Source organism: Pelobates fuscus, chromosome 7, assembly GCF_036172605.1.
Source record: "Pelobates fuscus isolate aPelFus1 chromosome 7, aPelFus1.pri, whole genome shotgun sequence".
NCBI lineage: Eukaryota > Metazoa > Chordata > Amphibia > Anura > Pelobatidae > Pelobates > Pelobates fuscus.
Window position 1 is genome coordinate 31,033,615 of NC_086323.1, and position 72,089 is coordinate 31,105,703.

General features: G+C 44.9%; 1 protein-coding gene across 1 annotated transcript; it reads left to right on the forward strand.

Annotated features, from left to right (window-relative positions):
* Window positions 1-517: 517 nt before the first annotated feature.
* LEPROT (leptin receptor overlapping transcript) lies at window positions 518-41,805 on the forward strand. Its single transcript, XM_063427892.1, has 4 exons — window positions 518-611; window positions 20,424-20,499; window positions 26,001-26,187; window positions 38,979-41,805. Exons 1-4 carry the CDS (start codon window positions 596-598, stop codon window positions 39,093-39,095), a joined length of 396 nt encoding a protein of 131 aa, XP_063283962.1. The 5' UTR covers window positions 518-595; the 3' UTR covers window positions 39,096-41,805.
* Window positions 41,806-72,089: the final 30,284 nt, after the last annotated feature.

Sequence of the window (72,089 nt, forward strand, 5' to 3'; positions counted from 1 at the left end):
ACTCAGTAAGTATCACAGTGTGAGCCCCTCTCCACGCACTCACTGAGTGTCCCAGTGTCAGCCCCTCTCCCCGCACTCACTGAGTGTCCCAGTGTCAGCCCCTCTCCCCGCACTCACTGAGTGTCCCAGTGTCAGCCCCTCCCCCCGCACTCAGTATCACAGTGTGAGCTCCCCTCCCCACACTCAGTGAGTATCACAGTGTGAGCCCCTTTCCCCGCACTCACTGAGTATCACAGTGTCAGCCCCTATCCCCGCACTCAGTATCACAGTGTGAGCTCCCCTCCCCACACTCAGCGAGTATCACAGTGTGAGCCCCTTTCCCTGCACTCACTGAGTATCACAGTGACAGCCCCTATCCCCGCACTCACTAAGTATCACAGAGTCAGCCCCCCTTATTTAGTTTCACTCTGTGACCCAATCCCTCTAGCTCGCTGTGTAAGTGACAGCCCTGGAGAGCAATCCGGAGGGGCCCCGCCTGAGTAGGGGCAGGACCAGGGGCCACTCACCAACCCCCTGACAGACACTTCCTGCTTCCTCCCTGTGTGAGTCAGGAAGCAGACTCAGTAAACACTCAAACTCAACTCCTGCTCCAGACATGGCTGGCATTAAAGGTACTGTCTCATTCCTTTCACTCACACTCCGTGAGTTTGCCCTCATCTAGTACAGTGCTGCACTCCTGCTATTGTAATGAGATCCAACCTGATCAACTCCCTATACAGGGGGTCTATTAACCCTTTGTGCTCCAGGCTGGGCTGCAGCAACAAGTATGCTTTGCATTACTTATTGGCATTGCAAGAGTTAACCCCTAGCTGGCTCTGAAGAATTATCACCTAGCTAACATGGAATAGTTAACCCCTAGCTGGCTCTGAAGGATTATCCCCTAGCTAACATGGGAGGGTTAACCCCTAGCTGGCTCTGAAGGATTATCCCCTAGCTAACATGGGAGAGTTAACCCCTAGCTGGCTCTGAAGGATTATCCCCTAGCTAACATGGAAGAGTTAACCCCTAGCTGGCTCTGAAGGATTATCCCCGAGTTAACCCCTAGCTGGCTCTGACGGATTATTCCCTAGCTAACATGGAAGAGTTAACCCCTAGCTGGCTCTGAAGGATTATCCCCTAGCTAACATGGAAGAGTTAACCCCTAGCTGGCTCTGAAGGATTATCCCCGAGTTAACCCCTAGCTGGCTCTGAAGGATTATCCCCGAGTTAACCCCTAGCTGGCTCTGAAGGATTATCCCCTAGCTAACATGGAAGAGTTAACCCCTAGCTGGCTCTGAAGGATTATCCCCTAGCTAACATGGAAGAGTTAACCCCTAGCTGGCTCTGAAGGATTATCCCCTAGCTAACATGGAAGAGTTAACCCCTAGCTGGCTCTGAAGGATTATCCCTTAGCTAACATGGAAGAGTTAACCCCTAGCTGGCTCTGACGGATTATCCCCTAGCTAACATGGAAGAGTTAACCCCTAGCTGGCTCTGAAGGATTATCCCCTAGCTAACATGGAAGAGTTAACCCCTAGCTGGCTCTGAAGGATTATCCCTTAGCTAACATGGAAGAGCTAACCCCTAGCTGGCTCTGAAGGATTATCCCCTAGCTAACATGGAAGAGTTAACCCCTAGCTGGCTCTGAAGGATTATCCCCTAGCTAACATGGACGAGTTAACCCCTAGCTGGCTCTGAAGGATTATCCCCGAGTTAACCCCTAGCTGGCTCTGACGGATTATCCCCTAGCTAACATGGAAGAGTTAACCCCTAGCTGGCTCTGAAGGATTATCCCCTAGCTAACATGGAAGAGTTAACCCCTAGCTGGCTCTGAAGGATTATCCCCTAGCTAACATGGAAGAGTTAACCCCTAGCTGGCTCTGAAGGATTATCCCCGAGTTAACCCCTAGCTGGCTCTGACGGATTATCCCCTAGCTAACATGGAAAAGTTAACCCCTAGCTGGCTCTGAAGGATTATCCCCTAGCTAACATGGAAGAGTTAACCCCTAGCTGGCTCTGAAGGATTATCCCCTAGCTAACATGGAAGAGTTAACCCCTAGCTGGCTCTGAAGGATTATCCCCTAGCTAACATGGACGAGTTAACCCCTAGCTGGCTCTAAAGAGTAATCATTGGCTAACCTTAATACATCAACCCCTATCATGCATAGACAAGTTAACCCCTAGTTAGCCTTGACTAGGTAACCCCTAACTAGCTTAGACAAGTTAACCCCAAGCTAGCCTTTGAGCGTTAACCCCTAGTTGGCCTGTAAGACTTAACTCCTAGCTGGCCTTAAATAGTTAACCCTGTAAATTGAGTCAATTTGATATTCTGGGTCTTATGCTTTTATTAACCCTGCCAGTATGTCTGATCTCCAAAACAAAACGCCCGAAATATTTTTGTTTTAAAAGTAGAAGGTTATGGGAAAGGCTACAGAAATATTCTGAATACACAGACATTTATTTGTTATTTAAAAATAAATAAATAAAGCAAGAGTCATGTAATGTATTCCTCCCCTATCTAGATTATTATTTTAAAAATAGTTTTTAGTGACAGTTGTCCTTTAAGAACAAAGGCAGCTGTCCAAGTTCAGAATCGAAACAAAACCTACAATTTGTGCTATGTGTTTGTTCAACAGTAATTTTATTTTATTTTTCTTTAAAGGAATAATAATTTTTGAAAAAGTTATATTTATTTTATAAATGTTAGAATGTTTCTTTTTAGTGTAGATTACTACAAGTACCATAACCACCGCTACCCGCCTACCTTTCTCTCACCAATGAGCGAAGCTCTGCACTGCTATCCTAAAATGGTTTGACTACTTACAATAGGGAAGTGCCAGCGCACTCCTGGCACCATAACCACTACAACTCACTGCCACTTTTTTCTTTATATATATATATATATATATATATATATATATTTATCTGTTCTACCGTGTGCCGGATCTCAGTATCCTGGGGGCAGCCATTTTGTTCTCCCCCTTTTGTCTGCTGTTTGCCCTCCTGGTTGATTATACTGATGAATTGTGGGTAAATTAATTTGTCGACTTGCGTAATCTCTGCTCATTGTCAACGTGATTGCTTTACATATGTAAAACATTTCCTTATGCTTATTATGAAAATGAGAGCCCTCAGGAAAAATAATAATAATAATATATTCAGTCACAAGGAGATTCATAGAAGCAGATTAGATAAAGTTTATTTTTGATAACGGAGCCATTTTATGGAGGTAGTGTCCCATGTTAATGTCTGTGTGATATGCACCAGACGTGTTTCGAACAAATGTAAACATTGCAGTTTCAGTACGACCTCACTCTTCCTGTTTTTTTGTTCAGTACATACGATTTATAATCATATTATAATTATCCCCCTGTGCTAGGTATATGGCAACCTTTTTTTGTAACATGTTCTTTTAACACTCTTAACCAGTGAATGCTGTTTAAACCTGGTACCATACCAGCTCAGACTGGAAGGGCTGCGATTTGTCCCACGCAGCGCAGTGGGTGTCAAACTGTTTGTAACTGCTGTAGTGGTTATGGTGTCTTAGAGTGTCATTTTAACTGAAAATTAAATTGTAACATCTAGGCTCAAAATATAGGAGAATTGCATTTTTTTTCCTTCAAATTGGCTATTGTTGCCTAAATTTTGGAATTTTGATTTCAATTTAATATAGTTTAGTGTTCAAGAGATACCATATTTTTCGGTATATAGGATGCAGTTTTTTTTTACCAGTTGGAGAGGGAGCCCAAGTCTGTACTTCCCCTGAGTTCTCTGTCGCACGAACCTGGCCTGTCAGATTGTTGCAGCGGGTTACCATGGCAATGCTTCGAAGTGGCGCAATGCCAGGGCTTGCACCCGGCAGAGTTGCAAGCTAGAAACCTATAGTAGCACCTGACCACCAGGGGATTTATAGCAGTAGCTTTTACCACCAGACAATTGTGTCCCCCTCACTGGAAAGAGGTAAGAGGCACACACATTAAATAAATCTGAAGTAAAAGTATAAAGCTGCACCTCTCAACCCCCTCAAATCTACACACGCACCTCAAATCTGCATCCACTATGCACACACTGCATTCTCTACACACACAATTCCTCCCTTACAGACACTGCATGAACTAAACACACAGCCACTGTATCCCCTACTCACATTAAATTCCTTACACACACTTTATCCTCTATATACACATAGACACTGTATCGCCTACACACATTAAGTTCCTTTCACATACACATATACTATCCCCTACACTCATATGCTATATCCCTCTATGCCCATACAGGCTATATACCCATACACGCTATATATGCTATATCCCTCCTATAATCATACACGCTATATATGCTGTATCCCTCCTATACACATACACGCTATATATGTTATACCTATCTATATTCATAGACGCTATATATGCTATACCCCTCTATATTCATATATGCTATATCCCTCTATACCCATACACGCTATATATGCTATGACCCTCTATACGCATACACGCTATATATGCTGTATCCCTCCTATACCCATAACGCTATATATGCTATACCCCTCTATACCCATACACGCTATATATGCTATATCCCTCTATACCCATACACGCTATATATGCTATATCCCTCTGTACCCATACACGCTATACCCCTCTATATTCATACACGCTATATATGCTATACCCCTCTATATTTATACACGCTATATATGCTATATCCCTATATATTTATACACGCTATATATGCTATATCCCTATATATTTATGCACGCTATATATGCTATATCCCTCTATATTCATACACGCTATATATGCTATACCCCTCTATACCCATACACGCTATATATGCTATACCCCTCTATACCCATACACGCTATATATGCTATATCCCTCCTATACTCATACACGCTATATATGCTATATCCCTCTGTACCCATACACGCTATATATATGCTATACCCCTCTGTACCCATACACGCTATATATGCTATACCCCTCTATATCCATACACGCTATATATGCTATATCCTTCTATACCCATACACGCTATATATGCTATACCCCTCTATACCCATACACGCTATATATGCTATATCCCTCTATACCCATACACGCTATATATGCTATATCCCTCTATACCCATACACGCTATATATGCTATGACCCTCTATACCCATACACGCTATATATGCTATACCCCTCTATACCCATACACGCTATATATGCTATATCCCTCTATACCCATACACGCTATATATGCTATATCCCTCTATACCCATACACGCTATATATGCTATACCCCTCTATATTCATACACGCTATATATGCTATACCCCTATATATTTATACACGCTATATATGCTATATCCCTATATATTTATGCACGCTATATATGCTATATCCCTCTATATTCATACACGCTATATATGCTATACCCCTCTATACCCATACACGCTATATATGCTATACCCCTCTATACCCATACACGCTATATATGCTATATCCCTCCTATACTCATACACGCTATATATGCTATATCCCTCTGTACCCATACACGCTATATATGCTATACCCCTCTGTACCCATACACGCTATATATGCTATACCCCTCTATATCCATACACGCTATATATGCTATATCCTTCTATATCCATACACGCTATATATGCTATATCCTTCTATACCCATACACGCTATATATGCTATACCCCTCTATACCCATACACGCTATATATGCTATATCCCTCTATACCCATACACGCTATATATGCTATATCCCTCTATACCCATACACGCTATATATGCTATGACCCTCTATACCCATACACGCTATATATGCTATATCCCTCTATACCCATACACGCTATATATGCTATATTCCTCTATACCCATACACGCTATATATGCTATATCCCTCTATACCCATACACGCTATATATGCTATATCCCTCTATACCCATACACGCTATATATGCTATATCCCTCTATACCCATACACGCTATATATGCTATATCCCTCTATACCCATACACGCTATATATGCTATACCCCTCTATATTCATACACGCTATATATGCTATACCCCTATATATTTATACACGCTATATATGCTATATCCCTATATATTTATGCACGCTATATATGCTATATCCCTCTATATTCATACACGCTATATATGCTATACCCCTCTATACCCATACACGCTATATATGCTATACCCCTCTATACCCATACACGCTATATATGCTATATCCCTCTGTACCCATACACGCTATATATGCTATACCCCTCTGTACCCATACACGCTATATATGCTATATCCTTCTATATCCATACACGCTATATATGCTATATCCTTCTATACCCATACACGCTATATATGCTATACCCCTCTATACCCATACACGCTATATATGCTATATCCCTCTATACCCATACACGCTATATATGCTATATCCCTCTATACCCATACACGCTATATATGCTATGACCCTCTATACCCATACACGCTATATATGCTATATCCCTCTATACCCATACACGCTATATATGCTATATTCCTCTATACCCATACACGCTATATATGCTATATCCCTCTATACCCATACACGCTATATATGCTATATCCCTCTATACCCATACACGCTATATATGCTATGACCCTCTATACCCATACACGCTATATATGCTATATCCCTCTATACCCATACACGCTATATATGCTATATCCCTCTAAACCCATACACGCTATATATGCTATATCCCTCTAAACCCATACACGCTATATATGCTATACCCCTCTATATTCATACACGCTATATATGCTATACCCCTCTATATTCATACACGCTAAATATGCTATACCCCTATATATTTATGCACGCTATATATGCTATATCCCTCTATATTCATACACGCTATATATGCTATATCCCTCCTATACTCATACACGCTATATATGCTATATCCCTCTATATTCATACACGCTATATATGCTATACCCCTCTATATTCATACACGCTATATATGCTATACCCCTCTATACCCATACACGCTATATATGCTATACCCCTCTATACCCATACACGCTATATATGCTATATCCCTCCTATACTCATACACGCTATATATGCTATATCCCTCTGTACCCATACACGCTATATATGCTATATCCCTCTGTACCCATACACGCTATATATGCTATACCCCTCTGTACCCATACACGCTATATATGCTATACCCCTCTATATCCATACACGCTATATATGCTATATCCTTCTATACCCATACACGCTATATATGCTATATCCCTCCTATACCCATACACGCTATATATGCTATATCCCTCCTATACCCATACACGCTATATATGCTATATCCCTCCTATACCCATACACGCTATATATTCTATATCCCTCCTATACCCATACATGCTATATATGTTATACTCCTCTATACCCATACACGCTATATATGCTATATCCCTCCTATACTCATACACGCTATATATGCTATATCCCTCTGTACCCATACACGCTATATATGCTATACCCCTCTGTACCCATACACGCTATATATGCTATACCCCTCTATATCCATACACGCTATATATGCTATATCCTTCTATATCCATACACGCTATATATGCTATATCCTTCTATACCCATACACGCTATATATGCTATACCCCTCTATACCATACACGCTATATATGCTATATCCCTCTATACCCATACACGCTATATATGCTATATCCCTCTATACCCATACACGCTATATATGCTATGACCCTCTATACCCATACACGCTATATATGCTATATCCCTCTATACCCATACACGCTATATATGCTATATTCCTCTATACCCATACACGCTATATATGCTATATCCCTCTATACCCATACACGCTATATATGCTATATCCCTCTATACCCATACACGCTATATATGCTATATCCCTCTATACCCATACACGCTATATATGCTATGACCCTCTATACCCATACACGCTATATATGCTATATCCCTCTATACCCATACACGCTATATATGCTATATCCCTCTATACCCATACACGCTATATATGCTATATCCCTCTAAACCCATACACGCTATATATGCTATACCCCTCTATATTCATACACGCTATATATGCTATACCCCTCTATATTCATACACGCTAAATATGCTATACCCCTATATATTTATACACGCTATATATGCTATATCCCTATATATTTATGCACGCTATATATGCTATATCCCTCTATACCCATACACGCTATATATGCTATATCCCTCTATACCCATACACGCTATATATGCTATGACCCTCTATACCCATACACGCTATATATGCTATATCCCTCTATACCCATACACGCTATATATGCTATATCCCTCTATACCCATACACGCTATATATGCTATATCCCTCTAAACCCATACACGCTATATATGCTATACCCCTCTATATTCATACACGCTATATATGCTATACCCCTCTATATTCATACACGCTAAATATGCTATACCCCTATATATTTATACACGCTATATATGCTATATCCCTATATATTTATGCACGCTATATATGCTATATCCCTCTATATTCATACACGCTATATATGCTATATCCCTCTATATTCATACACGCTATATATGCTATACCCCTCTATATTCATACACGCTATATATGCTATACCCCTCTATACCCATACACGCTATATATGCTATACCCCTCTATACCCATACACGCTATATATGCTATATCCCTCCTATACTCATACACGCTATATATGCTATATCCCTCTGTACCCATACACGCTATATATGCTATATCCCTCTGTACCCATACACGCTATATATGCTATACCCCTCTGTACCCATACACGCTATATATGCTATACCCCTCTGTACCCATACACGCTATATATGCTATACCCCTCTATATCCATACACGCTATATATGCTATATCCTTCTATACCCATACACGCTATATATGCTATATCCCTCCTATACCCATACACGCTATATATGCTATATCCCTCCTATACCCATACACGCTATATATGCTATATCCCTCCTATACCCATACACGCTATATATTCTATATCCCTCCTATACCCATACACGCTATATATGTTATACTCCTCTATACCCATAAACGCTATATATGCTATACTCCTCTATACCCATACACGCTATATATGCTATATCCCTCTGTACCCATACACGCTATATATGCTATACCCCTCTTTGCCGATACACGCTATATATGCTATACCCCTCTATACCCATACACGCTATATATGCTATACCCCTCTATACCCATACACGCTATATATGCTATATCCCTCCTATACCATACACGCTATATATGTTATATCCCTCCTATACCCATACACGCTATATATGCTATATCCCTCCTATACCCATACACGCTATATATGCTATATCCCTCCTATACCATACACGCTATATATGCTATATCCCTCCTATACCATACACGCTATATATGCTATATCCCTCCTGTAACGGTATGCGGTATAACCGTCCACGACATCCGTTGGTATCTTCAGGAAATCCACAGTCAGAGTAGGAAGCAAGGCAATATTCCCAATCCTCCCAATAACCGGACGAAACACAGTTTGGGAGTCAACTAACTCGGTTTATTCACAAGCAGCGTATTTATACAGTTCCCCATGCAAGGGGTTTCCACACAGATCATCCAGGGGATTTCTCCCAACATGCATTGTGACTTTCCCAACAGGCATTGCGACACGAGAGGGATACTCCCACTAAAATGGACGATTAAGTGGATTATCCCCTCGTGTAGCAAAACCGACAATTGACTCTAAAATCCATAATTCACATAATATTCGGTACTTTGGAATAATCGAACGTTCGGTAGATAGCTGGGGTCGGAGCGCACACTTTGTGAGAATACCGCTCCGATCCCAGCTGAATTGACCGAACGCCGCACATAATACATTTAAACATGAAAGTTGGTTTAAAAGTACCGAATAAGTACGGGACATATAATGTACCGAACGCGGAACTCCCGAACGCTCTGGAAACCCAGCGGGGCTCGGATCATCGAGTAGCCGTTTTCAAGTCCAGGCTCTCGACGACCGAACACCGCTGCAGAGACAAAGGATCCAAGATGGCCGACCGCCGCATGGTCGGTATTGGATCGACGGCCACCTAGGAGAGCCCTTAATTACCGATTGCAACAATGTTGCAATCGGTTACTTGGTACCACACGACTTGGGAGTGTGTGGTCGACCTGGGGAGCCCGTATTCGTACGGCGAATGGCCAGGATAGCCGTGTTTTCGTCGTATGAATGCTGGTACGCTGGCAGCGTACGGCTGCCAGCGTGCGAACGGCCATAGCACAATACATACACATTTAACGGAACACATCATACAGTCAGCCTACGGACAACCTATACTGCATATAGTCCAGAAGTGGCTAGATTTGCCACAATGCTCCCCCAGAACCAAGCCGGCATACACAGTCTGATCCCAACGGATCGGCTTGGGGATGTCCGGGAGAGTACTCACAGATCACTTTTCGAGTTCAGTCTGTCTGGATAACCCGTCAGCGTTACCGTTTTGTTTTCCGGGCCGATAGTGAATGGTAAAGTCAAAGGGCTGCAGCGCCAAACTCCAGCGCAGCAGCCGGGCATTGTCCCCAGATACACGGTTCAGCCACACTAACGGGTTGTGATCTGTGAGTAAGGAAAAAGGTTGTCCGTACAAATATGGCTGTAACTTTTTGAGGGCCCACACCACGGCCAGGCATTCTTTCTCGATGGCAGCGTAGCTCACTTCACGCGGTAGTAACTTGCGGCTTAGGTAAGCTACGGGGTGTTCTCCGCCATCGGCTCCCACTTGGCTCAGTACTGCTCCCAATCCAAACATTGAAGCGTCTGTGTGAACAAGAAATCTTTTAGTTGGATCAGGAGCAGTCAACACAGGGGCATTAGTTAGAGCCGTTTTGAGTTGCTGGAATGCCTGCTCACACTCTGGGGCCCAGACAACCTGTCGGGGAAGGTTCTTTTTAGTCAAGTCCGTCAGGGGTTTGGCCAGGGTGCTATAGTCTGGAACAAACTTCCGGTAGTAGCCGGCCGTCCCTAAAAACGCCAGCACCTGAGTCTTAGTCCTGGGGGTAGGCCACTTTGCTACGGCCTCAATCTTGGCTGGCTCGGGTCTCTGCTGCCCACACCCTACTCGGTGTCCCAGATACTGCACCTCAGCCATACCTATGTGGCACTTGCTAGGCTTTAACGTTAACCCAGCCTCCCCAATACGATCTAGGATCGCCCCTATGTGGTGTAGGTGGTCCTCCCAGGTCTGGCTAAAGATGGCTATGTCATCTAGATAGGCACAGGCATACTCTTGGAACCCGTCCAGTAGCCGATCTACCATCCGCTGAAAGGTAGCCGGAGCGTTTTTCATTCCGAAGGGCATGACCTTGAAATGGTACAGGCCAAACGGAGTGACAAACGCCGACTTGGGGACGGCGTCATCGGCTAGTGGAATTTGCCAGTATCCCTTACACAAATCAATGGTAGTGAGATACTGGCCCCGTGCCATCTTATCTAACAGCTCGTCTATCCGGGGCATCGGGTAGGCATCAGACACCGTTTTGTCATTTAGCCTCCGGTAGTCGACACAGAACCGAGTGGTGCCATCCTTTTTCGGTACTAGGACTACCGGCGATGCCCAGGGGCTATCGGAGGGTTCGATAACCCCTAGCTGTAACATCTCATCTAGCTCGGCTTTCATATGGGTACGGACGGATTCCGGAACCCTATATGGAGCCTGTCTCATAGGTAGCTGTCCCAGGGTGTCTACTCGGTGAGTGGCTAGCGGAGTGTAACCAGGTAAATTGGAGAAGGTAGCCCCTTTGGCTTCGATCAGCGCTTGTACCTGGGCACGCTCATGGGCGCTTAGCCGCTCCCCCAGCTGAACTCCCTGGGAGGGCTCTATCGGTGCCTCGGGTTCTAGTAGGTCAGGTAAGGGTAGGTTCTCCTGATCCTCTAAGGAGGAGGCGCAGATGGCCGTCACATCCTCGATCCTCTCATGGTAGGGTTTGAGCAGGTTCACGTGGAGCATGCGTCTCTTCCCTACCCCTGAGCAGGGGCCGATCACATAGGTAGTGTCGCATCGCTGCTCCACTACCTGGTATGGGCCTTGCCAGATGGCCTGCAGCTTGTCTGTGCGGACAGGTTTTAAAATTAAAACCTTCTGTCCCACCTGAAAGCTGCGGTCTCGGGCTCCTCTATCGTACCAGCGTCGCTGTCGTTGCTGGGCCGCCTGGAGGTTGGTGTGTACAGCCTGAGTGAGCGCCTCCAGACGGTCCCTGAATTCCAGGACGTATGATATGATAGGGGTCTCGTTGGTAGTACTCTCTCCCTCCCAATGTTCCCTAATTAAGTTCAAGGGTCCCCGCACCCTCCTCCCAAATAGTAATTCAAACGGGGAGAATCCGGTCGACTCCTGGGGAACCTCTCTATAAGCAAAGAGTAGGTGAGGTAGAAACCTCTCCCAGTCTTTGTGGGTCTCCCCGAACGTCCGAAGCATCTGCTTCAGTGTCCCGTTGAACCTCTCACATAACCCATTGGACTGGGGGTGGTAGGCGGAATTAACTATTGGCTTAATGCCACATACCTTCCACATATGTTGAGTAACTTCGGCCGTAAACTGGGTACCTCGGTCCGAGATTATCTCTTGGGGGAACCCTACCCGGGAAAACACTTTCATTAATGCCTCCGCTACGGTCTCGGCATGTATATTAGTGAGGGCCACAGCTTCGGGGTACCTGGTGGCGTAATCCACTACAGTCAGAATGTACCTTTTGCCAGAGGGACTGGGTTTTGGCAGGGGCCCTACGATATCTACCGCTACGCGGCTGAAGGGCTCTGCGATAATGGGTAGGGGACATAGCTTGGCCTTGTGGCGATCCCCTCGTTTACCTACTCTCTGACATACGTCGCAAGAGGTGCAATACTGGCGCACATCCTGCGAGATGCCGGGCCAGAAGAAGGCATGCGTTAAGCGGTACCGGGTACGGGTCATCCCTAGGTGTCCTGACAAGGGAATGTCATGGGCAATTCTAAGCAGCTCCTGTCTATACTTTTGCGGTACCACTAGCTGCTTGTTAGTCAGGGTGACAGACCCCCCCACATCTTTAGTCGTGACACGGTATAACAACTCCTTCTCCCAGATGTACCGCTCCCCCTCTAGCCCGGTTTGGTCTGTTTGTGCCCGGTCCCTATATACTTGGAGGGTGGGATCGGTCTGGACTTCGGTCGCAAAGGTAGTCGGGGTATCCCAGGACATGGGGGTCGGTTGGGGAGCATGGTCTCTTACCTGAGCCTCAGAGTGTATCGGTGTAGCCGTGGTGCGAGCCTGTTGCCGGGTGGTTACGGGGTGTGCCTCCTGATAGGGAGTCTGGGGAATAAAAGCGGAAGTCATTTGGCCTAAGTCATTCCCCAGCACAACATCTGCAGGTAAATTTTGCATAAGCCCTACTTCCACAGTCCCCTCTCCCACACCCCAATCCAAGTGTACTTTGGCAGTCGGTAGCCGGTATACTGCTCCCCCGGCCACCCGTACTGCCACTGACCCGCCAGTGTGGGTTGCGCCCGGGACCAAATGTGGTGCAACCAAAGTCAAAGTGGCTCCCGAATCCCTGAGCCCTTGTACCTCCTTGCCCTCTAGGGTTACTAGCTGCCGATGATGTTGTCGGTTGTCGGTGGCTCGGACCGACATTACTTCGTGGAGCACCCCTAGCGGCTCCTCAACTTGAGCGCTCAGCAATTCTTGGGTGACGGGGGCTACCTGGTAATGGTGTGCAGCAGCCCTTGGTGCCAAATTTTGTCGCACCTGATTCCAAGCCTGCCGGCTCCGGTTTTGGGTGCACTCCCGAGAAATGTGTCCCCACTGCTTGCAGGTGTGACACTGAATGTTAGCCCGGCCGTTGTATCGGGAGGGGGGTGGTGGAGTATTCAGTGCTGGCCTGTGCAGGGGTACGGTGGGGCCGGTAGGAGTAAAATTATGGGGTGGCCCGGTAATCCGAGGGAGGGCCTTATTCTGTGATCCGTGATGCCTCCGGGCATCAAAATGCTGATCCGCCAATCTAGCGGCTTCGGGTAGGGTGAGGGGTTTACGGTCTCTCACCCATTCTTGTGCGTCTGGGGACAAGCCATTAAAAAACTGCTCCAGTAGCATAAGCTGTCGTAACTCCTCCATATTAGTGGCGTTGCTGGCCTGTATCCATCCTTGCGATGCTTGATCCAGCTTGTGTGCCCACTCTGCGTGAGAATCTTTCTCCGGTTTGCGCAAGCCCCTGAACTTGCGCCGGTATGCTTCTGGGGTAATAGCATACCTCTCCAAGATCGCCCTCTTTACTTTAGGGTAATCTTTGCTGTCCTCTCGAGGTACAGCACGGTAGGCTTCAGCTGCCCTACCCGATAATTTACCGGCCAGCAGCGGTACCCATACTGCGGGTTCCAGATCGTGCAAATCGCACAGCCGCTCAAAATCCTGTAAGTACCCATCGATTTCGTCCTTTTCTTCACAAAACGCTTTAAAGGCGTGATGTGGGACTTTGGGCTTTATTTGTCCATAGGTGGAGGCAGTAACAGACTCTGCCCTAGGTGGGGTTGCTGGTGGGTTGGTTGCCAGCAGATAGTCCTGTACATCTGATATCATCACGGTCAGCATTTCCAACGATACTGGTTGCGGCAGAAACTCCAACCTGGTTCGTAGCTCTTTTTGGAATGGGGTCTCTTCCTTGGCTGGTGGAGGTGTAGCGCTGCGGGCTCTGTCTCCCTCCATTAGTTCAGCGATCAGCACAGCCTTAGATTTGTTGCTGGCTATCTTGCCCCTGGCTTCCAGTAGCTTTTTAAAGTCTGTCGTTTCAGTATGGTGTAGTCAATCTCCATACGAATTGCCCTTGCTTTCCTTGTTCGGTAGTTCCAGTTTACACGAACGCTGCTTTTTCGGCTGTAAGGTTCGGATCCCGTCGCTTGCCACCAATTGTAACGGTATGCGGTATAACCGTCCACGACATCCGTTGGTATCTTCAGGAAATCCACAGTCAGAGTAGGAAGCAAGGCAATATTCCCAATCCTCCCAATAACCGGACGAAACACAGTTTGGGAGTCAACTAACTCGGTTTATTCACAAGCAGCGTATTTATACAGTTCCCCATGCAAGGGGTTTCCACACAGATCATCCAGGGGATTTCTCCCAACATGCATTGTGACTTTCCCAACAGGCATTGCGACACGAGAGGGATACTCCCACTAAAATGGACGATTAAGTGGATTATCCCCTCGTGTAGCAAAACCGACAATTGACTCTAAAATCCATAATTCACATAATATTCGGTACTTTGGAATAATCGAACGTTCGGTAGATAGCTGGGGTCGGAGCGCACACTTTGTGAGAATACCGCTCCGATCCCAGCTGAATTGACCGAACGCCGCACATAATACATTTAAACATGAAAGTTGGTTTAAAAGTACCGAATAAGTACGGGACATATAATGTACCGAACGCGGAACTCCCGAACGCTCTGGAAACCCAGCGGGGCTCGGATCATCGAGTAGCCGTTTTCAAGTCCAGGCTCTCGACGACCGAACACCGCTGCAGAGACAAAGGATCCAAGATGGCCGACCGCCGCATGGTCGGTATTGGATCGACGGCCACCTAGGAGAGCCCTTAATTACCGATTGCAACAATGTTGCAATCGGTTACTTGGTACCACACGACTTGGGAGTGTGTGGTCGACCTGGGGAGCCCGTATTCGTACGGCGAATGGCCAGGATAGCCGTGTTTTCGTCGTATGAATGCTGGTACGCTGGCAGCGTACGGCTGCCAGCGTGCGAACGGCCATAGCACAATACATACACATTTAACGGAACACATCATACAGTCAGCCTACGGACAACCTATACTGCATATAGTCCAGAAGTGGCTAGATTTGCCACACCTCCTATACCCATACACGCTATATATGCTATATCCCTCTACCATACACGCTATAAATGCTATATCCCTCTATACCCATACACGCTATATATGCTATATCCCTCTATACCCATACACGCTATATATGCTATATCATTCTATACCCATACACGCTATATATGCTATACCTCTCTATATTCATAGACGCTATATCCTTCTATACCCATACACGCTATATATGCTATACCCCTCTATATCCATACACGCTATATATGCTATATCCTTCTATACCCATACACGCTATATATGCTATATCCCTCCTATACCCATACACGCTATATATGCTATATCCCTCCTATACCCATACACGCTATATATGCTATATCCCTCCTATACCCATACACGCTATATATTCTATATCCCTCCTATACCCATACACGCTATATATGTTATACTCCTCTATACCCATAAACGCTATATATGCTATATCCCTCTGTACCCATACACGCTATATATGCTATACCCCTCTTTACCGATACACGCTATATATGCTATACCCCTCTATACCCATACACGCTATATATGCTATATCCCTCCTATACCCATACACGCTATATATTCTATATCCCTCCTATACCCATACACGCTATATATGTTATACTCCTCTATACCCATACACGCTATATATGCTATATCCCTCTGTACCCATACACGCTATATATGCTATACCCCTCTTTACCGATACACGCTATATATGCTATACCCCTCTATACCCATACACGCTATATATGCTATATCCCTCCTATACCCATACACGCTATATATGCTATATCCCTCCTATACCATACACGCTATATATGCTATATCCCTCCTATACCCATACACGCTATATATGCTATATCCCTCCTATACCCATACACGCTATATATGCTATATCCCTCCTATACCATACACGCTATATATGCTATATCCCTCCTATACCATACACGCTATATATGCTATATCCCTCCTATACCCATACACGCTATATATGCTATATCCCTCTACCATACACGCTATAAATGCTATATCCCTCTATACCCATACACGCTATATATGCAATATCCCTCTATACCCATATATGCTATACCTCTCTATATTCATAGACGCTATATCCTTCTATACCCATACACACTATATATGCTATACCCCTCTATATCCATACACGCTATATATGCTATATCCTTCTATTCCCATACATGCTATATATGCTATATCCCTTCTATACCCATACACGCTATATATGTTATATCCCTCTATACCCATACACGCTATATATGCTATATCCCTCTATACCCATACACGCTATATATGCTATATCCCTCTATACCCATACACGCTATATATGCTATATACCTCTATACCCATACACGCTATATATGCTATATCCCTCCTATACCCATACACGCTATATATGCTATATCCCTCCTATACCCATACACGCTATATATGCTGTATCCCTCTATACCCATACACGCTATATATGCTGTATCCCTCTATACCCATACACGCTATATATGCTGTATCCCTCTATACCCATACACGCTATATATGCTGTATCCCTCTATACCCATACACGCTATATATGCTATATCCCTCTATACCCATACACGCTATATATGCTATATCCCTCTATACCCATACACGCTATATATGCTATATCCCTCTATACCCATACACGCTATATATGCTATATCCCTCTATACCCATACACGCTATATATGCTATATCCCTCTATACCCATACACGCTATATATGCTATATCCCTCTATACCCATACACGCTATATATGCTATATCCCTCTATATCCATACATGCTATACATGCTATATCCCTCTATCCTCTATACCCATACACGCTATATATGCTATATCCCTCTATACCCATACACGCTATATATATGCTATGACCCTCTATACCCATACACGCTATATATGCTATATCCTTCTATTCCCATACATGCTATATATGCTATATCCCTCTATACCCATACACGCTATATATGCTATACCCCTCTATACCCATACACGCTATATATGCTATATCCCTCCTATACCCATACACGCTATATATGCTATATCCCTCTATACCCATACACGCTATATATGCTATATCCCTCTATACCCATACACGCTATATATGCTATATCCCTCTATACCCATACACGCTATATATGCTATACCCCTCTATACCCATACACGCTATATATGCTATATCCCTCTATATCCATACACGCTATATATGCTATATCCCTCTATACCCATACACGCTATATATGCTATATCCCTCTACCATACACGCTATAAATGCTATATCCCTCTATACCCATACACGCTATATATGCAATATCCCTCTATACCCATACACGCTATATATGCTATATCCCTCTATACCCATACACGCTATATATGCTATATCCCTCTATACCCATACACGCTATATATGCTATATCCCTCTATACCCATACACGCTATATATGCTATATCCCTCTATACCCATACACGCTATATATGCTATATCCCTCTATACCCATACACGCTATATATGCTATATCCCTCTATACCCATACACGCTATATATGCTATATCCCTCTATATCCATACATGCTATACATGCTATATCCCTCTATCCTCTATACCCATACACGCTATATATGCTATATCCCTCTATACCCATACACGCTATATATATGCTATGACCCTCTATACCCATACACGCTATATATGCTATATCCTTCTATTCCCATACATGCTATATATGCTATATCCCTCTATACCCATACACGCTATATATGCTATACCCCTCTATACCCATACACGCTATATATGCTATATCCCTCCTATACCCATACACGCTATATATGCTATATCCCTCTATATCCATACACGCTATATATGCTATATCCCTCTATACCCATACACGCTATATATGCTATATCCCTCTATACCCATACACGCTATATATGCTATACCCCTCTATACCCATACACGCTATATATGCTATATCCCTCTATATCCATACACGCTATATATGCTATATCCCTCTATACCCATACACGCTATATATGCTATATCCCTCTATTCCCATACACGCTATATATGCTATATCCCTCTATATCCATACACGCTATATATGCTATATCCCTCCTATACCATACACGCTATATATGCTATATCCCTCTATTCCCATACACGCTATATATGCTATGACCCTCTATACCCATACACGCTATATATGCTATATCCCTCTATTCCCATACACGCTATATATGCTATATCCCTCTATACCCATACACGCTATATATGCTATATCCCTCTATTCCCATACACGCTACATGCTCTGTACACATAAACTAAAGTGTACGGTGATTATGGTACATGTTGTCTTATATTGTTTTTTCCTAAATGTCTAGTCAAAATATATGGGTGCAAGTTATATTGCAGCGCATTTTATATTCCGACGAATACAGTAACTCCCAAAATATATTGTAAGGCAGTCAAAGTTAACGTGAATATTTAGGGCAAAATAGCCGAAAACTGAACTCTGAATTGTAGTAAATGAAAATCTGGAAATGGCAAAATTAGACCGAAAATAGCTGGTCTGGTAAATTCTTCATCTCGGCTAGAAGTCCTAGATAGCTATGCTAGTCTAAATTGTGTTCTGCTGAATTTCAGGAGACGGCCCTTGAATTGAATTTCACATTTCATTCATATTTTTATTATTTATATAGCGCCAGCAAATTCCGTAGCGCCATTTCATCTGTGTTTTTTGTTTGGCTAATACTCTCCTATGCATTCCCTGCTATTCGGGAATACACGTTCTGGAATAACGTTGCACAACTGCAGTTTAGTTTTTCTGATATGGTTCCATCTATAATTCAACTCTTCACAAATGTGCACATTTTATTTTCCAGAATCAATAAATTTAATATATTATTATTATTATTTATAAACCGCCAACAAGTTCCGTAGCGCTGTACAATGGGTGGACTAACGGACGTCACTCACTATACAATAAACTGCTTTCTTGCTGTGATTTGTAGCCAGCTGTTTGTGACCAATTAACACGTTGGTTTATTTATGAAACAATGAATTGTGGAGTTTCAACCAGGCAAATTTAAACTTTTAGACTAAAATAATGAAACTATTGTAAAATACATCCAATTCTAATATATTTAGGTAAAGATTTTCTTTACCATTCTCTTTTCTCCATAAAACGATATTTATTAATCAGTTTGCCCCCCCTTCCTGCACTGTAAAAGTTAACCCCTAACTAATCCTTTTGACTGGTTGAGGGACATGGGAGTTGTATTCCTGGTATAGCATGGGCTGCCGGTCCACGCACTCTGACAATGCACAACAATGTATCTGCTGTTCAGTATATGTCCAGGATATGTCTACTTTGATACGGCTTTGTACCTGTTTGCAGCACTTGTCGGTTTGTCGTTTACTGGAGCCATTGGACTTACGTTTCTTATGCTGGGATGTGCCTTGGAAAGTTACAGGTAGGTTCTATGTGAAGCTTTGTATGTAACCTGTTGTTTGTGCTGCACAATGACATCACACCCACTATGATGTCATACTGGTTTAGGTTTGACTCTGTACTCCAGCACATTATATAGTTAGCTAAATACTGCAACTTCATGTCCTTTAAAATAAATAATAAATAAATAACTAGCCCATTCATTTTAGGGGACCGAAATAATTGGATTTCTGGTTGGTCTGTTGCTTTTTGGCGAAGAGTGAGCAGATCCCTGGTTTAGCTAGATTTTATTTACAATGTTGCATTCAGAATTTGTTCTTATCGCTTCACATCAGGAGCAAAGGTGGTTTATACCTTTTAACCCCTTAAAGGACCACTCTAGGCACCCAGACCACTTCAGCTTAATGAGGTGGTCTGGGTGCCAGGTCTTTCTAGGGTTAACCCATTTTTTCATAAACATAGCAGTTTCAGAGAAACTGCTATGTTTGTGAATGGGTTAAGCCTTCCCCTATTTCCTCTAGTGGCTGTCTCACTGACAGCCGCTAGAGGCGCTTGCGTGCTTCTCACTGTGATTTTCACAGTGAGAGCACGCCAGCGTCCATAGGAAAGCATTATGAATGCTTTCCTATGTGACCGGCTGAATGCGCGCGCAGCTCTTGCCGCGCGTGCGCATTCAGCCGACGGGGAGGAGAAGAGGCGGATCGGAGGAGGAGAGCAGCAGGAGAGCTCTCCGCCCAGCGCTGGAAAAAGGTAAGATTTAACCCCTTTCCCCTTTCCAGAGCCGGGCGGGAGGGGGTCCCTGAGGGTGGGGGCACCCTCAGGGCACTCTAGTGCCAGGAAAACGAGTATGTTTTCCTGGCACTAGAGTGGTCCTTTAAGGACCAAACTTCTGGAATAAAAGGGAATCGTGACACGTCACACATGTCATGTGTCCTTAAGGGGTTAAAGCAGATCTTTGTGAGACTGAACAATCAGAATTGATCGATTAGAGACTTACAGGGTTATTCACCAATGTGAGAATTGAGGGGAATTTTCAAACTGAATTTAAAGATAGAAATAGCCAGGTGCAATACAGAATTAACTTGGAAAATTTTGAATTCGGCTACTTTGGTTTAAATTTGAAGATTTGCTTTGATTTCATGACAGTTCCTGACTTTAGTAAAAAAAAAAATCTATTGGATAACTTTAAGGTATGCCAGAATCAATCGTGTAGTTAGTAGATTATTAAAAAGCAGGAATGTGGCGGTGAGCTCAACCACAGCACCTGATATGGAAAGTGAATGTAGTGAATGGCAAGGAATGATTTAATGCTTCATCTGTCTCACAGCTCAGAAGCAGTCTCTCTGAGGGCTGTCGCCCAGCTCAGAAGCAGTCTCTCTGAGGGCTGTCGCCCAGCTCGGAAGCGGTCTCTCTGAGGGCTGTCGCCCAGCTCGGAAGCGGTCTCTCTGAGGGCTGTCGCCCAGCTCGGAAGCGGTCTCTCTGAGGGCTGTCGCCCAGCTCGGAAGCGGTCTCTCTGAGGGCTGTCGCCCAGCTCGGAAGCGGTCTCTCTGAGGGCTGTCGCCCAGCTCGGAAGCGGTCTCTCTGAGGGCTGTCGCCCAGCTCGGAAGCGGTCTCTCTGAGGGCCGTCGCCCAGCTCGGAAGCGGTCTCTCTGAGGGCCGTCGCCCAGCTCGGAAGCGGTCTCTCTGAGGGCCGTCGCCCAGCTCGGAAGCGGTCTCTCTGAGGGCCGTCGCCCAGCTCGGAAGCGGTCTCTCTGAGGGCCGTCGCCCAGCTCGGAAGCGGTCTCTCTGAGGGCCGTCGCCCAGCTCGGAAGCGGTCTCTCTGAGGGCCGTCGCCCAGCTCGGAAGCGGTCTCTCTGAGGGCCGTCGCCCAGCTCGGAAGCGGTCTCTCTGAGGGCCGTCGCCCAGCTCGGAAGCGGTCTCTCTGAGGGCCGTCGCCCAGCTCGGAAGCGGTCTCTCTGAGGGCCGTCGCCCAGCTCGGAAGCGGTCTCTCTGAGGGCCGTCGCCCAGCTCGGAAGCGGTCTCTCTGAGGGCCGTCGCCCAGCTCGGAAGCGGTCTCTCTGAGGGCCGTCGCCCAGCTCGGAAGCGGTCTCTCTGAGGGCCGTCGCCCAGCTCGGAAGCGGTCTCTCTGAGGGCCGTCGCCCAGCTCGGAAGCGGTCTCTCTGAGGGCCGTCGCCCAGCTCGGAAGCGGTCTCTCTGAGGGCCGTCGCCCAGCTCGGAAGCGGTCTCTCTGAGGGCCGTCGCCCAGCTCGGAAGCGGTCTCTCTGAGGGCCGTCGCCCAGCTCGGAAGCGGTCTCTCTGAGGGCCGTCGCCCAGCTCGGAAGCGGTCTCTCTGAGGGCCGTCGCCCAGCTCGGAAGCGGTCTCTCTGAGGGCCGTCGCCCAGCTCGGAAGCGGTCTCTCTGAGGGCCGTCGCCCAGCTCGGAAGCGGTCTCTCTGAGGGCCGTCGCCCAGCTCGGAAGCGGTCTCTCTGAGGGCCGTCGCCCAGCTCGGAAGCGGTCTCTCTGAGGGCCGTCGCCCAGCTCGGAAGCGGTCTCTCTGAGGGCCGTCGCCCAGCTCGGAAGCGGTCTCTCTGAGGGCCGTCGCCCAGCTCGGAAGCGGTCTCTCTGAGGGCCGTCGCCCAGCTCGGAAGCGGTCTCTCTGAGGGCCGTCGCCCAGCTCGGAAGCGGTCTCTCTGAGGGCCGTCGCCCAGCTCGGAAGCGGTCTCTCTGAGGGCCGTCGCCCAGCTCGGAAGCGGTCTCTCTGAGGGCCGTCGCCCAGCTCGGAAGCGGTCTCTCTGAGGGCCGTCGCCCAGCTCGGAAGCGGTCTCTCTGAGGGCCGTCGCCCAGCTCGGAAGCGGTCTCTCTGAGGGCCGTCGCCCAGCTCGGAAGCGGTCTCTCTGAGGGCCGTCGCCCAGCTCGGAAGCGGTCTCTCTGAGGGCCGTCGCCCAGCTCGGAAGCGGTCTCTCTGAGGGCCGTCGCCCAGCTCGGAAGCGGTCTCTCTGAGGGCCGTCGCCCAGCTCGGAAGCGGTCTCTCTGAGGGCCGTCGCCCAGCTCGGAAGCGGTCTCTCTGAGGGCCGTCGCCCAGCTCGGAAGCGGTCTCTCTGAGGGCCGTCGCCCAGCTCGGAAGCGGTCTCTCTGAGGGCCGTCGCCCAGCTCGGAAGCGGTCTCTCTGAGGGCCGTCGCCCAGCTCGGAAGCGGTCTCTCTGAGGGCCGTCGCCCAGCTCGGAAGCGGTCTCTCTGAGGGCCGTCGCCCAGCTCGGAAGCGGTCTCTCTGAGGGCCGTCGCCCAGCTCGGAAGCGGTCTCTCTGAGGGCCGTCGCCCAGCTCGGAAGCGGTCTCTCTGAGGGCCGTCGCCCAGCTCGGAAGCGGTCTCTCTGAGGGCCGTCGCCCAGCTCGGAAGCGGTCTCTCTGAGGGCCGTCGCCCAGCTCGGAAGCGGTCTCTCTGAGGGCCGTCGCCCAGCTCGGAAGCGGTCTCTCTGAGGGCCGTCGCCCAGCTCGGAAGCGGTCTCTCTGAGGGCCGTCGCCCAGCTCGGAAGCGGTCTCTCTGAGGGCCGTCGCCCAGCTCGGAAGCGGTCTCTCTGAGGGCCGTCGCCCAGCTCGGAAGCGGTCTCTCTGAGGGCCGTCGCCCAGCTCGGAAGCGGTCTCTCTGAGGGCCGTCGCCCAGCTCGGAAGCGGTCTCTCTGAGGGCCGTCGCCCAGCTCGGAAGCGGTCTCTCTGAGGGCCGTCGCCCAGCTCGGAAGCGGTCTCTCAGGATGCTGAACAGATAACGATCACTATTTCAGGATGTCACATTGTAGTGTTGCATAGTACCTTAAATAGAAAGCTACACCAACATGACTTTACAGGGTTTACCACAATATACAAACCTCACATAATAGCAAGTGAACAGCCAGCTTGCAGTTTGCTAAACGTGTAATGGAAAAACAAGAGTATGAAAGAAAAAAATATTACGGACAAACAGCAGTAATGCCCACGTTAGATGCAATGTATAGAATAGGCTACTGCTAGTCAAGCAGCTTTATTGAGTGTTTTATGTTTATTTACTTAAACAAGGTGTCCTGTCACAGTCCAAATACTTGTGGACTGCAGTATGTTTTGGTGTGTGCAATATCTTAGTATAGAGCTAAGGCTAGACTTTATAGAAGATAAGTACCATGCTGAAGAGTTTTTTGCCGAGAAGCCCTGTGATACACACTGCACATTATTGTTGGTCTTATTGCTGCGAAGCTCTGCGATACTCATACACACCACACTTTATTGTGAGTATTATAGCTCAGGAGCTCTGTGATTCACTCGTACAGGCCATACATTAATGTGAGTATTATAGCTCAGGAGCTCTGTTATTCACTCGTACAGGCCATACATTAATGTGAGTATTATAGCTCAGGAGCTCTGTGATTCACTCGTACAGGCCATGCATTAATGTGAGTATTATAGCTCAGGAGCTCTGTGATTCACTCGTACAGGCCATACATTAATGTGAGTATTATAGCTCAGGAGCTCTGTGATTCACTCGTACAGGCCATACATTAATGTGAGTGTTATAGCTCAGGAGCTCTGTGATTCACTCGTACAGGCCATACATTAATGTGAGTGTTTTTTATTGCTGTTTAATCATGTGGTATACTCTCACACCAGAAGCAAAAAAGTGGAAAACACCTTCAAATAAGCATATAATTAATACAACCTGGAGAATATATCCAGAGTATGAATATTCAATATAAGAATATAGTGAAATCTGAAATAATAAAAATATATATCATAGCGTAATACAGTTTAAATATAATAATGAGAGTGTGAAGCAAGTATTGAACTCACAAACGAAAATGAAAATCAGGCCTCTCACCCCCCTGGGGTATATGTATATAGGTCTTGATAGTGGTTCAAAAACGAAGTACGGTATGTCTTTAAAGAAATTGATAAAAAGAGCCATACATAGTGAAGTATGTATAAAAATGTGCAAAAAGTATTTATTGGAAACACTTACAGACATATACTCTCACACACCTCACTTTACTGTGACTTCTATTCCAGTTGTCCTCTGTGAAGACACACACACTACACATTATTGAGTTTTATTACTGTGGAGCTCTGACCTACACTCTTACACCGCGCACAGTACTGTACGTTTCATTGCAGTGGATATTTTTGTGGTACGCACTCGGTCACTTACATTATTTTGCCGTGGAGCTCTGTAATACAGTCTTTAACGTTTGGAATTTGAACGTCTCCCTCCTTTTCTTTTTGCCCCCTTTAAAGTCTGTGAATATAATAAAATTCAGTAAAGTGGAAACTTCCAGGCACATATTTAGTTTATTACTGAATCATTTAAAGCATGATTCACATCTAGAAGACCGACGGGCAATAACTGGTTACCTAAGGGGTAGTCGATACCAGGAATAGCCGACACACTAACAGAATGCACGAATTAAGTTCTCGTGTGTACATCCGATTATTGAGAGGTGTGCTTTCTGTTTTGGTTTTTCCCTCCATTGTATATGCCTGTGTTGTATTTAATGTACCTCACCCGGTTTCTTTCTTTTTACAGGATATATTGGCCTTTGTTTGTCTTGATATTTTATGTCATCAGTCCAATCCCGCATTTTATTGCCACACGCCTCAGTGATGATACAGATGCTGCAAGCAGTGCCTGCCGAGAACTGGCTTTCTTCTTCACCACTGGAATCGTGGTCTCTGCGTTTGGTTTCCCGATTATTCTAGCTAGAGTCGAAGTGGTAGGATTTTATTTCTTTTTCTTAATGTTTCAAATCAATGCTGGGCTTGATACCTATCTGTAATGCATAATATAGACAGGGCATTAGAAACATGCAAAAACTAAACGTAGAAGTAAAAAACCAAAAACCAAGCGCACTCCGCATAGACATTCTGACAATGCTTAGTTTTTTCTGCATTTCCACAAATCCAGAATTTGCAGTGTCTATAGTGAGCTCTTCTAAAGCACTGAATTGGCTGAAAAATTTAGCCAAACCTATCCCTTGAATTATTATCTGAGTAAGCTGGGGGCATATCTCGTCTTATGGGATAAATATAAACTGCAATTTCCAAACACATAATAAATAAAACTCACCGTTTAGTAGATATACCCTGACGAAAACATGCATGCATATAATTATGCTTTTTTGTTTTCATTGGGTATATATCTAAACATAGCTTGCAAGAACTGCAGATCTACTGTCTGCAGCCTTTACAAGGCCTCATCATTTTCCTCAGCCCAGACTTTCTGCGTGTAACATATTCTTCCTCACCTTGCGGTCTCTACACCCAGCGGCCGTGCGTCTGCATGACTGATACTTGCGGCATGTTGATCCATGGCAAATTATACCCACACGCTCGCTCACGTGATTGACGACGTTGGCATGCACGTGACGTCACACACGTGCCGCGTGCGCATGTTTTGGGGTCAGAGATCGATCTCTGCCAATCAGAAAGGTAAAGCATGTATTTAAACTCAAAATTACCTTTCCTCATTGCTCTGTCGTGGTTTCCCTAGTAATTGTCCGAGAGTGCGTTCCTGAACAGTTATTTTATGGTTTTTGACTTTGATTTTGACTTCCCTGTATTCAGGTATCCCTGACCTCTCTGGCTTTCCTTTATTGTTGTGTCCCTTTCTGTATCCCCTAACCTCGGCTAGTATCCTGACTATTCTTTGGTACGTTAGTCCGGCCATTCTAAGTTACCCATCAGTCATCGGTGTGACACAATTCTACGTGCTGGATCAAGTAGTAATCCTGACATTACGACAGGTCCATATATTCTGTAGAATTGTCAGCACATAGCTGCTTGCGAAAGGAAGTTAGAGGAGAATGATCACCGCATGGATCAATTTGCCCAGGCCTTCAATACGCTTCTTACTCGAACAGCGCACCTGCAACCTGCGGCCTCACCTCCACCTAGTGTACCTCCACCTATAGTACACAAGGCACCTACTATCTCCATATCTCCTCCCCTGCATTTCAATGGTAATATTCAAGAATGCCGGGGATTCCTTAACCAAATTGAGTATCATTTTGAGGCCTCACTGGGATCTTTTCCCACAGAGAGAGCTAAAATTTGTTACCTGATGAACCAACTTAAAGGTAAAGCTTTAGCTTGGGCCAATCCATTATGGGAGAGTAGTAGGAGCGTGGCACACAATTACCAGGAATTCCTTACGGAATTTAAACTTATGTTTGAACCATTAGGCAGGATGACGCCTCCACTGCATATTAGAATTTCGCACCTTGGCTTCCTAGGTAGACTGGACTAACAGCGGATTCATCTAAGCATTTAAGAAAGGATTATCTGAGACTAAGTTGGATGAGATCGCCGCCAAAGACCTACCCAAAAAACTGAACAAATTTATCACATTTGTCATTTAAATTGATAATAGATTAAGAACCAGAGAAGCTACTAGAAACAAGACCAGATGTATGACTATGCCTTTAGCACCCCGCTTTACCAGACCTATTGTCCCTGACCTTCCAGTACAGTCTGAACCCGAACCCATGGAGTTGGGGGTCACTAGACTGTCGGAGGCAGAAAGACAATATAAGAGAAAAGAAGGCCTATGCCTATACTGCGGTAGAAGAGGAGTGCTTGCCCCATACGTCCGGAAAACTACCACACCTAAGAACCTTAAGGTCTCGGGCATAATGGAAACGTCCTTTGGGAATAACAAAAATAGATTTCTCCTCAATATTATGATCATACGTGACAAAAATAACTTTTCCTGCAAAGCCCTAAAGGTGCAGCAGGCAATTTCATTGATGTTCATTTTGTTAGAAGTAACGCTATGCCTATCAAGGAGAGACTATCACCTCTGGCTGTTGAAGCTATCGATGGGAGACCACTCTCTCAACCAATTATCACCCATGAAACCTTGCCCATTAACATGTCTATTGGTGCCTTACATAAGGAAGATATAACATTCCAAGTTATTACGTCTCCTTCTTGCCCTATGATATTAGGCTTTCCTTGGCTTAGTAAGCACAATTCTCATATCAACTGGGCTAATGGGGAAATATTGGAATGGGGTAAGGATTGTAATGAGAACTGTATGTTACACATCACCAAGAGAGTGGGCACCATTAAATTACCCACTACTACGCCTCGAACTCCCGAAGTTCCCATACAATACCAGGAGGTGTTCAGCAAAACTCTGTCTAATGACCATATGACTGTTCCATAAACGTACTACCCGGCGCTATGCCACCTAAGGGAGCAGTTTATGCTCTGTCCCCACAGGAGAGTAGAATAATGGAGGAGTATATTAAAGACTCCTTGAGTAAGGGCCATATACGCAAGTCATCCTCGCCTGCTGGTGCAGGATTCTTTTTTGTGGTGAGTTACGTCCATGTATTGATTACAGGGCATTGAACAAAATCACAATTCAGAATGCCTACCCCATTCCCCTTATTGCTGATTTTTTTTTACAGACTCCAGGGTGCTAAAGTCTTTACTAAACTTGACCTTAGGAGCGCATACAATTTGGTGAGGATTAAGGAAAACCATGAATGGAAAACGGCATTTATTACCAGAAGTGGCGGGGGGGGGCTTACCTGCGGCGGGGGTGGGGCTAAAAGTGCCGTGTAACTGCTGCAGGAGAAGCAGGAATGAGTCCCTGCTTCCCCCAACAACCAGAATCCAGGAGCTGCACTGCCTGTCTGACTCCACAAGGAACAGAGGTAACTGTGTGTGGCTGTCTGCCTGTGTGTGGCTGTCTGCCTGTGTGTGGCTGTCTGCCTGTGTGTGGCTGTCTGCCTGTGTGTGGCTGTCTGCCTGTGTGTGGCTGTCTGCCTGTGTGTGGCTGTCTGCCTGTGTGTGGCTGTCTGCCTGTGTGTGGCTGTCTGCCTGTGTGTGGCTGTGTGTGGCTGTCTGCCTCTGCGTGTGTGACTGTCTGCCTCTGCGTGTGTGTGACTGTCTGCCTCTGCGTGTGTGTGACTGTCTGCCTCTGCGTGTGTGTGACTGTCTGCCTCTGCGTGTGTGTGACTGTCTGCCTCTGTGTGTGTGTGACTGTCTGCCCGTGTGTGTGTGTGTGTGGCTGTCTGTGTGTGACTGGCTGCGTGTGTTTGTGGCTATCTGCCTGTGCGTGTGCCTGTCTGGGCAGACTAGATGGGCCGAATGGTTCTTATCTGCCGTCACATTCTATGTTTCTGTGTGTGTGTGTGTGTGTGTGGCTGTTTGTGTGTGACTGCCTGCGTGTGTTTGTGTATGTGTGTGGCTGTCTGCCTTTGTGTGTGTGTGACACTGGGTGTGGGGGGAGGGGGGAACAGGAAGGGTGGGGGGCGCTGAGAAGATGTTTTGCACAGAGCGCCCAAAGGCCTAAGGCCGGCCCTGACTATGAGTACCTTGTGATGCCCTTTGGGTTGTGCAACGCTCCAGCTGTATTCCAGGATTTTATTAATGACGTACTCAGGGATTATATTTATTAATTTGTCTTAGTCTATTTAGATGACATCCTTATTTATTCTCCTAACCTTCAAACTCGCCACAATCATGTTAAACAAGTTTTGCAAACCTTATTGAAAAATTAACTTTATTGTAAATTGGAAAAATGTATCTTTGATCAGTCAGAAGTCCAGTTTTTGGGGACAGGGACACTGCACCCAGACCACTTTAATTGTTTTATTTATTTATTTATTTTGTTCCATGAATGGAGCAAATTACAGTTGTAAGACAAGCTCCCGCATTAAATATTTTGTGGGAGCCTCTAAGAGGTGCTGGAACGCTGGTGGCTTACAATGAATGTTATAATGCTTGGAAAGATTACAGCAAACCCCCAAAAAATAATAAATAAAATAACACGTTGAAATGCTTTGTGACTTGTTTTTGATAATTTTCTTACAATAAAGATTGTCTTTCCGGACACACCCTTATTTAATGAACACCGTAAATGTCCATTAAGTGATATCTGATCATTTTGGTTAGTAACCTTAGGCTTTTCATCAGATTTATTAATTTTGCTTTGCAGGCTGGTTAGGATCAAATCATAAATATGCGTTAAAGCAGCTCTTTCACTTTGAAGATTTAGCTTTTCAATAACCGTAATCCTTTTTTTCCTTCTGTTTCTCCTTGTTCCTATTTTTTGAAATTCCCCTTTATATTTTACTTGTACAAAAGGAAAAGTAGGGATTCTTTTTTGCTTATGAGGAGCGTGACCTTTTGCAAATTGTGGCAATGGGTGGAACTTAAGCAAAGTGTCGTGTCCATTGCCAAGGTAATTTACCCACAAGGCACCAGTCAAAAGAATTCCAGAGTAGGGCAAATTGCAGACATAATGGACAGCGGCATATCAGGCTGCCGCAGGTGATCCTTCTCTAAGCACTGCATATTAGGCTGCTGCCAGTGATCCTCCTCTAAGCACTGCATATCAGGCTATTGCCAGTGATCCTCCTCTAAGCACTGCATATCAGGCTGCAGCCAGTGATCCTCCTCTAAGCACTGCATATCAGGCTGCAGCCAGTGATCCTCCTCTAAGCACTGCATATCAGGCTGCAGCCAGTGATCCTCCTCTAAGCACTGCATATCAGGCTGCAGCCAGTGATCCTCCTCTAAGCACTGCATATCAGGCTGCCGCCAGTGATCCTCCTCTAAGCACTGCATATCAGGCTGCTGCCAGTGATCCTCCTCTAAGCACTGCATATCAGGCTGCTGCCAGTGATCCCCCTCTAAGCACTGCATATCAGGCTGCAGCCAGTGATCCTCCTCTAAGCACTGCATATCAGGCTGCCGCCAGTGATCCTCCTCTAAGCACTGCATATCAGGCTGTCGCCAGTGATCCTCCTCTAAGCACTGCATATCAGGCTGCTGCCAGTGATCCTCCTCTAAGCACTGCATATCAGGCTGCTGCCAGTGATCCCCCTCTAAGCACTGCATATCAGGCTGCTGCCAGTGATCCTCCTCTAAGCACTGCATATCAGGCTGCTGCCAGTGATCCTCCTCTAAGCACTGCATATCAGGCTGCTGCCAGTGATCCTCCTCTAAGCACTGCATATCAGGCTGCTGCCAGTGATCATCCTCTAAGCACTGCATATCAGGCTGCTGCCAGTGATCCTCCTCTAAGCACTGCATATCAGGCTGCCGCAGGTGATCCTTCTCTAAGCACTGCATATCAGGCTGCTGCCAGTGATCATCCTCTAAGCACTGCATATCAGGCTGCTGCCAGTGATCTTCCTCTAAGCACTGCATATCAGCCTGCTGCCAGTGATCCTCCTCTAAGCACTGCATATCAGTCTGCTGCCAGTGACCCCCCTCTAAGCACTGCATATCAGGCTGCTGCCAGTGATCCCCCGCTAAGCACTGCATATCAGGCTGCTGCCAGTGATCCTCCTCTAAGCACTGCATATCAGGCTGCTGCCAGTGATCCTCCTCTAAGCACTGCATATCAGGCTGCTGCCAGTGATCCCCCTCTAAGCACTGCATATCAGGCTGCTGCCAGTGATCCTCCTCTAAGCACTGCATATCAGACTGCTGCCAGTGATCCTCCTCTAAGCACTGCATATCAGGCTGCTGCCAGTGATCCTCCTCTAAGCACTGCATATCAGACTGCTGCCAGTGATCCTCCTCTAAGCACTGCATATCAGGCTGCTGCCAGTGATCCCCCTCTAAGCACTGCATATCAGGCTGCTGCCAGTGATCCTCCTCTAAGCACTGCATATCAGGCTGCAGCCAGTGATCCTCCTCTAAGCACTGCATATCAGGCTGCAGCCAGTGATCCTCCTCTAAGCACTGCATATCAGGCTGCAGCCAGTGATCCTCCTCTAAGCACTGCATATCAGGCTGCTGCCAGTGATCCTCCTCTAAGCACTGCATATCAGGCTGCTGCCAGTGATCCTCCTCTAAGCACTGCATATCAGGCTGCTGCCAGCGATCCTCCTCTAAGCACTGCATATCAGGCTGCTGCCAGTGATCATCCTCTAAGCACTGCATATCAGGCTGCTGCCAGTGATCCTCCTCTAAGCACTGCATATCAGGCTGCCGCAGGTGATCCTTCTCTAAGCACTGCATATCAGGCTGCTGCCAGTGATCTTCCTCTAAGCACTGCATATCAGCCTGCTGCCAGTGATCCTCCTCTAAGCACTGCATATCAGTCTGCTGCCAGTGACCCCCCTCTAAGCACTGCATATCAGGCTGCTGCCAGTGATCCCCCTCTAAGCACTGCATATCAGGCTGCTGCCAGTGATCCTCCTCTGAGCACTGCATATCAGGCTGCTGCCAGTGATCCTCCTCTAAGCACTGCATATCAGGCTGCTGCCAGTGATCCCCCTCTAAGCACTGCATATCAGGCTGCTGCCAGTGATCCTCCTCTAAGCACTGCATATCAGACTGCTGCCAGTGATCCTCCTCTAAGCACTGCATATCAGGCTGCTGCCAGTGATCCTCCTCTAAGCACTGCATATCAGGCTGCTGCCAGTGATCCTCCTCTAAGCACTGCATATCAGGCTGCTGCCAGCGATCCTCCTCCAAGCACTGCATATCAGGCTGCTGCCAGTGATCCTCCTCTAAGCACTGCATATCAGACTGCTGCCAGTGATCCTCCTCTAAGCACTGCATATCAGGCTGCTGCCAGTGATCCCCCTCTAAGCACTGCATATCAGGCTGCTGCCAGTGATCCTCCTCTAAGCACTGCATATCAGGCTGCTGCCAGCGATCCTCCTCCAAGCACTGCATATCAGGCTGCTGCCAGCGATCCTCCTCTAAGCACTGCATATCAGGCTGCTGCCAGTGATCCTCCTCTAAGCACTGCATATCAGGCTGCTGCCAGCGATCCTCCTCCAAGCACTGCATATCAGGCTGCTGCCAGTGATCCTCCTCTAAGCACTGCATATCAGGCTGCTGCCAGTGATCCTCCTCTAAGCACTGCATATCAGGCTGCTGCCAGCGATCCTCCTCCAAGCACTGCATATCAGGCTGCTGCCAGTGATCCTCCTCTAAGCACTGCATATCAGGCTGCTGCCAGCGATCCTCCTCCAAGCACTGCATATCAGGCTGCTGCCAGTGATCCTCCTCTAAGCACTGCATATCAGGCTATTGCCAGTGATCCTCCTCTAAGCACTGCATATCAGGCTGCAGCCAGTGATCCTCCTCTAAGCACTGCATATCAGGCTGCAGCCAGTGATCCTCCTCTAAGCACTGCATATCAGGCTGCAGCCAGTGATCCTCCTCTAAGCACTGCATATCAGGCTGCCGCCAGTGATCCTCCTCTAAGCACTGCATATCAGGCTGCTGCCAGTGATCCTCCTCTAAGCACTGCATATCAGGCTGCTGCCAGTGATCCCCCTCTAAGCACTGCATATCAGGCTGCAGCCAGTGATCCTCCTCTAAGCACTGCATATCAGGCTGCCGCCAGTGATCCTCCTCTAAGCACTGCATATCAGGCTGCCGCAGGTGATCCTTCTCTAAGCACTGCATATCAGGCTGCTGCCAGTGATCATCCTCTAAGCACTGCATATCAGGCTGCTGCCAGTGATCCTCCTCTAAGCACTGCATATCAGGCTGCTGCCAGTGATCCTCCTCTAAGCACTGCATATCAGGCTGCTGCCAGTGATCCTCCTCTAAGCACTGCATATCAGGCTGCTGCCAGCGATCCTCCTCTAAGCACTGCATATCAGGCTGCTGCCAGCGATCCTCCTCTAAGCACTGCATATCAGGCTGCTGCCAGTGATCCTCCTCTAAGCACTGCATATCAGGATGCTGCTAGTGATCCTCCTCTAAGCACTGCATATCAGGCTGCTGCCAGTGATCCTCCTCTAAGCACTGCATATCAGTCTGCTGCTAGTGATCCTCCTCTAAGCACTGCATATCAGGCTGCTGCCAGTGATCCGGCTCCAAGCACTGCATATCAGGCTGTAGCCAGTGATCCTCCTCTAAGCACTGCATATCAGGCTGCCGCAGGTGATCCTTCTCTAAGCACTGCATATCAGGCTGCTGCCAGTGATCATCCTCTAAGCACTGCATATCAGGCTGCTGCCAGTGATCCTCCTCTAAGCACTGCATATCAGGCTGCCGCAGGTGATCCTTCTCTAAGCACTGCATATCAGGCTGCTGCCAGTGATCATCCTCTAAGCACTGCATATCAGGCTGCTGCCAGTGATCTTCCTCTAAGCACTGCATATCAGCCTGCTGCCAGTGATCCTCCTCTAAGCACTGCATATCAGTCTGCTGCCAGTGATCCCCCTCTAAGCACTGCATATCAGGCTGCTGCCAGTGATCCTCCTCTAAGCACTGCATATCAGGCTGCTGCCAGTGATCCTCCTCTAAGCACTGCATATCAGGCTGCTGCCAGTGATCCCCCTCTAAGCACTGCATATCAGGCTGCTGCCAGTGATCCTCCTCTAAGCACTGCATATCAGACTGCTGCCAGTGATCCTCCTCTAAGCACTGCATATCAGGCTGCTGCCAGTGATCCCCCTCTAAGCACTGCATATCAGGCTGCTGCCAGTGATCCTCCTCTAAGCACTGCATATCAGGCTGCTGCCAGCGATCCTCCTCCAAGCACTGCATATCAGGCTGCTGCCAGTGATCCTCCTCTAAGCACTGCATATCAGACTGCTGCCAGTGATCCTCCTCTAAGCACTGCATATCAGGCTGCTGCCAGTGATCCCCCTCTAAGCACTGCATATCAGGCTGCTGCCAGTGATCCTCCTCTAAGCACTGCATATCAGGCTGCTGCCAGCGATCCTCCTCCAAGCACTGCATATCAGGCTGCTGCCAGCGATCCTCCTCTAAGCACTGCATATCAGGCTGCTGCCAGTGATCCTCCTCTAAGCACTGCATATCAGGCTGCTGCCAGCGATCCTCCTCCAAGCACTGCATATCAGGCTGCTGCCAGCGATCCTCCTCTAAGCACTGCATATCAGGCTGCTGCCAGTGATCCTCCTCTAAGCACTGCATATCAGGCTGCTGCCAGCGATCCTCCTCCAAGCACTGCATATCAGGCTGCTGCCAGTGATCCTCCTCTAAGCACTGCATATCAGGCTGCTGCCAGCGATCCTCCTCCAAGCACTGCATATCAGGCTGCTGCCAGTGATCCTCCTCTAAGCACTGCATATCAGGCTATTGCCAGTGATCCTCCTCTAAGCACTGCATATCAGGCTGCAGCCAGTGATCCTCCTCTAAGCACTGCATATCAGGCTGCTGCCAGCGATCCTCCTCCAAGCACTGCATATCAGGCTGCTGCCAGTGATCCTCCTCTAAGCACTGCATATCAGGCTGCTGCCAGTGATCCTCCTCTAAGCACTGCATATCAGGCTGCTGCCAGTGATCCTCCTCTAAGCACTGCATATCAGGCTGCTGCCAGTGATCCTCCTCTAAGCACTGCATATCAGGCTGCTGCCAGCGATCCTCCTCCAAGCACTGCATATCAGGCTGCTGCCAGCGATCCTCCTCTAAGCACTGCATATCAGGCTGCTGCCAGCGATCCTCCTCCAAGCACTGCATATCAGGCTGCTGCCAGTGATCCTCCTCTAAGCACTGCATATCAGGCTGCTGCCAGTGATCCTCCTCTAAGCACTGCGTATCAGGCTGCTGCCAGTGATCCTCCTCTAAGCACTGCATATCAGGCTGCTGCCAGCGATCCTCCTCCAAGCACTGCGTATCAGGCTGCTGCCAGTGATCCTCCTCTAAGCACTGCATATCAGGCTGCTGCCAGTGATCCTCCTCTAAGCACTGCGTATCAGGCTGCTGCCAGTGATCCTTCTCTAAGCACTGCATATCAGGCTGCTGCCAGTGATCCTCCTCTAAGCACTGCATAACATTTGTATGTTACTTTTTGTGTATCTGTGTGCTGTTCTTCATATTCTTATTACTTCATTTCATGATTGTGCTGTTGGTAGGATTACTATAGGCACATGCAAAATTACATTGTGGTTGTTTTTGTGGATCCATGTCTCCTTGACTATTCCCAACATTGTGATGTCATAGCTGTCAACGCCCCTGAGGACCAGCAATTGAGATGGGGGATTTTTCTATGCATAGCATTAGGGCCTCCACATCGTCCGTGGTTTACTGCCATAAAACCAATCTGTTTGCTGCGAATACCAGTATAATAGTTCTACCTCTTACAATCGTTTCATTGTGCGCCTCCTCTAACTTAAAACACAGGTTTTTGGATATTCCATGAAAAGCGAGCTGTAGTGATATGGAAATAGGCATATTTAATCTGTAATGAAATCTATTGAATTTACAACTCAAAATATATCTTATTGAAAACATTAAACATCCCCTAGATGGTGCTCCAACCATTATAAATGGCTCCATACGCATGGAAATAGGACAGATCTCCAGAGAACATTTTCCAGAGCATTTCATATCTGGCAGCAATTGCATCTGTAACCATAAACCGCTGGGTCGTTGTTTTATTACTAGGAATTTATTGGCAAAGGACTCTTGGAGAGAAATTTTGGGATATACATTTCCTGAATAATAAGGAAGGAGCATTCTTAATCCTGTTTAAATGACATTATGTAACAAATAATTATGGAATCATTCAGCTCAATACTTTTCAGTGTTACATTTATCCCGTCATTCATTCTTAAAGTAACACTCCAGGCACCATCACCACTACATCATGCTGTACCAGACATGCCTGGAGCTCTCATGGTAGGTCAAAGGGATGGCCCTTCACAGATGTTCTTAGCTCAGTGGCGCTGGTATAAGCTTCTTTCAGGAGCTTCTCGCCCCAGAGGAGGCAGCGGCAAGTGTTTTGACAGGACCTAAGTGAGTTGTGAATATGTTCTCAAACGGTTTGACTAATTACTTGGGGGGCGGGTGCCAAGGCACTCCCATCAAAATGACAACTACAGCAAGTTCTGTAAAGGATTATTCCAAACACCGTAGCAAAATATGGTCGTGGCAGAGATCATGGTGAAAGGAGGTCCCCTGTTTTTGCTTCTCTTCTCCTGGTTCACGTCATACCTCCCAAATGTCCCTAGTTTGGATTGACAGTCCTTATGTGTGGCCCATTTTATGGATCTCCTTATTGTCTGTATATCTGCATGTATAACAGAGCTCGGCAATAATAGTCACAGCAATGTGTCTTTAAACTACAATAACTATGTTTAGAAATCAGTGGTGCATATATGACACATTGTTCTTCCAAATTACATTTTAGTTACAGCCCTAAAATTAAAATATCCCTCCTGGTCCATTTGCAGTGCTGGCTAGTATACCACCCCAACCATGCAATTATTTTCTCTTAAAGTCCCTACCGTGAACCTGTAACTCCATTCATGAAATTATAAATGGATCCATCGGTAATCGCCTTGCTCAGCAGTTTGTTTATTTATTTTCTGATTAATGGAACTGCTGCTATTACTGGTTTAGCTTTATCACTGCGAAATTCAAGATTTGAGGTGATGTCAGCAACTTCCTAGTCTGGTCACATTTACTGCACAAACCATGCTTATTCCAGCCACATACTGGTGGTATACATTGAATTAGTTTTATTTTTATTTATATCAAAACACATAATTATAGTTTGGAATATATCATATTGTTTATGAAGGTGGTGTTTTTTGTTGTTGTTTTTTTTTGTAGAAACATTTAAATGTCGGTACATACCCCTTGTAGTGTTTTTAGGTCCACCATGTTTTCTTAGACACGAATCATGCTCTTGGCCAGCACGGAACATGTAGCATTCATACACTGCAGGAGAGAAATTGATTAATCAATATCGAGCCTTTGAGTTCCCTCCTGAATTAAATTCCTTGCTGCAGAATATGAAGTCTGATTTAGTGTTCCGGAAATTGCGGTGAATACAGAAAACCCCCCTGCTCCGTACCAAATCCTGATAGGTTAATTCAATTTGTATTTATTATTCTAAATGTACTCGTGATTAGTAAATATAACCCTTTTTCTCTCCATGATCTTATGTGCATACTGGTCGAAGTATGGACAAAAATAAACAAAAGGCAACAGTTTCTTGCACTGTGCTAATAGGAATTATTTTGTATATATCCATCGAGGTGTTAAAGGACCACTCTAGGCACCCAGACCACTTCAGCTTAATGAAGTGGTCTGGGTGCCAGGTCCAGCTAGGGTTAACCCATTTTTTATAAACATAGCAGTTTCAGAGAAACTGCTATGTTTATTAATGGATTAAGCCTTCCCCCAAATCCTCTAGTGGCTGTCTCATTGACAGCCGCTAGAGGCGCTTGCGTGATTCTCACTGTGAAAATCACAGTGAGAGCACGCAAGCGTCTATAGGAAAGCATTGTAAATGCTTTCCTATGCAACCGGCTGAATGCGCGCGCAGCTCTTGCCGCGCATGCGCATTCAGCCGACGGGGCGGAACGGAGGAGGATCGGAGGCAGAGATCTCCCCGCCCAGCGCTGGAAAAAGGTAAATTTTACCCCTTTTCCCCTTTCCAGAGCCGGGCGGGAGGGGGACCCTGAGGGTGGGGGCACCCTCAGGGCACTATTGCCAGGAAAACTAGTGTTTTCCTGGCACTAGAGTGGTCCTTTAAGTACTGAAATGGTTAATCATACAAAAATAAACGCTACAGCAGTTCTGTCTTTTTCTCTTTCAGATACAATGGGGTGCGTGTGGACTGGTCCTCGCTGGCAATGCAGTTATTTTCCTTACGATCCTTGGATTTTTTATTGTTTTTGGAAGAGGTGACGACTTTAGCTGGGAGCAGTGGTAAAGACTGTAAAACCAATAGGGATTTTTTTTCCTTCTTTTTTTTCACAGAATTACACCAATCCCTGCTCTCGTATGCATACTCATCCCATGCGTACATTAACGGTGGCCTGATCTAAATGATGCCAGGTTCTGTTTCACATTTCTTATTAAGGCTACTGTTATTGTATTTGTTCCTTTTTGTTTTAAGTTTCTCTCCTTTTTGTAAATATATATAATTTAATATAAGACAATTACACATCCTATCTACAGTAATAAAAGCATTAACCGTTGTTGACAAAACTGTATGTTGCCCGTGGTTTGAAGAAGGCCCGTCACTTGGAACCCTACAGGTTATTGGTCATGCAAATATCATAATGGCGAAAAGGGGTATTTGTATTTGTGCTAAATTCACTTTTATGAGTATATCCCCCAAACTTCTGTCTCTTTCTGTAACCCAACACGGACCTCTGCAATACTTTTCTTGACAATCAAAGAGTTAAACTGACCGACAACGGCCATGATGTATAAGAGTAAAAACGCCCAGGCTGGCGAGATCTGCAATCTACACGTGATGGCCAACATTCCGTAATTAAACCGTATATCCAAGGGTTTACTGGTGATTATATGACATGTCACTGTGCTGACACTTAATTTTGTATGGTTTCCATTTTGTAGAACACAAACTGTGTGAGCTCTCCTGACTGAATGGGTCTCTATTTACTGAACAGTGTATTGTTGTTAATGAATATTGAACTGCAAAATTTAGGCCAAAACAGACCAATTAGAAAAGTCTTGTCTTCCTGGCTAAAATTCAGTAGTTTATTCACCACCGTTCACTGTTTAGCGAAAACACGCAACAAGTCATTTTGTTGAATATGCACTTTTTTTATATGACTATAAAATAATGGGCTACATTTCATAATCCTTATACTGAAAAGATAACTTCATAATATATATATTTTTTAATTATTATATGTGGTATTCCTTATTGTTTTTAGAATACCGCTCTCCCTTTTTTATTTATTTGAAGTTTTTAAAATTTGCTATTACATTTACCTTTATTCCAGTGCTGAGATAGACACCTCACTGCAGTCCAGTCCTCCTCCAACAAAGTCCTCAACCCTTATCACTTCCGTTCAGTGAGTTGCTTCCTATTGAGAAGCATTAAGGACACATGGCGCATGTATTGCAGTTGCAACAATCTACTTCTCATAGAGAAACGCGAGATGTACACAGCTTTACCAAGCTAAAATAAATAGCCGAAATAAAATAAATGCCAAGGCAGCATCTTTTCCTGATCTCTCCACCATGATGAACTGATATTTAATGCATAGCCTGTCCCTTTATGGCACACTCCAAGCATTGTAACACCCACAGCCTATTGAGGTGGTTATGGTACAATGATAACAGTTCCCACAGTTTCTATAAAGCCAGTCCCTCTTTTTGGGGGGGCCTTTATAATTTATTCAATAATCTTTGTATTTTGGAATTCAGAGAAACCCCTATGTTATGGAGTCCAAATCGTAAGTACAGCTCTGTACAGTTCTTGTGTATGACTCCATCCCCAAGTAAAATATGCAGTATTGCGGTTTATATTGAATACTTGTATTTGGCTCTTATTTGTCTATTTTTCACAATAGCCATATAAAAGCATGCAAGGGATTGTCTGCGATTATTGGACTTACAGTTACTGTTCCTGAAGAATCGTTATCACTTTGGAAAATGTAAAAATGTGTGCCTTGTTTGCCTTTAAAACTCTTTTTGATATAAACTATAATAAAATCAACCATGTTTATACATTTAAAAATGGTTTTCAAATCCACCCTTTTTTAAATCTCCTGCACACCCACAGAGTCTGGATTTCCTGGTAGAAATTTATTGTTATATTTAACATCTCTGATCACATCAGCACAGCCCTCGTGTGTGCCACACCTGAGTAGTCTTAAGAGCTGGCACTCTAAATATGTGTAACTTTTTACATACAACAAAAGCAGGTGCTGGTGTTACTTTTTTGTATGTGATTAAAAAAAAAAAAAAAAAAATTATTTAAATAAAGTTCAGTCAAAAACCATTTCCTAACATGACCTCTAAAACAAAGGCAGGTGCACTGAATCCACATCAACTCTATTTGCCCCACAAAACCACCAACAGTTGGCAGAGATGCTGCCAAATCTGCTTGCCCAGGATACGTAATGAAATGAACCTTCCTAATTACGCCCCCCTCCCCTTTGTTTTGTTTTCAGATAACTAAAACATATTGGTAAAACCCAAAGGGACTAAACCTATAACTACATAGCATCATTACCACTCCAAAAACCCACAGTGGTTTTGGTGTTTGGAATGTCACTTTAAGGTTAAAGTAAACTTAAAAATGTATGTTTTTTATATATTAACGTCAAACAGTACTGCTTTTTATAACTGACATTGTATGTATACCACCAATATTGTTTCTTCTCTCTTATTACATAATAGAGAAATTATATTCTGTTTTTAAATCTTGGTGGGGAGGGGGGGTTTATTGATTTTTTTTTTTTTTTGAACATTCATTTCTTTTTGAAATGTAAGTCTCTTTTTGAACAAGCTGTTTTCTTTATAAAAAAAAAGGAAAACTATTTACTGTTTGTTTTTGCTGCAGTGTATTCAATTACTTGCGAATGTTAAGTTGCATACTGCTATTGCATTTGACATGTTAACGTTGTGCATTATATAAATATTAACACTGCAATACGCAATTCGTGTTTATTGACTTGTATGTATTTTTTTCATATTCTTTTTAGTTTTAAACAGAATCCGGAGGACCTAAAACTAGAAGCATTGAGAGTTATTTCTAAAAAGCCTTTCTGGAGACTTATTTGCATATACCCCCCAATCACCATGGAAACCAGTGGAATGTCTGCTGATTGCTCCTGTATTGGTACCTTTCCCCAGAACTGCTGTTTAGAATTAAACCCAATAGCAAAAAAATCCTCTGAGGCTCGCTGATGTCACGGTTAACTATGACTCGACAAGCAGTATTTAAGTAATCTATAAAAAAAATGTGTACTATTTTGGAGAATGTATTACCGGACCTGAGAGTAGCCAGACTGAACAGAAAACCGAGTAGTACAGGACAAGCCAAGGTCAGGAGAACAAATGGTAGAATAGATGAGAATACTAGCTAAAGGTCAGGGACAATTGATAGAATAATCAAGGACAAACCGAGGTCATATAAGACCGAGATAAACCAGGATTAACGCGCTTTAAAAATTATTAAATAAATGGAAATCACAACAGGGCCCAGTACCAAACTAAAAAGGGGATTATATTGTATTAAGGGCAACCATTGGTTACTTTTGCCCATGTAAAGTCAGAACGTGCATGCGCGTCGATGGCGAGATGACACATTTGCGTCATCAATTAGATAACAGGGGAGGGAGACTTTTAAAAAAGCTCTGGTGTACAGCAGCTGGCTTCGGTAAAAACACCAGGATGAGGATTGGCAGCATCGGAGATAGACTTGGGCGGTGTTCTCTGTAAGTATATGGATCTCAAGGGAACGTGCCTCCGAAAACCCTTGTTGGCCAGGTGCTGTGACAGCTGAGCAATAAGGGAAATGTAGTTCACAGACTTATGCAGTACCAAGGTTAGCAACCACATTTGCAGGCTTGCTGGCTCTGTGATGTCTCAAAGGTATAACATTACTTTAAGGAACACTATAGTCACCTAAACAACTTTAGCTTAATGAAGCATTTTTTGTGTATAGACCATGCCTCTCTGGTTTCACTCCTCAATCTACTGTCATTTAGGAGTTAAATCACTTTGTTTCTGTTTATAAAGCGCTTGCCACACCTCCCTTGGCTATGATTGACAGAGCCTGCATTAAAAAAAAAAAAAAAACTGGTTTTACTTTCAATCAGATGTAATTTATCTTAAACAATTTTATCTCTTGCTCTTTAAATTTAACTTTAATGACATACAGGAGGCTCTTGCAGGGTCTAACAAGCTATTAACATAGCAGGGGATAAGAAAACATGCAATAAAGGAAGGATAAACTGTAGATGACTCTTTACAGGACGTGTTTAGGGAGGCTGTGTAAGTCTCATGCAGGGAGGTGTGACTAGGTTCATTAAAAAAAAAAAAAAAAGTAATTTAACTCCTAAATGGCAGATAATTGAGCACTGAGACTACCTGGGCATGATTTATACACCAACACTGTTTTATTAAGCTAAAGTTGTTTTGGTGACTATATTGTCCCTTTAAATAAAGCACGAGAGCAGAAGGCAAAGGAATGTATTGATCATATCATTATCTGAAATGTCTTGCAATTCTTTATACTGTCATGTGACCTGCCAGCTCCTGGTTATCAGACAGGAGCCTGGTTTTCTTGTAGGGGATCCCTTAAGCTTATACAGAGAATGACAAATTAATGGATCTTTAAGCCTCTTGGGGAAAACAAAGATTGCAGAATTAATGGCTTGGGTGTTACGGAGGGAAATGTTTTGACTTTAAACATACATTTATTTTAACAGTAAGCTGAAGATAAATTTTATTTATAGTGTGTATTTTAAGCAGAAAATATTCCACATTTTGCAGCAATTAGGCCATTCTAAACCAGCAAATTGTTTGGAACTGCAGTTTATAAAATGCCTCAAAACCTCATTTTCCATTTGTGTGTAAGTCATTAAAATTATGGTCAATAGGGGCAGCCATATTGGTTCACTGAACACTACAGCAATTTGTGTGACATTGTACACTTGTAAATTCCTTTACAAGCAGGAAAGCAGTCTTTATATATTGGCTTTATGTACTTTATCCATGACCTGGAAGTAACATGTATCTTATTGTAAAGGTATCGGTTTTTGTATCTCTTATATGAAAACTTAATAAAAAAAAAACAATATAAACAGAAAAAATAAGCAGGAAATCAATCTTATTGGTCAAGAATATTAAAACTTTTTTTCCCCAAAGATGCTACCAAATCGCCTGTCCCAAGTCCTACTGCAAAAGATGGCTGCTTCTGGCTCAATTTTTTGTTGTTTATTTGGCTGCTTCTACATACACAGAATTTAAATATGCCAGCAAAGATTGTTCTATTTACATTTCATGCAAGCACAATTTTGTGGTAACATTTCATTTTTTTTTTTTTTTTTTTTAAATTTGTATATTGTTGCAAAAGGAAAAAAAAATGCACTTTTATATTAGTTACTTTTTTCTGCAGATATTCTTTCTACGTTTTAAATGTATAATAGAATTCCTCCATTAAACCCGAATCTCTCCAGTTATTTTAATATGAAACGGGCAGCTATACCCGTTCATTAAGCTGAATGTAATCTTTTCATGAATGTTGAAAAGTTAATCTCACAATTCACACTTTCAATGTTCAATTATTCATCAATAGTAATATATTTATTTTTCCATTCATTAACGGAAAAGGAAAGAAATATACTGGGATCAATTCGTATTAACTTAAAAGGGAATAAAAAAAATAGACTGGGGTAATTTCGCTACCTCCATGAGAGTCCGCTATACAATTTGAACTTTGCAAACCCATGGAGGGAGATTTATCAAAGTGTCAAAGAATAATCTATGAATTATGTTTTGTCTGGCGTGAATGATCAATTTGAACGGTCTTTTTATACCACATGTTAGTATTTGTGCCTTTTTGTTTTCTTTTTTACTTGTATGTTTTTTGTTATCTACACCTTTTGTGCTTCAAAAAATTATCCCAATCTCTGGATTTCATTTTTTTTTTTTTCTTCTTCTTCACCTTAGAATACAGCACAGAATTTGTGCAGAACGTTCACACATTATTCTTAGTGATAAATAACGTGAAGGAGGTGACATACTCTTTAACAGATTGAAATGAATTTGGAAACCCAAAATACACTTTCAGAACACATTCACAAACATTTCCCTTAGACATATTCAAAGACTCAAAGGCCGAGTTCCCTTTGACTTGTGTATTTTATTTAAGTTCAACAGGAACTTGCAAACTTTGCAAAGGGTTCCTTTTTAATGTACCTCTCCATATGTTCTGTATGTCATGGGGTCGTACCGCAACTTACAGGAATGGTGAATCCCACAAACCGGTTCTAGATAGATGTAATACCGGGCCTTAGAGTGGACGGACTTAACTTTGATAAAGACAGTCAGGAATAGCCAAGGTAAGGGATATAGAATTACGCAGAAAAGGAATAACAAGCTGGGTCATCTCTGTGACTCCAAAATAGTTGATATTTGGATGAAGTGGTCACTTTAAAAGACACACCATTAAAAAAGGGTACCGTCTGATATAATGCAGGGAATACAGCTAACAGGATTTCGTCCCGTGCTATCCAGCAGAGGGAGCTGTATGCCAGGCCGAATGGTAAGTGTTACCTATTCAGGCCATGCGCCTCAACGAGGGGAGCAGTGTGGGCTCCAGGAGCAGGTAAGTTCGTAACACTGCTTATACTGAGTACAGGTAAGCTTTGCAATGTCCACAGACTTGATATGCAAGTGCTGCAATTACATAGAATACAGCTCTCCATTAACTTCGTATTAAACTTGGCAGGTCATGAACTATTTAGGGACCCTGCGCAGCTTGTCCTCTGATTCCGGCACTACTCGGCCTGAGTCCAGTCACCTGAATTGATTTCTGTTGGGATTTAATCGGCCCGTTAGCAGTTCTGCAAAAATCATCTGTTTTTAGATATAGGTTCAGTTAAAGGAGTGATGCGCACACAAAAACAAAAATACAGTTTTCACTTTTACAAGTCTGCATAAAATCACCTATCTTAGCAAACAAACATAGGGATTCAGTTCTACCATATGACTATATTGTGTTAAGCCCATCACTACTTTACAGTACCCCAATATCGGTAGGTCCTACACTAATTTTAACCGAGATTAAACGGGTGCCCCTTTGGATGTGACCACAGGAAAACATACATTTGAGGAGTCCATGGAAGCAGTTTAAGCTGTAAGTATTGCAAGTTAGCATGCAAATCTCCCATCTTAAAAATAGTGTAGGACTCACTGATATTTTGGGGACTGTGACGCAGTAGTGGGCTTAAAACAATCTGGCCGGTGAATGTGCCATTGAATTTTCATGTACGAAAGCGCATTACATTCACCAGTGAAAACATTTTTTTTTCCAAGCTTCCAGATTTCAAAATTCTAAAGCGCGTTAGATTTAAATAAATACAGTATTTTAAAAGTGTGACCAAAATATTAAATCATTTTCATAGCTTATATATCAATATTAAATATTATTATTATTATGATATTTATAGAGCGCCGTCAAATTCCGCAGCGCTTTACAATGGGTGGACGAACAGACATGTAGTTGTAACCAGACAAGTTGGACACACAGGAACAGAGGGGTTGAGGGCCCTGCTCAATGAGGTTACATGCTAGAGGGAGTGGGGTAAAGTGACACAAAAAGGTAAGGGTAGTATAAGACTAGTGACAGTTGCAGAAGAGGAATCAGTTGGGAGCTATTAAGAGTTTAATTGATACGCTTTTATGAAGAAGTGGGTTTTTAACGATTTTTTGAAGGAGTGGAGACTGGGTGAGCATCTAACGGAAGAGGGAAGCGAGTTCCACAGGAACGGTGCAGCCCTCGAGAAATCTTGAAGGCGAGCATCAGAGGTGGGAGTACGGACAGAAGATAGACGTAAGTCTTCAGCAGATCGTAAGGGCCTAGATGGGACATACTTGTGTATAAGGGAGGATAGCTAGGTGGGAGCAGCATTATGTAGAGATTTAAAAGCAAGAACCAGAATTCTAAATTGAGCTCTATATTTTATAGGAAGCCAATGTAGGGACTGACAGAAGGGTGAGGCATGGGAGGTGCGGGCGGACAGGAAGATGAGCCTCGCCGCCGCATTCATTATGGACTGTAACGGCGCAAGTTGGAAGCACGTAAGACCACTGAGAAGCGGATTACAGTAGTCAAGGCGAGAAAGGACAGTGGAATGGACCAACACCTTAGTCGCATCAAAGCTTAAGAGCCTGTATTATAGAAAAAAGCAAAATCTTCCATCAATAGTCAACTTTTTGAGCTGTCAAAAGATAATACAATAACATAGCACATGGGAAAGAAGAATTGACATATAATAACCCAAATTATACATCAGTCTCGCAAAAATCTCCACTGTCTTTATTTACAGTGATTTTCCACAAATCTACAAAGTCTCCTTTTATCTATCTCAATCCTCACCTGCAACCTTCCTCTACAACTCCACCATCTCCTCTCAACTAGCATGCACCTCCAACATTGATTAAAACCTTGCTGACCATTATAATATTTTATCTAATATATTTGGATAAACTTTAAAATGATTTAATAATTAGGAAAGCCTATCCAACAATATTAAATTGATGTCTTAGTTGGACCTTCCTGAAATGACTCTATAGAAGGGCTAGTTGGAATGTACACACCTAGTTGTCATATAGCCACAACTCCTGAGAGCTCTGCTAGCCCTAACAGAGATGTGGTATTGGCCTCTCATCCTCTATAGCAGTGTTGCCCAATTCAGTCCTTTTTGGCATACCTACAGTGCAGGTTTTAGGCATTTACCAGTTCTGTTCCAATAAGGGTATTAACAAAATATACTGCGGGTGTGTTTTGAGGCCAGGGTTAGACACCACCGCTCTGTAGAATGATGTGACAGTCGAGGTCTCTTCTCATTTAGTGACTGCTACCCTTAGCACCAGCCTAAAGAGATATTTTCACTCTGTATCATTAAGATATTATTTTACGAACACCTTGAGCCACAGTAATAGCCTTTACTGTTCTGTACATGCCTGGCCTGCCTCTGAACCCTACACAGTGTTCTTCACTAATGTGTGAATTGCCAGACATCCAAAGTAAATGCCAAATATTTTGTCAAAAGATCTGAACTGAAAACTACTAATTCAACCCCTTAAGGACCAAACTTCTGGAATAAAAGGGAATCATGACATGTCACACATCCTTAAGGGGTTAAAGATTTTTTTTTTTCCAATTCATCTATTTTAACCTAAACATTGATATTCATTTTGAATTCCTGACAATTGACACTTTAGCCTGTGTAGGTATGCCACCCAATTATACATTTATTTATAAATATATTTCATTGGAGATATATATAAATACAGCTTGCATATCTCTTGTCTGCTGCCTTTGCCCTCCCCTTCTAACCCCACCCAGACTTTCTGTGGCTGTCCAATCACAGACTTCCCAATGCAGCTTAATGAGAAGTCTTTGCAAGGCAGGTGCTCTGAGCAATTGCTACCTCTTGAGTTTAGGTCCACTGAGATAAACGGCCAGGAAGTAACCGGACTGGTCGTCTGATCAACTACCATGGGGGTGTAACCAGTTTATTTAATAAGTGTAAATTTCTATTGAAATCTGCAGTTTTTTTTGTAAAATCTTAAAGACAAACTTTTCACAGATAAAGCATCTCAGGACGTACTTCAGCAGTTTGTAGTGTCCCTTTTAAGAAGAAGAAAATGTCCTGAATTTAAGAAACTAACGAGTAAAATAACCTATTTTTAGATTATTATCTTGGAAACTTGTTAAGGGCTATGTGACAAAAGGGCCTTGTCTGATTCAGATCCAGTGATTGATGAAGACATTTGTGGATTTTTCCAGTTGAACCCAGAAGACAAACCCAGCATGTGTTATTCGTATGGGTTCTTTTAATATTCTCCACTGTTACTGGATCTTGAAGATCCTCTCCATTTTTAGTGACATTTCAAAGCTTGTCACAAAGTCGTCTCTATCAATGTTTGCTGAAGTATTTCAGTGTCACCATATAATTATTTGGATTTATTCTTGAAGACTACAGATACATTGTGAGCAGATTTTCCGTGTTTTACAATTCGTTTTTCTTTTCTATAGATGTTTTGCAAAGTGTGCAGTTCCTTGACGGCATTAAGGAACACATTTTGCCCATGTTACGCACATTATATCGCAGTAATATGTCAATACCTACCCCTCGTGACCCCCAGTGCCGCTTTCCCATTACTTGCATCATCAGTCATCAAAGAAAATGTTTACCACTTGCTATTTTGTACAACATATCTTTTACAGCCAATATACTCTGGAGTATCCCCCTTCTCCCCTGTTTCAATGCTTCTGTAAAAACATCTCATTGATGTTATCATAAAATTCATTATTCCATCTCCCCTAGCACTCGTCCATCCATCTCAAATTCTGCAGGACATAGTGTGTCATTGATTTTTCTTTACACAGATCCTATTATAGTCATATCCTGACTCTAGAAGGGGTTTGCTCGAAGCATATCTGTTGGACCAATGGTAGATGGTCTTTTTATTAATTTTAAAATGTCATGACAGTGTGCAGTTTTGTTTGCCGACATTAGGGTACGAAATATTGTTTTTGAAAGAACATTTTTTTGTTCTGATTATCAGGTGTCCGCTTGTCTACAAATGAAGCTACTGAGTGGTTTCCTTTTTTTTGTTTTCCATTTTTAACCCCTTAAGGACCAAACTTCTGGAATAAAAGGGAATCATGACATGTCACACATGTCATGTGTCCTTAAGGGGTTAAAGGCATTCAAATGTCTATATGTAACTGGTTAAATTTATTTATTTTTACTAGAAATAAACGTTAAAAGTAGAATGTTCCCAGAATGAAGATGCGACATGTCTTTCCTATGATAATACCATTACAGCGAGTGCAGAGTTCCGTCGTGTTCCGTTGGAAGTTAGTAAGTTCCCTACGTCATGGACATACACCGCAAAATAAACAACTGATACAAGCATAGACACAAACACAAAAAGGCAAAAAACCTTTATTTGGGGGGGATCAGCTGTGCCTCCACTCCAAAAAAAATATTAGAAACAAAAACAAATATTCAGAGCCAGGCCAAGCCAGCAGAGCATGGAATTTGTGACCATCAACTCAAGCAGATAGCCACACCGTGCTGGGCTAGCAAAGTCACAATTTCAACCTGCTGTATCGCTCCTGCAGTACTTTGGTAACAGGCATGCCAATACGCCTCTAACTGCTTCTAATTGGCAGAAGAATGGCTGAGACCCATAAACCCTGTATGCTAGTGGTGTAGGGAGCAATTGCCAACCTACACCCCCCCTCATCTGCCCTCACCTGACGGTTTTAGATTTATTCTAATAAATATTGTTGAATATTGAGCTAAAATGGCAAACTCTTTATCTCAAGCAACTCAATGTATATGGTTTTATCACATATTGTCATATATTGTTTATCACAATGATATTGATTATCATATCGGATACACGTTACGGTGCCTCTTTAATACGCATTATTTCCAGGAACAGTTACTCACTGAATCTGTCTGTCTGTCTGTCTGTCTGTCTGTCTGTCTCACAAACTCCTTATTCTCCTAATAATGTTTCCTTTGTTTGTTTCACATTTAGCTTCACTTCTCTCATTGATAAACACTCTCTAACTTCCTGCTTACCTGCTCCTCTTGACACCATCTTTGTTGCCCCTACTTGACTTCCCTCTACTCTTTATTCATCACGTGTACTTTTTTCATGCATATCCACCCTCTCTCCTCCATCTCCTTCTTTCTATCCTTCTGTTCCTGGCAGCTGGTGATGTCTCTCCAAACCGTGGTCCCTCCTCTGCTAACCTACCTTGTGCTAACACCAGAAACCACAACAATCTGATATCCATCCCATGTAACTCTCCCTTTAAATTCTCCTTTAACACTGTCCTCTGGAATGCAGGCTCTGTGTGCAACATCACTAAATCAACCACTATCCGTGACTTATTCATCTCACATTCCCTAAACTTACAAGCATTAACAGAAACATGGCTCTCTCCCTCTGACACTGCTACTCCTGCCTCTTTAGCCTTTGATGGTCTTCAATAACTCACAACCCAAGACAGTCTGAAAGTAAGGGTTCTCACCCCACTGCTCGTTCAAACCTCTTCCCACCTCTCCTTCCCTCTCTTTCTCCTCATTTGAAGTTCATTTAATTCGCCAGTTCAAACCTACCTTTGCTAACATAGCTATTATTTACTGCCCACCTGGTTTCCATATTTTCTTCTTTGGCCACTTTGCTGCCTGGCTTTCCTACTTTCTTGCAAATAATATTCCATCCCTAATTCCTGGAGACTCACCCTTGTCCTTGGTAGCCTCAAAACCTACCTTCTCCTGTCCCAACCTGGTTATCTCCTTCTACAACGCTACCCTGACCTCTGCCATGGACACTGCAGCCTTGCTCCAAACACACAACTCAAGGAGGATGCGCATGTATCCTAGTGACTTACTCACCTCAAATCTACCTGTAATGTATCTCCTTCTCTACTGGATCATATCAACAAATTCCTCTTTTCTCCAATTGGATGACACAGCTAAACTCATGTTCTCCATAACAGAATGCCTTCTCTTTACTCCAGCAAAGGCATTATCCCCTCTTTATTGACCTCCTTCCAGGACAATGGTACAACCATATAACCTTAACCTGTAATGTGACTACAATATAACCTTAACCATCCAAGCTCGCTGCCTTAGTAAACTTTTATCACTGTTCAAATCCTGCCATTTTATCTTAAAAGCAAGCATTGCTTATGCTCTCCATTGGCTCATGTACTCATTTCCCATCCCATCTACTGCAACATACTCTTCATCAGCTCCTTTTTGCAAATATCAGCTCATTATGATTTATACATGTGACGGACCGCCTGGCACCTCAACTGGATGCCTCCGAAAATCACTGCTTCCTAGTACCTCCGAGTACTTCCAAGCACTCCACCAGATACCATCAGCACTGTAGACCCTTAACCACCACAACATGGCTGGAGTCTCGCTGTCCTCCATCCACCCTGGACCCAAGTCAGGGATCCAGCTTCCAGTGCGTACACCTCTCCTACTCCAGAGAGTATTGCAGGATAGCTCTTACAAGAGTTAGTGATATAGCTAGTATTGTAATCCAAAGTCCCCATGCAAGGGGTTTCCGGTTACATATTCCAGGGGCATTCCCCACTGGACCTGAGAGTAGACTACAGCAGAAACATACAAATGATTATTGGCTCTCAGGTCCAGGACACTCCCACACAAAACAAGACAATCCCTCCCCTGTGCCTGAGAAATAATTGAGTAAGGAACTATACTAAACTCAATTATCTCCTAAAATACCCAAAAAGTACCCCCCAAAACATGTGCAAACCCCACTATAGTCATATCCTCTGATAGCCCTGATCTGGGGGATCAGCATATCCCAAAATCACCCAGATCGGTTCAGAGGTTCGGGATTTCCATGGAAGTCATAATTTGACTGACCACACATGAGGCTCCTGCCCAAAACAGTTCCAAAGAATCAGGGCTTGCGGTCGGTCTAGTTCAAAACTGAACAAACTACTGAAGCTTACCCTGGAGCTTGTTCCCCTTATTCAGACTAAAGATTCCACAGAACAGTGCCCTTCTAAGTTGTGTAGAACCAAACACAGGTGATGATGGAAGTCCATCGGTGTTCGGGAGTTTCCGTGTCCGATTTTAGTTCCAGGAACTAATACTGCTGCTATTGAACCACTAAGTTACGTAATTACAAATAATGTCATTATGTAGTTATTTAACATACAAGATACATAGTTTGAATAGCAAACAAATATAGACTAGAAGGGGCCATAAAATGTACACTTGGGCTGATGACCCTACCCCGTTCACTGACATGTTTTGTAGTCTTAAATACTGAAACTTACAAAGCTTTAACTCACACTCTTCCAAACTACTCACATTCTTACATTTTCAAGTTCACCCCTTCTTTCTCCACTTGTAATCTCTGCTTAACCTCTGCTTACATCTCCCCTTTCAAGTCTCACAGTAATTCCTGATGTCAGCACCATGTTTATAGAATGCCCTTCCTCACCATGTTGTGTGATCTCGACTCTTTTAGGAAATCCTTAAATCCCATTTAGTTAGGAAAGCATTCAAACTTACCATATAAATTCTCTCCTTCCTCTGTCTCTCCTCCGATAACCTGTATTCTTTCAGTCTGTTTCACCTTGTCTCACCTTATTACTGTACAGCTACCATGCACATCTTATCATTTATGCATTTGTTTAGTGAGAACCAGACTGCACACCTGGTAGTGCATTATACCATTTACATATGTAGATCTTTACCTCCTGTGTACTTTCACCTTACCTACTACATAGACACTATGCACCTCTAGGTTTATGTCTTGGTTGTGAGAGTTTATTTGTATGCCCGCTGTACTGCCCTACACATTGTGCTGATGTTCTCTGAGTGATATTATGTCCTATGTAGCAATTTATTGTTGTTGTAAGCAGTGCTGTATCTTTAACGAGGCTAACAAGGCATTTGCCTTGGGCAACACTTTCGGGGGGGTGGCAAAAGCGCTCTGGCAGATGCCATATTAGTGTCACGATTTTTCAAAAGCGAGACGTGAAACGTGTTCGGAATACGCATGGAAGGAGGCAGGTCAAGGGAGTAGGAAACGGGGTTAACCCTACGTAACACCTTGTAGGGACCAAGAAATCTGGGAGCAAATTTCATCGAGGGAACCTTGAGACGGAGGTTCCTGGAGGACAACCATACCCTATCACCCGGAACATAAGAAGGGGCCGCAACCCTACGGCGATCAGCAAACTTCTTTTGAGCAGCTGCTGAACGAGACAGTGCAACATGGACCTGATCCCACATCTTCCGCAAAGTGGCGAGGTGCTGGTCCAAGGCGGGCATTCCCTTGTCGGAGAACGTACCAGGAAGGACAGAAGGCCGAAACCCATAAGCAACCTCAAAAGGACTTAAGCTAGTAGATGAATGAGACACCGTATTCCTGGCAAATTCAGCCCACGGAAGGAGGCGAGACCAGTCGTCCTGGTGCGCATTAGTGAAGCAGCGCAAATACAATTCCACAGACTGGTTAGCACGTTCGGCTGCACCATTAGATTGCGGGTGATAGGAGGAAGTGAACGACAAGGAGACCCCCATCTCAGCACAAAAGCCCCTCCAAAACCGAGAGACAAATTGAGGGCCCCTGTCAGATACGATAATCTGAAGCGGAATAATTCTTTGGCAAACACCTGAGCTAGCTGAACCGCAGAAGGCAGTTTCTTAAGCGGAATAAAGTGCGCCATTTTAGAGAACCTATCCGTCACAGTCAATATCACTGTCTGACCATCAGAAGGAGGAAGGTCTACAATAAAATCCATGGATAAGTGGGTCCATGGTTTCTTGGTTATAGATTGAGGCATCAGTAGACCCTGGGGTCTCACATTAGGGGACTTACACTGCGTACAGACCTGACAAGCCTGTACAAAATCCATTACGTCTCCCTTAAGTGAAGGCCACCAGAACTGTTGAAGGAGGCCCTTATAGTTTTTGGTAACCCCCGGATGACCCGCAGTTTTGGCGGTGTGAAATAAAGTCAACAACTTTTTTCTGTCATTTGCTTTAATGTATAGTTTACCAACCGGCGTCTCAGGGGGTGCTTGGGTTTGGTATGTCTTAATACTATCAAGGAAAGGAGACGAAACAACCAAACGGGTAGCAGCTATTATCTGAGACGCAGGTATAATAGGTTCAGGAGTCGGGTTAACAAATTCTAGTGGTTCATGCTGTCGAGAGATAGCGTCTGCTTTGGCATTACGGCAACCAGGTCTATAGGTAATCACGTATTGGAAGCGTGAAAGAAATAGAGACCATCTAGCCTGCCGGGCAGATAACCTTCTAGCATCCGCTATATAGGAGAGGTTCTTATGGTCTGTTATAACCATAATTTTGTGTCTAGAACCCTCTAATAAGTACCTCCATTCCTTAAAAGCCAACACAATAGCTAATAGTTCCCTGTTCCCAACATCGTAATTCCTTTCCGGATCAGACAACCTTTTAGAAAAATAACAACAGGGATGGAGGGGTTTTTCATACGACAACCTCTGTGACAGTACTGCTCCCACACCCCGACTCAGAAGCGTCTACTTCCATAACAAAGGCAAGAGAAGGATTAGGGTGGTGCAGCACTGGAGCAGAGGCAAATGCCTTCTTGAGAGTTTCGAAGGCCTCAGGGCCTTCAGGAGTCCAAACCCTAAGGTGTAGACATTTTTTAGTCAGCTTCGTTATAGGAGAGATAAGTGGTGAAAAGTTTTTTATAAATTTCCTATAATAGTTGGCAAATCCTATAAAATGCTGGATAGCCTTCAGTCCTTGGGGAAGTGGCCAAGACAGTATGGCTTCCAATTTAGCAGGATCCATACTGAAACCCTGTTCAGTAATTACATATCCTAGGAATTGCACAGAGGTCTGATCGAATAAACATTTTTCTAACTTACAGTAGAGTCCGTTCTGTAATAACCTTTTGAGCACCATCCTAACATGGTTATGGTGTGACTTCAAATCAGGGGAATACACAAGTATGTCGTCAAGGCACACCACGGCACAGACATGCAATAGATCCCTAAGGACATCGTTTATGAGGTCCTGAAACACAGCAGGAGCATTACACAGCCCAAAAGGCATGACCAGGTATTCGTAATGCCCACTGCGTGTGTTGAACGCTGTCTTCCACTCGTCATTCTCCTTTATACGGACAAGGTTATAAGCCCCCCTGAGGTCTAATTTAGTAAAGAACTTAGAACCTTTAACACGATCAAACAACTCAGTGATGAGGGGGATAGGGTAGGCGTTTTTAATCGTTTTATTGTTCAGACCCCTGTAGTCTATACATGGCCTCAAATCGCCCTCCTTCTTTGCCACAAAGAAGAAACCAGCACCAGCAGGGGAGGAGGACCTTCTAATAAAACCTTTACTTAGGGATTCCCGTATGTACTCCTCCATGATCTGGTTTTCTTTCTCAGAAAGAGGGTAGACCTTTCCCCTAGGAGGCATAGTACCCGGTAACAGGTTTATGGCACAGTCATACTCACGATGTGGAGGTAGCTTATCTGCCTCCCTTTTTTTCAAAAACCAAGGCAAGGTCTGCATATACAGAAGGGACAGAAACCGAAAGTGGTTTAGCCGTGGGCACGTTGAGTAAACAAACAGGACGTACATGAGCCATACAGTCTCGTTAAAAGATTCCCCCCAGGAGAGTATGTCTAAACAACCCCAGTCAAGTACAGGGTTGTGTTTAACTAACCAGGGAAAACCCAGAACGATGGAGGCAGTAGGAGAGTCGATTATTTGGAAGGTTAACCTTTCCTTGTGCAAGGCACCCACAGACATAACTATTTCCTGGGTTTCATGGGTCACCAGGGGTTTCTCAAGTGGTCTACCATCTATGGCCTCAACGGCCAAGGGTGTGGCCTTTCGGATCAAAGTCAAGGCTACGGTTTTGGCAAAGTTCTCATCCATAAGGTTGTCTGCCGCACCTGAATCGATCAAGGCTTTGGTTGTTATAGTGGTTTTATTGACCAAAAGAGAAACCGTAATAAACGGTCTGGAGATGGACACATGAGGGGACAAAGTCATAACACCCGAGGCCGACCCCTCTATAGGCCTTAGGTGCTGTAGTTTCCCTCTACTTTAGGGCAGGCGTTACAGTGGTGCCCCCTCTTCCCACAATAAAGGCATAACCCCTCCCTTCTACGGTATGCTCTTTCGGCCTCAGTTAACCCTGTAGCACCCAATTGCATGGGTTCAGGGGATGGTGGCCTAGGAGCGGGTAATGCTAGTAATGCAGTACTGGGTAGAGCAGGTAACACCCTTGTATCCAGCCGTCTTTGACTACGCCTCTCTCTAATACGGTTATCAATAAGAATCATAAAACCTATAACATCATCCAGAAGAACAGGCAATTCCCTGGATGCTATTTCATCCAGTATATAAGAGGCCAAATCCTCCTGAAAGGCTGTTACGAGGGCGTCATTATTCCAAACCACTTCAGCTGCTAGAGTGCGGAATTCGATAGTGTAATCCGCTACAGATCTGTTACCCTGTCGGACCCTAAGCAGAGCTTTGCCAGCAGAAGCAACCCTACTGGGTTGATCAAACGTGCGTTTGAAAGCTGTCAGAAAATCTGCAAAGGACATAGGAGACGTATTCTCCCACATGGGGTTGGCCCATGCTAAAGCTCTCCCGGACAAGTGGTTTATCAAAAAGGCAATTTTAGATCTGTCAGTGGGATAGGAACGTGGATTCATCACCAAATGGATATCAATTTGGTTGAGGAAACCACGACACAAAGCTGGGTCACCGCTGTAGCGCTGTGGCGGCGTCATGTGAACTACATGAGCAGGAACGGGTACTGGAGCGGGAATGGGTTCGGGCACAGCAGCAACAGCCTCCTGAACGGCAGGCTGCAAGTGTGCAGTACGAGCCAGTATGGTTTGCAAAGCTTGAGCAAACTGATCCATACGGTGGTCCAAGCCATCCATTCTAGTCTCCTGATTAACTAGGAGCTGTGGTATGTCAGCAGGTTCCATTATGGCCCTGTTGTAATGTCACGATTTGGGGAACCCAACACGCTAACACACACACACACACACAGAAAAGGTGCAGTACCGGACCTTAGAGTGGCCGGGCTAAGCACACACAGAATAGTCAGGAGACAAGCCGAGTAAGGGGAACCAGAAGACAGAATAACGAGAAACAAGCCGAGGTCAAAGGGTAGGAGAAAGTCACAAAGTCAGATAAACAAGCCAGAGAGTACGTAACCAGAAACACAAGTTCAGTAGCAATACTAGCAAGCAAAGACCACAACAGGGCAGGGAGGAACAGGAAAGGTAAGTATTTAAACCATAAGGTTAATTCTGATTGGATAATTTCCAGTCAGAATTAACAATCACACGTGGGAGATATCTAAACCTCCCAGTGTGATTGAGGCACTGTGCCTTTAACGCCGGGTCAGGTGACTGACCCCGGCGTGTAATATATTGGGCGGTCTCCCAGCGTGCAGCGTCATGCATGCTGCCGCTGGGGGACGTGGAGGAAGACGCGGGCGGCATCCGAGGCTGGAAGGATGCCGCTCGCCGAGCCCAGGAGGAGAAGGGGATCGCGGACGGCTGGAGGGTGAGTACCGTGAGCGGAGTGCAGCCTCCCCTCGCAGCCGCCCGCGGGATCCCGACAATTAGCCTCTTTCATGGGGGACCCAAGAGCTGGCTGACTGGCCACCTCAGGGCCCCCCCCCAGAGACATTCAAGCTGCTTACAATGCAGGTGGCAAGGGAGCACTGTCCTCTAAAGTCTTCCTGCTCAGCTCCCTCGTGCCCACAGTGATGACGGGAGCTCCCTTGTCGCCCGCATTGGCTGACTGACCTCCGGCCGACCACCTGTGCCTTCATGTCTGCCCGCCCCCACCCAGCAGCAGGAGCGAGCCACCACCAGCCAGCCCCAAAGGACCCCAAGGAAGAATCTACTCCAGCTCTCCCAAAGGTAGGGAGGCTGGGTGGATTAAACTTAAATTACATATAATTTGTATTAGACAATGTTTGTGAGTGTGAGTGTGAATATGTGTCTGTGAGTGAATGTGTGTTCATGTCAGGGTGTGTCTGTCAGTAAATGTGTGTGAATTAGAGATGTCCCAAACAGTTTGCCGGGAACTATTCGCCAGCGAACATAGCTTGTTCGTGGTCGCCGCGGCGGGTGAACATATGCAATGTTCGGTCCGCCCCCTATTCGTCATCATTGAGTAAACTTTGACCCTGTACCTCACAGTCAGCAGACACATTCCAGCCAATCAGCAGCAGACCCTCCCACCTCCATGACGAATAGGGGGCGGACCGAACATCGCATATGTTCGCCCGCCGCGGCGACCGCGAACAAGCTATGTTCGCCGGCGAACAGTTCCAGGCGAACTGTTCGGGACATTTCTAGTGTGAATGTCTGTCAGTGTATGTCTGTGAGTGTGTATCTGTTAGTGAGTGCATGTGTCAGTCAGTGGATGTCTGTGAGTGTACGTCTGTTAGTAAATGAGTATGTGTCTGTGTCTGTCAGTAAATGTGTGCATCTGTTAGTAAATGTGTGTGTCCATCAGTGGGTGTCTGTGAGTATGCATCTGTTAGTAAATGAGTGTGTGTCTGTTAGAAACATAGAATGTGACGGCAGATAAGAACCATTCGGCCCATCTAGTCTGCCCAATTTTCTAAATACTTTCATTAGTCCCTGGCCTTATCTTATAGCTAGGATAGCCTTATGCATATCCCACGCATGCTTAAACTCCCTCACGGTGTTAACCTCTACCACTTCAGCTGGAAGGCTATTCCGTGCATCCACTACCCTCTCAGTAAAGTAATACTTCCTGATATTATTTTTAAACCTTTGTCCCTCTAATTTAAGACTATGTCCTCTTGTTGTGGTAGTTTCTCTTGTTTTAAATATAGTCTCCTCCTTTACTGTGTTAATTCCCTTTATATATTTAAATGTTTCTATCATATCCCCCCTGTCTCGTGTTTCCTCCAAGCTATACATGTTAAGATCCTTTAACCTTTCCTTGTAAGTTTTATCCTGCAATCCATGAACCAGTTTAGCAGCCCTTCTCTGAACTCTTTCCAAAGTATCAATAGCCTTCTGAAGATACGGTCTCCAGGACTGCATACAATACTCCAAGTGAGGTCTCACCAGCGTTCTGTACAATGAATGTGTGTGTGCCTGTCAGTGAATGTGTGTGACTGTCAGTGTATGTCTGTGAGTGAGTGTGCACCTGTTAGTGAGGGAGTGAATGTGTCTGTCAGTGTGCATCTGTTAGTGAGTGAATGTGTGTGCCTATCAGTGAATTTATCAGTGAATGTATGTCACTGTATGGGTATCTGAGAGTGTGCCAGTGAGTGAGTGTGTCAGTGGGTGTCTATCAGTCAAACTGACAGACACCCACTGACTGTCAGTCAGTCTTAAACAGGAAGAGTTGCGGCCTTGACAGGAAGGGGTGGAGCAAGTTTAGTTTGGATGGGGGGTCCACGAGTATCGTCATGCCTAGGGCAGCACAAATTCAAATTACACCACTGCTTGAAAAGAGTATTTAAGTGAGATATTCTTACCTGTCCAACTGGAGGCCTTTCAACCACAGCTTCTATCCGATAATGGACCACGTCTGCGCATTAATTTCAATTCTATGCACTATACGAGACAAAACATTATTTCTGCGCCAATATATTAGAGCCTAGTCCCTTGATAAAGGCATTTTGCCGAAACATTGGGGGTTCTTTTGATTGACTCTGTCCCTGCTTCTCACTAGGTCTGGTATGCTTTTTGTATTTTTTCTATATATATTTGTTTTTGTGGGGTTGGATTGTATTAGTATCTCATTTAGTTATCTATGATACTGACATTTTGCTAGTTATACATTACGCATTTGGCGTTTATATATATACCCAGAATTTTTCTGGCTGTTGCTTTACAACATGTTTTGACCCTGTATTTTGGTTTCATAGTTAATGAGATAGTCTATTAGTGTATACCCCTTTAATAAAGATTTTTTTTATATATAATTGGATTCTGCGCTGGTCACTCTGTCGAAACTGCTGTGACCAAAGTATCCAACGACTTAATTGCTGCTAAATCTCGCGGCCAATACTCTATCCTAATCCTGCTTGATCTTTCTGCCGCCTTTGACACTGTTGATCATCAACAGCTTCTTCACATTCTCCGTAACTTTGGTCTACAGAATACTGCTCTCTCCTGGTGCTCCTCCTACCTCTCCCAGCACTCTTTCAGTGTTTCTTTCTCTGGTTCTGCCTCTTCTCCCCAACCACTCTCTGTCGGCGTCCCCCAAGGTTCTGTCCTCGGCCCCCTACTGTTCTCTATCTATACTGCCTCCCTTGGTAAACTCATCAGCTCCTTTGGTTTCCAATATCATTTATATGCAGATGACACACAAATCTACCTGTCCTCCTCTGATCGCTCTCCACCCACCTTGAATCGTGTTTCTGACTGCCTCTCTGCTATTTCCAACTGGATGGCTGCTCACTTCCTTAAACTCAACCTGTCCAAAACAGAACTTCTAGTTTTTCCTCCCTCAAGTGCTGCTACTCCTGTGTCTGTCTCCATCCAAGTCAACAGCGCTACTATAACCTCTACCTCGCAGGCTCGCTGCCTAGGGGTTCTTCTTGATTCTGACCTCTCTTTTACTCCCCATGTCCAATCGATAGCCAAATCCTGTCGCTTCCAACTCAAGAGCATCCGCCCATATCTAACGCCGGACGCAGCGAAGGTACTGGTTTATGCTGTTGTTCTCTCTTGCCTTGACTACTGCAATCCGCTTCTCACCGTTCTTACATGTTCCCAGCTTGCACCGCTGCAATCTATAATGAATGCGGCTGCGAGGCTTATTTTCCTGTCCGGTCGCACCTCCCACGCCTCCACGCTCTGTCCGTCCCTGCATTGGCTTCCAGTTAGATATAGGGCCCAATTCAAAATTCTGGCGCTTGCTTACAAATCCCTACATAATGCTGCTCCAACATACCTATCCTCCCTCATACACAAGTATGTCCCGTCGAGACCCCTGCGCTCATCCCAAGACCTACGCCTATCCTCTGCCCGGAACCCCACCTCTGATGCTCGCCTTCAAGACTTCTCCAGGGCTGCACCTATTCTGTGGAACTCCCTTCCCTCCTCAATCAGACTTTCACCCAGCCTCCACTCCTTCAAAAAATCTCTGAAAACTCACTTCTTCATTAAAGCGTATCAATTACACTGTCAGCAGGTTTCTCATCCCCCACCCCATGACTCCTTTCCTGCAACTGTCGTCAAAAATGACCTACCAAGCACTCCATAAACCCTTCTCTAACAAACTATTTAATTCCCCTACTCTAACCCTTTGTGTCACTATACCCCACTCCCTCTAGCATGTAAGCTCATCGAGCAGGGCCCTCAATCCCCTCTGTTCCTGTACGTCCAGTGGTCTGATCTCAATTATGTGTCTGTTAGTCCACCCATTGTACAGCGCTACGGAATTTGTTGGCGCTATATAAATAATACAATAATAATAATAATATAAAAATTTATGGCTGTGCTCCTTACTCATATTTGTATTAATATATTAGAGCTTGTCTGAAATTCTGTTACATACAATATAAATATATGACCTACGTTTAAATGTAACATATCCATGATTCGGTTTAAAAAATTGTTGCTAATATACTTTTTTATTTTTTTTAATAAGAACCCTAGTGACGTGGTTAAACCTATATGTATACATTACATATTTGACTTGTTTCCACGCAGGAGATTAAATCAATACTGTTACAACGTTTAATGAATTCACCCTGGGAATAGTTTGTGTGTGTGATGAAAAAAAGATGGAGAATTAAAGCAGTAACGATAAAAGATGCACGGACATCTTGGCTGTGGGGCAGTATTACATCAAAACCATAGAAGATTTAACGTCTGCATTATCGATCCATATCTGAAGCTGTAGTGTAGAAAGTGTAGATGTCTTACAGATTTTTTTCCATTTGGGCTATTTGACCTCAAGTTTAAAATTCGCCTTGAGTGCACCTCGAATTCTCATTTGAGTAAATAAACCTGTAATATATCGACAATTATCGCTGGTCTGAACGTGAAGACATGTAAAAAGAGTTACAGGTAAGTGATTTATTTTAGTTTGACCTTCCAGGTATCGTACTAATTAGCATGCAAAACACAGACCAGTTTGGAATACGTTTTATAGCATACTAATAAATGTAAAAGGCAAAGGGGACATTTATCACGGCCAAAAAGGTGCCAATTCTGGGCAAAGCTAAATGTTTAGAGACTTCTGTTGGTTACCATGCTTTTCTGATCTCCGTGTTTGTCTGACAGTTTTGGTTTGTTACAAAATACAGATTAAGGAACAGCGTACACATAAAAATACAGTTTTAAATTTGACTTTAAATCCCCTATCGAAGCAAACAAATATGTGCATAGGGCCATATAGTGAAACAGAATTTTAGGTAGACTTTTACAATGTAAAACTGTATTTTTATGTGCACGCTGTTTCTTAATCTGTATTTTGTATATATTTTGGTCTCTATGGCCGCACCATTACTGAGAAATGCATGTTCTGGCAATATCCCAGATTCCCTTTTTGTACTTACTATGTTAGTCTTGGTTTCTTCGAGAGGATACACTGTATCTATAATCGTCACAATGCATGTCCAATGTTTCCCTGAAGGAATGATTGCTACATGTGCATTTGATCTGTAAATCTGCCATTCATTTCAGTTAAATACAATGTTGTGTACATGGATTCGAAATCCTCTTGGGACACAATGTGTACGTGCGTTCACTGCTACGCTCAAGAAAAAAATAACTTTCTGAATCAGCAACATGTATATATTTTAGTAAAATAAACAAAAAATAAATCAATCCCTACTTATCAAACCTTATTCCTTGCTTTGGTCCTTAAATTTGTTTCCAATTTTGCTAAATCTGAATTTCCAATAATTTCCACTTATATTCAGTATGTCCCGCACATTCTATCAATTAGACTTGGGCATTTTCGTCCATTCGTATGAATGCCGAATAATGAATGGATAAACAAACGAACGAACGAACGAGTGGGTGCCCAACTAAATTTTTCCATGAGCTTTTTTTTTTGTTCATTCATTTGGCCTTTTGTATTAACCATCTGCGTAATTCAAAAAGCCAAACTAGTAACCGAATGAACGAATGGCATATTCATTCTTTTTGCATTCGTTAGTTTTGCTCACTGTGGCGAAACCAACCTCGCCACTATGAACTGGAGAAGCCTGATTGCTCGCCTGCTTCCTTTGGACTATGGACCAGACTTTAAAAGGCTTATTTTCCCTGCAGAAAGGCTTATTCGTGCCTTTTCTGCCAGGATGTTCGGTAGATTTTATCTACCGAACAAACTAACGAATGCGCGACCACCTGGCAGCTGGAGTGTGCCGTCAATTGACCGCCCAGAAGCTGCGGTTAACCGCAGCTTAATTGATGAACGCTGGGTGGCCTTTGTTCGTTTGCCGAACACGTGGCAGCGGGCATTTTAACTCCTGAATGGCTGGCGGTGTTCAGCGCGCAAACTATAGAACTGAAAACGGACACTTTATTGCGCGAACACCGCTGAGCCGCCAGCCTCCTTACCTCGGCATTCGGTAGTGGAACCGACTGGCTGTTCATTCGGTAGTTTGACTGTATGAACAGCCTCACCCCAGATAGCCATGCCATGGAGCCTATTCGTGTAACGAAAGACTATGTGAAAGACTTTGGCTCCATGGCGATTGAACTATATGTATGTTATCTGAGCGCCATTCAGTAATAATGTGCGCTCAGATCTAAGATATCTGGGGATATATTGCATGTATGTGTTTTGTGTACTAAATGCATCAATAGGTAATTTTATGTATTTTACTGTCTTTTTGTCTGCCATGTGGGTAATGGAGTTTTGCCTCTGTCCTTGGAGATAATTAGATTCCTTCCCCAATTATCTCCAGGGCAGAGAGGAGGGATTGTGAGGCATTGTGGGAGGTAACTCATGTGTGATTGGTGTATTATGTAATTACTGTAAATCCCTCCCTTGCATGAGATAATCCCATATAAGCCTGTTGTGTGAATAAATCAGTGTTGTTGCTGTTTAACCCTGAAGCTGAAGTGTTGTCTCTTTCTTGGGGGGAATTTGACTGTATGCCGATTGCCAGGAGTGTAAGCTGTTCGTATTGCTTTTCCTGTTCGGCTGCTTCCAGGGTTCGTGTGTCTGCTGTTCGAGAGGTGGGGAATACGTGCAGTTTGGAGTTCAGGAGGTTGGTGATTGCAGTAGCTGCTGGTTTATGGGAAAGGGGATTATCGCCTAAATGGTTTTTATCCTCTTGTGAGAGAAACGGTCAGTTACAATTGGTGGCAAGCGGCGGGATCATTTCCACAGCCCAGAGGGACAGCTACAGGGCAACACCATTCCTTGGATTACAAATTGAGGGCAACGCTAGTACCCGTACAGCGACCCTATCTACTAAGGAACCAACTTCAGCAGAGCAAGCATGGCACCCAGCTACACTCAGGAGGCGTTTGACAAAGAGTGTGCCTCACGGCTGGCTCTCTTTACATTTTTCCGCTCTGAGAAACTCGTGCAGTTCGTAAGGAGCCAGGTAGACGAGTACCTGCAGTTCATGGCAGATCCAGCCAAAGGTCTCGGTCGCCCTATTCGATGGCAGAGTGCGTTTCGGGGACTCAAAGGAGTATCCCAGGGAGCAGAAGGTGTCGTCCTTCCTCCCCAGCGGCAGAGTAAGTCCCAGGGAGCTGAAGGTGCAGTCCTTCCTCCCCAGTGGCAGATTGTATCCCAGGGAGCTAAAGGTGCAGTCCTTCCTCCCCAGCGACAGATTGTATCCCAGGGAGCTGAAGGTGTCGTCCTTCCTCCCCAGCGGCAGAGTAAGTCCCAGGGAGCTGAAGGTGCAGTCCTTCCTCCCCAGCAGCAGATTGTATCCCAGGGAGCTGAAGGTGCCGTCCTTCCTCCCCAGCGGCAGATTGTATCCCAGGGAGCTGAAAGTGCAGTCCTTCCTCCCCAGCGGCAGATTGTATCCCAGGGAGCTGAAGGTGTCGTCCTTCCTCCCCAGTGGCAGAGTAAGTCCCAGGGAGCTGAAGGTGCAGTCCTTCCTTCCCAGCGGCAGATTGTATCCCAGGGAGCTGAAAGTGCCGTCCTTCCTCCCCAGTGGCAGATTGTATCCCAGGGAGCTGAAGGTGCAGTCCTTCCTCCCCAGCGGCAGATTGTATCCCAGGGAGCTGAAGGTGTCGTCCTTCCTCCCCAGCGGCAGAGTAAGTCCCAGGGAGCTGAAGGTGCAGTCCTTCCTCCCCAGCGGCAGTGTATATCCCAGGGAGCTGAAGGTGCCGTCCTTCCTCCCCAGCGGCAGATTGCATCCCAGGGAGCTGAAGGTGTCGTCCGTTCTCCCCAGCGGCAGTATGTATCTCAAGGAGCTGAAGGTGCCGTCCTTCCTCCCCAGCGGCGGTGTGTACCCCAAGGAGCTGAAGGTGCCGTCCTTCCTCCCCAGCAGCAGTGTGTGTCCCAGGGAGCATAAGGTGTTGTCCTCCTCCCCAGCGGCAGTGTGTACCCCAGGGAGCTGAAGGTGTCGTCCTTCCTCCCCAGCGGCAGAGTAAGTCCCAGGGAGCTGAAGGTGCAGTCCTTCCTCCCCAGCAGCAGATTGTATCCCAGGGAGCTGAAGGTGCCGTCCTTCCTCCCCAGCGGCAGATTGTATCCCAGGAAGCTGAAAGTGCAGTCCTTCCTCCCCAGCGGCAGATTGTATCCCAGGGAGCTGAAGGTGTCGTCCTTCCTCCCCAGTGGCAGAGTAAGTCCCAGGGAGCTGAAGGTGCAGTCCTTCCTCCCCAGCGGCAGATTGTATCCCAGGGAGCTGAAGGTGCCGTCCTTCCTCCCCAGTGGCAGATTGTATCCCAGGGAGCTGAAGGTGCAGTCCTTCCTCCCCAGCGGCAGATTGTATCCCAGGGAGCTGAAGGTGTCGTCCTTCCTCCCCAGCGGCAGAGTAAGTCCCAGGGAGCTGAAGGTGCAGTCCTTCCTCCCCAGCGGCAGTGTATATCCCAGGGAGCTGAAGGTGCCGTCCTTCCTCCCAAGCGGCAGATTGCATCCCAGGGAGCTGAAGATGCAGTCCTTCCTCCCCAGCGGCAGATTGTATCCCAGGGAGCTGAAGGTGTCGTCCGTTCTCCCCAGCGGCAGTATGTATCTCAAGGAGCTGAAGGTGCCGTCCTTCCTCCCCAGCGGCGGTGTGTACCCCAAGGAGCTGAAGGTGCCGTCCTTCCTCCCCAGCAGCAGTGTGTGTCCCAGGGAGCAGAAGGTGTTGTCCTCCTCCCCAGCGGCAGTGTGTACCCCAGGGAGCAGAAGGTGCCGTCCTTCCTCCCCAGCGGCAGAGTGTCTTGCAGGGAACAGAGACCGTCAGTCTCGCACCCCAGCAGCAGGACAAAATATTGAAAGGGGAGACAGCTGGTCCCCCTCTGCACCAGCAGCGAGAGTGTCAGGGAGAGGAGCCTGCTACCCCCTCTCCCCAGCGGCAGTCTACAGTTCAGAGAGAGGAGCTTAATACACCCTCTCTCCAGCGGCAGCCTAACCCACCAAGGGGAGATGTTAAGCCCCACAACTGTGCAGATGGGACCGTAGTCTCTGCACTTGCAGCACAAGGGGTAGGGACGGTCGGTCCTGTCCCCCAGACACAGAGCGATGTATCCAGAGGGGAGACAGTCGGTCTCCCCCTCCCACAACCAGGCTCCAACCAGGCTACTTCCGTGGTAGCGCTGGCACCAGGGCAGAGTACCGCTGGTCTCTGCCCACTCAGCAACCCACCAAGGCAGCCTAACAGTTCCCCACACAGTTGTGGTGAGGCATCTGGACATGGACAAAGTTCTCCTCTACCCAGGTGTAGTAACCAGTTATTGTGGGTGGGCTGTACTGCTGTTTCTGTTTTGTGGGTGGGTTGCTGGACTAACCAGGGCACTGACCGGCAGGAGGTCAGGTACCCTGTTAGTCTAATTGGTAAAGGGGAGAAGTGTGGCGAAACCAACCTCGCCACTATGAACTGGAGAAGCCTGGTTGCTCGCCTGCTTCCTTTGGACTATGGACCAGACTTTAAAAGGCTTATTTTCCCTGCAGAAAGGCTTATTCGTGCCTTATCTCCAGGGCAGAGAGGAGGGATTGTGAGGCATTGTCGGAGGTAACTCATGTGTGATTGGTATATTATGTAATTACTGTAAACCCCTCCCTTGCATGAGATAATCCCATATAAGCCTGTTGTGTGAATAAATCAGTGTTGTTGCTGTTTAACCCTGAAGCTGAAGTGTTGTCTCTTTCTTGGGGGGAATTTGACTGTATGCCAATTTCCAGGAGTGTAAGCTGTTCGTATTGCTTTTCCTGTTCGGCTGCTTCCAGGGTTCGTGTGTCTGCTGTTGGAGAGTTGGGGAATACGTGCAGTTTGGAGTTCGGGAGGTTGGTGATTGCAGTAGCTGCTGGTCTATGGGAAAGGGGATTATCGCCTAAATGGTTTTTATCCTCTTGTGAGTGAAACGGTTCGTTACACTCACTCCCATCAAATCTGATGGAATTGAGCCGCACTAACGAATGTGTATGAATGAATGTGCCATTTGTTCATTCGTATCACTAGTTCGGCTTTTTAAATTACAGACAGGCAGTGTACTGTGTCCGTAAAAGTATGTATATGTATAGCAAACTGCCGAACGAATGTACGGATGGCTCTATGTTCGTCGTTTTTTCTGTTCACTCTCATATTTTATAATTGCAGGTAAAATGAAAGTGAGCCGAGTGACGTTCGCGCACAGAACGAATGAATCATTTGTGCATTCGTATTAACCGTTCGGTCTTTTTCAATGCATGGGGATAGTAGATCAGATATCGTATGCCCCACTGGAAAGTGTTTTTTGTGTGTAATGCTTTTCCGTATAATACATGAAATATTTACTAAATCTTCACTTGGGATATCCCATGTATATTTAATTACACAATAATATTAATCCCTTGGGCATGGCTGGATTCCTTTCTTCTAGTCAAAAGCACTAACTATAAGGACAGCTATTGGCTCAAATTTACTGATTACTATCCAGACTAAACTTGTAATTAACACTACCATAAAGTGTGTCCATTTATTGACAAATGGCGCACGTGGAAAAGGCTTTTTGAGGCCTGATATTGATTGTATGTTTTATTCATTAAAGAGACAGGGAAGTACGAAAAAAACAATCTAAAAAAACATCTTGTTAAATATAGACTTTTACATTCCCAATAAAATCACTGCACCATCGCCAGGAGGGGAAGTGTTAAAAACATTTCCTAAAGCAAATAATATGTTAATTACAACCAAGCTAATGTGGGAAATAAAACCAACAGCGATATAGGAGGGCCATATATGTTCGGTGTTTAACACAAACACGTAAATAAGCACGTTAATTTGAAAGTGCGTTCAATAAAGTGTAAAAAAAGTCCCATTGATTTGCTGTAGTGTGTATCAAGCAATCTTGCCAATGAGACGAGAAATGATTCCTCCTAAATTGCAAATGTAATTATTAATTACAAGCAGACATAAAAGGAAGAGTAGAAAAAAATATATCATAGGGTAACATGTAAAGTAAAATACATTAAATATTAATTTCAATGTGGGTACAGGAAGGGGGGAGTTTTGAATCTAATTGGGTTTGTCCTTAGTATCACAGACTTCTGTATTATCAGGTATCTCGCTAAACAATATACACTATAAGCACCAAAACAACATTAGCTTAAGTAAGCAGTTTGGGTGTATAGATTATGCCCCTGAGGCCTCACTGCTCAATTCTCTCCTATTTAGGAGTTAAATAACGCTTGTTTCTGTTTATGCAGCAATAGCCACACCTTCCCTGGTTGTGACTGACATGTGATGTAGAATTATTAAAAAACCTTTATTAAACCTTTATTAAATTTCTCCATTAACTCCATCTAACTTCATTATATGACAGATTTTCCTAACAGCATTTAGAATATTAGAAAGAGAACGTATTTTCTAGAAGAATATGACTAACACCGGAATTATCAAGTTCCTGTAATATGTAACAATGTATGCCATAGCTAGGTCACGAGAAAACTGCAATAATGAAATGTTCATTTACTAAAAAGCCTGAGAAACTAACCTTGAAGCTAAACGGTGCCAAGTACTCAAAATGGCTGGCTGCCAGATTCCCCCTCCCATCGAGTGAGCCTTGTGCTAATCAACAATGGCGCCTAAAATCTTATGTCCCATCCCTGTCAGAAATGACGACATCCCATGATGGGAGGATGCCGAACTAACCACTTAGTACTTGAGCCAATTACTAATATAGATGGGAGGGCATTTAACTTACCACTTAATACATAGACCAATTAATGATGTTTATTTGTTGTTATCTTGATATTCTATGATGATGTAATATTGCCTTTAAAAGGGTCTGCATACCCATTTTTTAACCAGATGCCATTAAATTTTCTGAAGTTATTTTAACCTGAACTGCATGTGCCAGTGTGAATTTACTTCTGCGTATACGCAATTTAATCATCTCAGATTTGGACAGGAACAGATAGTCATTCAAACATATTTGTTTGCTTAAAATAATCTATATCAATTTGGCGCCCAGACGTGGGGCACCGGGCTATGGCCTTGTGCCGGTAAGCCGTCCTATGAAGATGCTGCTGGACGGGGGAATCCTGGGGGAAGGAAAGGAGACTGATCACCTCTGAATACACGGTTGAGCCTGCAGCATCCCGGTATGTTCCGGCCCCTTTGATTGACCCGTCCCAGTGTCTGTGACTGCTACCGGGAGGACATCAAAGACAGGTAATATCTTGCCCGGTGCCTTATTGTTACCCACCTGTTTACCTGCACTTTTGACTATCTGTTGCCTGGGTGTGTTTGTATTGGTCTGTCTTTAGCTTAAGTGCCCGGGTAGAGTGTTTATCTGTGTACCCCTTTTGGGATAAAGGGGGGGTGGACCTGTGGTAGTTTGCCTGGGGTCCTCTGTTTGTCTGTTTACCCCTTTTGGGATAAAGGGGGGTGGACCTGTGGGTGTTTGCCTGGGGGTCCTCTGTTGCCTGTTTACTCCTTTTAGGAGCCACGTGGCTGTGGCTGTAGGGAAAAAGGGGGGTGGACCTGTGGAAGTTTTCCTGGGGGTCTTCTTTGCCTGTTTACCTCTTTTAGGTGCTGGGTAGCTGCAGCAGTAAGGAAAAAGAGGGGGGGGGAGTCTGTGGAAGGGTGTAGACTCACTGCTTCCTGGGGATTCCCCATGGTGTCACTTTGATATCCTAGCTAGCCTCATTGTGCACATAGCTCTGCTTGCAGAGAGGTGGTACCCTCCAGCTTCGAGCGCTGAGGCTGGTGGCATTCCAATTTTATTTGTGGTGCGTGGATTCGGGCAGGCATTGCTGTCTCCATCACCACGGGGTAGTGAGACTTACGGGTGGGTCCGTAGGGGCGCTACGAGGGTGAGGATAGTGGTGGCCACACTTAGTGGACTGCTGTAACGGGGGAGGCATACAGATCTCGGGCCGGTGTTAGCTGTTTTCTGTGGCCGCTGGTAGTGAGACTTGAGGAAGTCATTCTCCGAGCGGGGACACTACGAGGTTGAGGGAGGTGGCTTTGGCCACATGAGTAAAGGAAAGGGATTACTGTTGAATTTTAAACTGTGATGCATGCACTGTATTTTAATTGAATTGTTGTCTTAATTGGGAGTCATTCAAACTCCTGTGTCTGTCTCTACTTTCACTTTACTTTTACTTTTTTCTCTACTTTCTGTGTTATTTACACTTTCCACTCCTATTTCTCTTGTGAGAGAAGTGATTGGTCACACACTTCTCACCTCGCTCCAATCCGTGGCTACCTCGGGTAGGCGGAATAAGTGACTAGTCTACGTTTTGGGAAGACGCACTTGGGGGACCCACCCTTCAAGTGGCAGTCGAGCATTGTAGACACTCTGTTTAAAACCTTCTTTCCTCTATATCTGGGACGCCTTTTACAGGGGGGAATGGGACAGGGATTAGAAAAGCCCAGTAAGGGCTGATTAGCGTGTGATCTAGTTGAAGACAGAGAGGGTGAAAAGATTGCTAAGGTGTGTAAGATTGCTGTGCCTTCATGTGGTAGATTACAGCCAGAAAGCTGGCGTAGATTACTGACAGAGAAGAAAGGCAAGCTTACAGATAATGATTTGCTTCATACAAGCAGAAGCCTGGTACATAGTAGCAAGAGCTATTCAGCAGGAAGGTTGGGTTGAGGAAGAACTAGATCACAAAGGGTTAAGAATGTATGTATATCATAATAATTGTGTTACTGGAAGGCTCTCCCAGCCAGAGCCCTGTCATGGCGTCCAGGAGGTGACCACTCCCATCATCCCGTCAGTAATGACCGAAATGTAGCTGGCCACGGTCACCATCCCTGGTCCTCACCCTACCCACAATCTTAAATGCTGTGGGGTTTTTGTGTTTTGTGTTTTTGTGTCTCTTTGCTTTTGCAATAATTGTAACGTAACTATCCTTCTGTCTTATTACTGTACAGCAGTGACATGGTTCAATCTTATGCCTGTAGATTCTCTTGCCTGTCTCTCTCTCCCCCTTCCCTCCTCCTTCTCTTTCTCTCTCTGGCTTCTGGCCGGAGGGGGGGGGGACATGCTTACTCTCTCTCTCTCTCTCTCTTGCTTCTGGTCTTCGTGCGGGGTTCGGGGGAG

Excerpts from the sequence above, each read along its gene's own strand:
- LEPROT (XM_063427892.1), top strand. Across the intron at positions 20,500-26,000 it reads TGTGCCTTGGAAAGTTACAG|GATATATTGGCCTTTGTTTG; the intron begins GTAGGTTCTATG and ends TTCTTTTTACAG. Across the intron at positions 26,188-38,978 it reads TTCTAGCTAGAGTCGAAGTG|ATACAATGGGGTGCGTGTGG; the intron begins GTAGGATTTTAT and ends TTTCTCTTTCAG.